The sequence below is a fragment of the Sprattus sprattus genome, assembly GCF_963457725.1.
Source record: "Sprattus sprattus genome assembly, chromosome: 21".
Lineage (NCBI taxonomy): Eukaryota > Metazoa > Chordata > Actinopteri > Clupeiformes > Clupeidae > Sprattus > Sprattus sprattus.
The window spans coordinates 11,343,536-11,402,020 of record NC_137919.1 but is presented as its reverse complement, the minus strand read 5'-3'; the positions used below and the strand labels follow the sequence as shown (position 1 = coordinate 11,402,020).

The 58,485-nt window shown below is 41.9% G+C and overlaps 1 protein-coding gene and 1 long non-coding RNA gene across 2 annotated transcripts; both read left to right on the top strand.

Annotated features, from left to right (window-relative positions):
• Positions 1–2,832: 2,832 nt before the first annotated feature.
• On the top strand, positions 2,833–19,468 carry LOC308382115 (basement membrane-specific heparan sulfate proteoglycan core protein-like; the record flags this gene model as incomplete). The annotated part of the gene is made up of 18 exons (XM_080859808.1): positions 2,833–2,857; positions 3,593–3,880; positions 7,025–7,300; positions 7,385–7,657; positions 7,896–8,228; positions 8,323–8,601; positions 8,986–9,231; positions 9,302–9,421; positions 9,505–9,532; positions 9,792–9,901; positions 9,984–10,028; positions 10,439–10,528; positions 10,635–10,697; positions 10,828–10,911; positions 14,963–15,043; positions 18,417–18,662; positions 18,773–18,886; positions 19,362–19,468. 18 exons carry the CDS (start codon positions 2,833–2,835, stop codon positions 19,466–19,468), a joined length of 2,808 nt encoding a protein of 935 aa, XP_080715934.1.
• A 953-nt stretch (positions 19,469–20,421) lies between these two features.
• On the top strand, positions 20,422–24,017 carry LOC308382465. The gene is made up of 3 exons (XR_013969057.1): positions 20,422–20,522; positions 23,740–23,796; positions 23,921–24,017. It is a non-coding gene; the product is annotated as an uncharacterized lncRNA (long non-coding RNA).
• The last annotated feature ends 34,468 nt before the right edge of the window (positions 24,018–58,485 follow it).

Genomic DNA, 58,485 nt, shown 5'->3' with positions numbered 1-58,485 from the left:
ATTATATACAGGATTTTTAAACAAATAATGCCATTAAAACCAACTAATAACAGCACATTTCTGTAAATGTAAGCATTATTACTCGTATAACAATGTTAATCTACCATCTTCATGGGTAATTTAATTTAACAGCACATTTCTGTAATTATGAGACCAATAAATGGATTTAGTGTGTGAACAAGTGATAGAGAGAGGCATATTCTCAAAGGCTGAAAGATCAGGTAAGTGACTATACACTAAAAATTATAATAAACGGTAATTTTCTGGCAGCTGGGGTGCCAGTAAAAATACCGTAAAATAACATTAAATTACAACATTTTCACATTTTAAAACAATTAAATGACCTAGAAAAATGGAAAATAAATGTTGTATTACGAATAATGTTCGTAATATAACGTTTATTTACCGTTTTTCTAGGTCATTTAATTGTTTTAAAATGTGAAAATGTCGTTATTTAATGTTAAAAAACCTGAAAATAAGGGAAAATCTTGGTAAAATTACAACTAGAAACTGTATTTTAATTACGGGAAATAACCGTATTTTTACGGTACAGTAATTTTCTGTTATTTTACGGTATTTTTCTGGCACCCCAGCTGCCGGAAAAAAACCGTTTTTTTACGATTTTTTTTTTTACAGTGTAGCTGATTGCTTCAAACGAGTGGGAGGTGAAACTGAGCGATACATCCTGTGTTGAAAGTAGCCGTGTTGGAAAGTGCTACCTTCAGAAACTGCAGCAGACTAAAGTCTCACAAAAATAAAACATACACACAACATTAAAAACATCCAGTATGCACAAACACATCAAATCTAAGACAAGATACAGTACATGCATTAATCCATTACAGCTAGATGAGACGAAATGCATTCACACGTACAGGGCCTCCATTAATTGTGCAACCAGGTCTGTGGTTAACAAGCAGACAACTACTCAGAAGGAGAAAGGAAGTTTAGACACACAGAGAGAACAGCATGGGACCAAGTCTACTTTTACTGCTGCTCCGTAAGTCTGACACACATACTGTTTATACTTATGCGAGTGTATGTTGAAATAAATTAGTATTTAGTATAGTAAAGTATATGTATACATGTAGTGTTTTTGTGTAGATTGCTTGTATTTTTGATTATATGCTCTGACTTGTTGAGGGCTTTGTTGTGAAAGAGGCTGATTGTCATGAATTGTAAAGTTCACTGTTGAGATGACTGTAATGCAACAGACTGAGTTTACATGACTTGTGTAGATGATTAGGATCTCTCACTAAACAGCCCGTAATATTAATGTGTGTCTGCATCACATCCGTCTCTCCTGTTTGTTTCTGATAATAATTGAAAACAGGGTAGTTCCCAAATAAGATGGCTTAGATCAAACTCATGTTAAAGAGCAACTTGGCAGAAGGCCATCTTTAAACTGTAATGATTGTATGATTGCAAACGATTGCAACTTCTTGCACTGAACAGCTATGGCTCAGATGAGAAATTCAGAAACTGTACATGTGAGTGAGCTACGGGTCAGATTCATGAGTTTGTTTTTGTTGAAAACCTGCTCAGCAATTGCTCAATGACTTCTATGAGTATGCTGGACCAGTCAGGCTGTTAACTCCAACTCTGTGATGAGTTTTGGACATAATGCAATGTGTCCTAACATGCTCAGTGGAGCAACTGTGAGCATGTTTGTCTAGTCAGGATGAGAGAAGTAAGGATGTGTAACTACAGGGTGTGGTGATTAACGGGTAGTTAATGACATGAGAGGGCTGAACAGTTTGGCTTAGAGTATACTCAATTGGAACAGTTCACTATCAAACCACTGAGTGGACTGTGTAGAGCAGGTGCTAATGTTAAATCAGATGAGGCTGCAGTTTTGGTCAATCTGTTTGTATGCCACAGCAGGTAAGGGGCAGAGATGATAGAGACCTCTGTGTGCCAAATCCTTTATGGCGAAAGAATAATGCAAGTAAGGGTTAATGGCCGACGAGCTGTGCAGTTCTACAAAGTTAATGGACGCTGCGGGGCAAAGAACTCCACGACGCGCAGCGGAGTGGAGTTGCTCCGCGGAGTGGAGTCCATTAGCTTTGTAGAACTGCACAGCTCGGATGCCGTTATCCCGCTTATCTCCCGTTTACAACATCCAAAAATGTTTTTATTATTATTATTATTATTATTATTATTATTATTTAGAATTTCCTTTATCTTTAGGAAACTTAATATGCATAATAACCTGATGAATTCTTGATTTGAAGCCTAGTGCTTCCGTTAGAGAAAGTAGTGCCTGGAACAGGCTGTTTAAAAAAAAAAAAAAAAACGTTACGTTGGTTGTCAATGGTAACCATTCAATAGCATTGATATGGAACTGCGATTTAACTTTTCTACTGGGACTCAGCCAAGGTGTGCATCTATACGAACTTATTGTACACCCCATTAGCCAATCAGAAAACATTATTTCGTTCCACAGGGAGATAAGGAAAGAATAATGCATGGAAAGAATAATATAGGTCTATATGTAAATAATGAACTGTATCATAAAACCTGAAAATGTTGCAACTGAACAGCAGTGACAAGTGTATACGTACAATGGCATGTTTAGGTGCTCTTTAGATGAGAGAGAGGGAGATCGGGAGAGAGAGAGAGAGAGAGAAAGAGAGAGAAAGAGAGAGAGAGAGAGAGAGAGAGAGAGAGAGAAAATATCCATATTGAACATTTCTACTGCCTTCCTATTTAATCACTATTCCTGCCTAATTTCTGACGATTAAAATGATCAGCCTTTCCTCTGTGTGTTCTTCTTATGACTAATATACTTAATTCCTCCTCTCCGCTAAATCCTGTCCTTTCAAATCAGTCATGCGGGCAGAAATCACCTTCGCAGGTGAGTAGAGGTTTAAATTATTATGTTGATCCTGTCTACCTATTATCAATATCAAATGGAATATCTCACTGAAGGAGAAATTAGTCTTCACTTTTTCTTTGTCCTTCATCTTTTTCCTATATACGTAAGCACATTCTCCAATTCAGTTATATCAATTTTTTTTTTTCTTCTGATGTGTTGTACTGTGTTGTGTTATGTTGTGGTGTGCTGTGGTATGGAGTGGTATGGTGTCTTGTATCGTGTTGTGTTGTGGTTTGGTGTGTTGTATTGTGTTGTGGTCTTGTGGTCTTGTGGGTTGTTGTGCTGTGTTGTGTTGTGTTGTGTTGTGTTGTGTTGTGTTGTGTTGTGTTGTGTTGTGTTGTGTTGTGTTGTGTTGTGCTGTGCTGTTGTGGTATGATGTGGTGTGCTGTGGTATGATGTGTTGTGTTGTGGGGCGCTGTGGTATGATGTGTTGTGTTGTGGGGCGCTGTGGTATGATGTGTTGTGTTGTGTTGTGTTGTGTTGTGTTGTGGTGCGCTGTGGTATGATGTGTTGTGATGTGTTGTGTTGTGGTGCGCTGTGGTATGATGTGTTGTGTTGTGTTGCGATGTGTTGTGTTGTGGTATGATGTGTTGTGGTGCGCTGTGGTATGATGTGTTGTGTTGTGTTGTGTTGTGGTGCGCTGTGGTATGATGTGTTGTGGTGCGCTGTGGTATGATGTGTTGTGATGTGTTGTGCTCCATTGTGTTTGTACAGAGCCATACAAGGCTGTTCTGACCCTGGAACCCAACTGGACACAGATCTTTGTGGGAGAGCCAATCTCACTCACATGTAGCACAGGGGGAGAGAATGCTTATGGAACTTATTACAGTTGGCATAAGACTGACAAAGAGGGAGGTGAATCTCGTGAAATAGTTAAATGGACAAAAAATAAAAGTCATACAATCAGTTCTTCAGTGGAGACTGACAGTGGGACCTTCACCTGTGTAATAAGTCATGATGGTTCATACTTCAAGAGTAATGCCATCAGCTTGACTGTGAAAAGTAGGAGCTTTTCCATCAGTCTCCATTTTATCAATAGGTTATATCTTGGGTGACTCAGTACCTTTATTGGTTGTTACATTATGTTGGTGGTTTTTAAATATGCAGGCCTTATCATAATGGACTATGATATTTCTGTTTGTCTAATCTTAGTTCCAGATTCCAGACAGTTTGGCATCAAATTAGCTTAGCCCATGCTTGTTTTATCCAACAATCCCACTTAACTTCACACAGAAGCTGCATGTGAAACACATGAACATGATGTAGTTCTGAAGCTTCATGTTAAACACATGAACACAATGTTTTTTTTAAGCACAGCTAAGCTATCACAGTGCCTTGTCAGCTTGTACTGAAATACTTGACAAAAGCACAAATCCACACACAACTGGATCTAATTTCTCTGCGGGCCATATTTGCTAACTACTAGCTACTGGGTTAATTATCCAGGGCCCGTGATCCAGGTCTGGTTGAATTATTTATCTACCATGGCTTTACTGCAGTGCACATGCTGTCTGCCACAGTCAAACCCTATTTAAATCATCATGCTAACTAAATAACAGTCCAACAGTTGCAGACCTCTGCTGGAGAGACAGTCACCCTGAAGTGTGTGATAGATTTTCAAAGTGGGTGGGAATAAAGGTGTAATAACGAGTGATAGTGAGTTATAACAGCAACTCCAGCTTATCATTACAGTGCAGATACACTTGAACTATCAGTGCAGTACAAATATCTGACTAATGTAGCTATAATGTATGGCAGAGACTAACAGCAGGCCATTAAGGAGTAGCAATGCTATACTCCTCACTTTAAGCAGAGAGTGCAAGTGTGTTTTTTCCTTTCTTCTGTGGATTAGGCTACACTGTAAAAAAACTGCCATCGTTTTTACAGGAAAATTCTGGAAGCTGAGTTGCCAGAGCAATCCTGTAAAGAATACATCCACCTGTAAATCTCTTTACAGTGCAGCATGTACATTTAACATTTTAAACCTGTATATTCAACATTGGATTTTTGCAGTATTTACGTCACTGTTATGTTGTATTGGACAAGTTTGTTCAGTAAATGTAACATTTTAAGCCTGTATATTCAACATTGAACTTTAGCTATATTCACATCACTGCTATGTTACACTGTAAAACAAATCTTGTTGTTTTTACTGGAAAAAACTGGCAGCTGTGGTTTCCAGAATAATTCAGTAAATAATACTGCCAAATCGTAACCATCTTCACAGAGCAATATGTATCTTAAACAGTTTATAATGTATAATATTACATTGTAAACCAGTACATTTAACATTGGATTTATGCTGATTTTGCATGACCATTATGCTATAAAACCAGCTATTTCAGTAAAATGTACATCCAGTTGATGTCTATTGTACATCAAATCCCCTTCAATTTCACTGAGAAATACCAAGCAAACAACATTATTTAACTGCTTAAGTCTCAGTATAACACTATTATTCAACTGTTTATTCATGCAGATCCCCTTAAAAGTTCTTTACTAAATAAGATATTTTAATGTATATATACACATATGTATGTATAACAGTTGGGAACAGCGAGGGTGCAGCAGGTGTGCTTAAACCTGGGCCCGTGGTTCTTGGGGGCCCATAGACAGTATGTCTAAATAGATGCCATCACCCTCTTATACTGCGTCTGACAGAAGTCTATGACTCCAGTTTCAGCAGCATAAATACAGAGAAGTCTTTGTAATGCATTTAGAGGGGGTAATGCTAGCTATAGACTTGAAAAGGTAAACGTATCTACATCATGGTAGGTATTATTTGTGGTAAAAAAAAAGTAACAATCTACAACAAAATGATATGCTTATCTTATATACTCTATAGAAACTATTAAAAGAAGATTAAATGAAATGAACAAGTTCTTATAGTCTTTGGTATTTTTGTCATTTAAAGATTTGCAATGATTTCTGGGTAATATGTATGTTGTTGTCAGGTGACGAGACAATACGATATAGCTAGTTTAGACGCAAAATCTGAAGCAATCATTGCAAATCTAAAAATTACAAAAATACCCGTTACGCATATCATTTCTTTTATAGATTGTTACTATTTTCCCCACAAATAATACCCACCATGATCGAGAAAACTTTACCTTTTCAACGGATTATATATCATTTGCAACCTTTTAAAATAAAAACATCAGGTCTTCACTGGACACAACTGTGTTTGAGTGGTGGAAACTGGAGTTAGAGAATTCTGGGGGGAAGGTTATGTGCCCCCAAGTGCCACTGCTGCACCCACTTCAATTAAGTACCTGGTCCAAACTGTTATTAATCCATTTGTATACATTATGTTATAAAGAACTTTATAGGGGAATCTGCATTGAAAATTAGTTAGGATAACAGTGTTATAATGATGCTTAAGCGTTTCTCAGTGAAATTGGATGGGATTTCATGTACTATATAGACAACAACTGGATGTACATTTTACTGAAATAATTGGTTTTTATAGCATAACGGTTATGCAAAATCAGCATAAATCCAATGTTAAATGTACTGGTTTACAATGTTATGTTCTGTGAAGATGTTTATACGGTTTGGCCGTATTTTTTACAGAATTGTTCTGGCAACTCAGCTGCCAGATTTTTCCTGTAAAAACAACAACAAAGAAATACTTTAAAATTAACAGTTGTATTTCGTTTAGTATTTTAACACCACCATGTTGTAATTAAAACTGCATTGCATTGCCTCTTGTAATACAGTTTTTCATCCTGAAAATTACAGCCATATGTCATTTCTAAAAATAAATATGCATAATCTTACTTTAAAATTAACATTTATATTTCGTTAAGTATTTTCACACCACCAGGTTGTAATTTAAACTGCATTGCATTGCTTCTTGTATTACAGTTTTTCTTTGTGTAAATAACATTTTTATAAAGAAATATGCATATTCTTACTTTAAAATTAACATTTATATTCCGTTTAGTATTGTACCAAAAAATGTTGTGAAATAAGCAATACTCTATTGTATTTCTATTTACAGTTTTTTGATGACATGATTTTACGCCATTCCACTGTGAATTTTAAGGTCATTTTTTACAGTGTAGCAACATGATGGTTACCAATTTCAGTGATTTTATCAATTTAAAATTGTGATGAAATTATGTGTCCAATGCAATTCAGAGGGAAGGCCAACACCTTTATTAAGTTTGGACAGAGACCCAGTGTTCACAGGAAACACAGTTACCCTGAGATGTGACATGGGCCAGTCTACTGGATGGAGATTCTACTGGTACAGAGACACACAGACCTCTGATCCTGTGGCCCAGACTGATGGAAACTCCTACAGCATCATCCCTGTTAAAGTCTCTGATGGAGGACAGTACTGGTGCAGAGCTGGGAGAGGAGACCCAGTCTATCACACACAGTACAGTAATGAGGTGTGGCTGAAGGTCAAAGGTGAGTTTTTAGGATCTGTAGTGCCTTTCTTTTTAAACTGTAAGCATATGCAACTGTATCACACTGCGGTTATTATGTCTGCAGTAAATCCCAAAGCCATTGCAACCCCTCTGTCCAACTGGACAAACATCTTCATTGGTGAGACGCTCACTCTCAGATGCAGCATACACGGGGAAGAACACAATGACTGGCTATACAGCTGGTATAAGAATGGAACTTCTTTCGAAAATCAACAGCAAAATTACAAAATATATTTTGCTAGTGAGTCCAACAGTGGGGACTACACCTGCAGAGGAACACAGAGGAGAGACTCACAGACATCAGAGACCAGTGAGGCTGTCAGAGTTACAGTATCAGGTGGGGACACATTTATGTTCAGAGAATGCTGTCAATATCTATGGTTAATAAATGCAGCACAGCTACATAACTTCATGTGTGAACTTGGGTTTGAACTTTTGTACTATCAGTAGACCTTATTCTTCTTTGATTTATGTATTTATGTATTGATCTATTTTGAAGTACTCAGACTATTACATGAATGTCTAAGACATGGTATCCAGTCTTTTGGTTAAAACCATTTGCTAATCACGAACAGAAAAACCAAATCCAGTTCTTAGAGAACCATCACAGACCTGGCTGACTGAAGGAGACTCAGTGACTCTGAGCTGTGAGGTTAGAGGCTCCACTACAGGCTGGAGATTCCACTGGTACAAGACTGCCCCCTACAGTCCTGGGTTGGTATACGTATTACTTGAGAACAGGGGATATTATCTACAGCTGGTCTCAGACAGCATCAGAGGAGCTGGAGGCTCCTACACTCTCAGCCCAGCTGCTCTTAGACACACAGGGGTTTATGTGTGCAGAGGAGAGAGAGGAGAGCCAGCCTATCACACAGAGTATAGCCAACCTCAGCCACTCTGGGTCACAGGTGAGGTACTCCTTTACAACTGTTGATGTGTTTTTAAATTAACCCTGCTCTGAACAGGGTCTTTCAGAGTGTCTCATGTTTCCTTTTGTTTTAGGTCTTTCTCCTCCATCCTCTGTGGTTGTCAGTCCCAATACAAATCAACACTTTACATCTGATTATCTTGCCCTGAGCTGTGAGAGGAGTGGGAACTCAACTGGATGGAGGTTGATATGGTTCACGAAACGGACATTGCGTGAAATGTGTCCCTTTCAATGGAAATTAGAAACAGGATCCACCTGCATCACCGGATCAGCATCTCAATTAGACAGTGGAGTTTACTGGTGTCAGTCTGAGTCTGGAGAGCAAAGTAACCATATCAACATCACAGTGCATTGTATGTAAACCATTTTTTTAAAGAAGTAAATGAATATTCTATATGTAGTTCATTTTCAGAAAGTATGAAACAGTTACTTAAGTACTGTCTCTCATATTAGTGCCATGTTGAAACTCTGTATTTGATCAGCATAATCATCAATATGTTTTGCTTGCCATAGTAACATTTACACCGATATATGATGTTTGTTTCTGCACACTGTACCATTGTTGGAATTGTAAAAACACTACTACAGTCCGATAAATGAATTAAAACATGAATTAACTGTCATTGATAGATATAATATTAGGGTACAAGTGCAAATACATACATATGTATGTAGTCTTGTGTTACAATTAATATGAATTTGTTGTAAAGAATTGAATCCATCATGTCACTATGTAGATGGTGATGTGAGCCTGGAGAGTCCTGCCCATCCTGTGACTGAGGGAGATCCTCTAACCCTGCGCTGTAGATATCGTAGACAGCCATCAAACATCAGTGCTGACTTCTATAAAGATGGGACACTCCTCCAGACCTCCACCACAGGGGAGATGACCATCCCTGCAGTCTCAAAGTCAGATGAAGGAGTCTATAGGTGCAGGAACCCAGAGAAAGGAGAGTCACCACAGAGTTGGGTCACAGTCAGAGGTAAAACTATAATCAATAAAACTAATCTCATATAACCACAGATGCTAATATAATTCACGTATCTTATCAGTTTCAGTCTCATATTCTGGATCCTCTAAACTGGCAGTTGTGGGTGTAGTTGTTGGAGTGATGATCATCTTTATCATAGGCACAATACTGTCCCTGATGTATTGTTTCAAAAAGAAGAAAGGTAAAGTCTCTCTCATCCTCTCCAAATACTGTAGTCCTCTAAAGTTGAGCTCAAATTTTGATGTTTTGTTTGCTATCTCACAGCAAGACCCGGCCCACAAACACCATTACCGTAAGTCTACACAAACACCATTACCGTAAGTCCACACAAACACCATTACACAAGTCCACACAAACACCATTACCGTAAGTCAACATTTACCCACACAACTTTCCAACACACACTCAACTTTCAGACTGTGGTTACTGAGCCTAGAAGGGTCATAGATTGTTTCCCCAGATGGCTATCAGAATGGAAGGCCAGCCAAGTTAGCTATTCTCCACACCTTTCTCATTCAGATGCATTTAAAAGGTGAATTCTTCACTTGCAGATCTTTGTCACCATGGAGTGGCCAGCAACAACAGAACACCAGTCACAGTCCAGACAAGAGCCTCTCTGCAGGACATGAAGGTCGGCAGGGATATGAACCATTACACAGCGGTCCGTTACGGTCCCTGGTTACGTGTCCCTATATACATACATTCATGACTCTATAATAACTTTTTTTTGTAATTATGAACAGCAAGCGTGTATGACACCATCAATACAGCTGAACGGTATGAGGAAGGTAAAGTGCACTTTTCTTCTAATGAACACGCAAATTCAGTCCTGTCTCCTAATAATGACACTGTAGAGGATCAAGCTAATTCAGTCATGTCTCCTAATAATGACACGGTAAAGGATCAAGCTAATTCAGTCATGTCTCCTAATAATGACACGGTAAAGGATCAAGCTAATTCAGTCCTGTCTCCTAATAATGACACAGTAAAAGATCAAGCTAAGTCAGTCCTGTCTGTTAATAATGACACTGTAAATAATAAAGCTAATTCAGTCCTGTCTCCTAATAATGACACAGCCTTTCATTGCTGATATAAGCATTGCTTTGATAATCTCACTGTCTATGCTGAATAATAGTTTAATGGAATACACACTAACTGTTCATGTAAACAACTGAAGGCTTCTTGTGTTCTGCAGGAGACGACGCCACAACTGGACCGAGTGACGTGATCTATTCCACAATTGATCAAAAGAGCACAAGTGAGAATGTCAAAAAGAAGAAGGAGAAAAGTAATGTTTCAATTTTCAATTTTACAGAATACACAAATATATTGTATTAATAATACCTTAAATAAACAGATGCCTGGCTTCATATTGTATAACTCTATGACTACAGGAGATGGAGGTCAATCAGAGCCTGAAATATTGTACTCAGAGCTCAAAGCAGTGAAGACTGCAGGTAAGATAAGAGACATTCTCATTACTCTCTCCAGCCCAACAGCTATGCGTATGTAAACTGATCTGAATCCAAATATGTTATATGAAACGACACCAACAACAGTCATTTCTCCTTTGGATGCTTCCTATAGGAGAAGAGGAAGCTGAACAAAGTGAGCCCACTTATGCCCAGGTTATTGGAAAGAGAGTCAAGGGTACAGAAAATAAGTCTATCTGTCTCCCACACCCCCTGCTTTGCATCTGACTGTGATGTATCTCTATGGGTCTATACATTTGTAATGTATTTCTATGTGTCTATTTATCTGTGATGTATCTCTACTTGTCTATACATCCGTAATGTACCTCTCTAATGTGAGTCTTATCAGCCAGTCATGTTTCTCCTCTGTCTCTTGAGAATACCATCTATGTCATCATTCAGGACTATTTATTCAGTTTGATCTGTCTGTCTATCTGTCTATCTGTCTATCTATTTATCTATCTGTCTATCTGTCAGTCTGTCTGTCCATCCCAAATATTGCTTCATATGTTACAGGTGTCTAAGGGTGTACAACAGACATCTCTAGTGGGAGGATGTCTAAGGGAGTTCAACAGACATCTCTAAGATGGAGGAACATGGAGCAAAAAAAAAAGATTTTTATAACCATGTTCTATATGTGGAATATTTTGATATAAAAGGCATCAGTCAAAGTCATCTTGAATGAAGACAAATATAGTTACATAAAATGTATGTGCTTATGACTTAAAGATGTTTTATTTTTTTGCATAAATATACGGTATGTAGGCCTACTGTTTAATCTGTTTAAATTAAGGATATCTGTCTATTCAATTTTAAGTGTTACATTTTTAAAAAAAATCCTTTAGAGTTTATTTGGCTACAGCTGTAAGGATTGATTGTTACAAGCTTTTTTGCTCTGAAGAGTGTAACAAGTGTTTGAAACCACAGCTCCAGGAGGAAGTCAATCCCTAACAGAGTTTCATCGTTTCTGCAACGCTACCTGCACAAATTGAGCAGATACATAGAGATAAACACAAGTTAATATGTTTTTGTTAAATTAATGTCTGGCTATTGTAGTGATATGTTAAGTTGCTAAGGGCCTGCTTCTAAGATTCATGATTAAATGTCACTTTCTTTTTTAAATGATACTTTTTACGCTTAAAGGCACCCAGTGCAACTTTCGAGGCTTAAAAATAAACATTCAATTTCTAGTCTTTTTTACACGTAGTAAGTTTCAATAACTCCGTACCATTACATACCGACATTCAAGCAGCAAAGATGAGACGTCGTTGTGTGGTGAGAACTGATAGAAAATCGATAACAACAACAATCGCCGCCATTTTCTTTATTTTTTTTAACCTGCAATAAATAAAGCAGGCTTCCAGTCAATGGAAAAATGGCTTCTCCCCACCAGCGATTGTTGTTGTTTACGATTTTCTATCAGTTCTCACCACACAACGACGTCTCATCTTTGCTCCTTGAATGTCGATATGAAATGGTATGGAGTTATTGAAACTTACTACGTGTAAAAAAGACTAGAAATGGAATGTTTATTTTTCATTGAATGTTTACATAAAGTTGCACTGGGTGCCTTTAACTGTTTAGTGTCTCATCCTGAGATGTGTGTATTGTGAAGCAGATTATGAGCTTTACAGCTGTGTAAATGATTGACAGATGTGTAAATGATTTTGAAAGTATGTGTTGGGATCATCAGAGAAGCCCATTGACAAAAGCTAAGCGAGCTGATTGACATAAGCAAGGTTGACTTTTGCTCTTGTAGTGAATATTCTGATGCTTTATTGCAGTGAGCTGTGTACCTGAAAAGGATTGATGAAATTGATTTGATCAAAAATGGTTTATTATGTGATATCATTCAGTTAAAGAAAACTAACAAGTCCTACCACTGACCAGTATGACACCAACCGTGTGAAAAAGCAATGCTGTTAAATGATATCAATCCTGATAAGTGTAATTGCCTGGTGCTGTTCAACTGTAGCTATATTCAGTGTACAATAAAACTCTGCATATTCAACACTGTTATTACAATAGTTTAAACACTTTATTGGATGGGACCATATAGGCTCAGAAATGGTTTTGAAATCAACTCCTAGAGTTTTAGTGTAAGTCTCCCAGGGGCAGGTGTGACTTTGTCACTAAATGTGGCACTAATAGTTCTTCATGTGACTAGAGTTCCCAGTCTGAATCATGTCATGTCATCATGCAGGGATCACACTGACAATAACGGAGTGGCAATGCGGAATGAAGCCTACAGATCATAATAATTCCATCAGTCCAAACTAATATCATGTTGATTAGCAGTAATTGCTATTAAATGAATATTTCTGGTTTGGTTTGGTCAGGATGCCTGAAATGTTTCTAGGATACGTTCATAGTAACTGACATTGATGAACAAACAATGTTAACTGCTTTTCTGCCCAACCATAGCAATTAACATAGCACTGCCACAGATGTGATCTCCACCTAAGATCCCTACCTCCAATAACACAGATGTTCAATTCTCCTCCATTTTTCTTCTTAAGGAGGGATTTGAGTTGGATGAGAGAGTTGAAATTCAGTAATGCCTTAACCCCTCCCCCCAAGTCCACTTTTACCATGGATGTCTCCAGACAGATGTCACCATCGTCTGTTCATTTAGGGCTAAAGTGGTCCTGACTATCGCTTTTATGAGTCAGAAGAACCCCTTAATGAACATGATTCTGTGCTCTTCCTCCATACCTTCTGTGCCACTACATATACAGAAGCAATTTCAAATAGGTATGTTACAGCTATCTCAATGTTTGCAATACTGGAGCACTTCATAATACAAACATTAACACCCTGTAAGTTTCATGTGAGGGCATCAGCGGGTGGGATTGCAGATGGGATTTTTGAACTGGGGGGGACGCTAACATTTTTTAAACGTTATTTACTGATGATTGTCGCCTTACGTAGGGAGAGTGGTGGGGACGGATCAGGGTCATTAAGAATCGTCCCCAGTGCTATCTGCGCCCCTTCGAGGGCAGGCAGGTACAGTGAGAGAAGAGTGACAACAGAGCTGTGGTTTGGCACTTCCTGTTGGAGCTCAGCACAGTGTGTGCAGGAGGGGGGCTCAGGGTTTCCTGTGTGGACTGAGAGACATGAACAAAGAAGAGTAGCAAAATACCCTCTAGTGACCTCGGCCCTAACTACCTCACCACTCACACACTCACGCACACCAAACACACACACACACACACACACACACACACACACACACACACACACACACACACACACACACACACACACACACACACACACACACACACACACACACACACTCACACACACACACACACACACACACACACACACACACACACACACACACACACACACACACACACACACACACACACACACACACACACACATGCTAACGCTGTGCACCAAGGAACTGTAGGATGACATTACCTAGTATCTTCTCTAATGCTGGAAAAATCAGAAATGCAAACTGAACCACTGCAATGTAACCAAAACTACCCAAATGACAGTTTAAATGTTTGTTTGTGGACTTCAATGACGGAAGTCACGAATGGAAATGTCATGATGCCATCGGCAACACATTTTGCATCAGAGCATACACCATGGCAACCACTATTGTCTTCCAATGAACAGAAATGCATAGCATGAAAGACGTAATGCATTACTATACACAGACAAACGGCAGATTTGTGCATTAGGTAAACAAACATACACATACACTCACACACATGTGCACACAGCCACTCACGCACACACATTGACACACACACAGGCAAACATGCGAACGCTAACACACACACACGCGCGCGCGTGCACACATGCACACAAACACACACACACACACGCGCGCGCACAAACAGACACACACACACGCACACACAAATGCACACACACACACGCACACATGCGCACGCATCACACACACATATTGCTGGGTGAAACATGGACACTCCTCCATGATTGCAACATTTGATGCCCTCCCCTTCCTCTTTCTGGTGCTTCCAGTGGACAAAGCATTAAACCACGAAACTAAACTGAACAAGTATTATCTGTGATTACTTTCACTGTCTCAAATTTCAAATCATATCAGCATATCAACCCCAATTTTCCTGTTTGTAGAGTTTGGGGGTGAAAAAGCAACCTTGGAAAAACTCGCTCAGCTTTTTGTCCATAGGAAGGAAGGAACAGACAAGCACTTTACATTTATTTTTTCACTTTTTCTTGATTTTCATTTTTTCATTTTACAGCTGTTCACTTAGGGTGTGAACCTTTTGGAGTGCAGAAGATGGAAGGCAGCATGGACACAAGATACCTGCTGCTGTTGATACGTGAGTTTCACCTGAGACAAAGGGATCCACTGTATGTGGATGTCTCTGTGTGTGTATGTGTGTGTGTGTATCATTTGTGTGTGTGTGTGTGTGTGTGTGTGTGTTTCATTTGTGAGTGTGTGTGTGTTTCATTTGTGTGTGTGTGTGTGCTTCATTTGTGTGTGTTTGTGTGTCTGTGTTTCAATTGTGTGTGTGTGTGTGTGTTTCAATTGTGTGTGTTTCATTTATCATTTGTGTGTGTGAGAGTGTGTGTGTGTGTGTTTTATCTGTGTGTGTGTGTGTGTGTGTGTGTGTGTGTGTTTCACTTGTGTGTGTCTGTGTTTTATGTGTGTGTGTGAGAGTGTGTGTGTGTGTTTTATCTCTGTGTGGGGGTGTGTTTTATCTGTATGTGTGTGTGTGTTTTGAACATGTTGGTTGGACGTACATGGTGCTTGTACGTGATCTGTGTGTGCATGTGTGCATGTGTGTGTGTGTGTTTTATCTGTGTGTGTGAGTGTGTTTTATCTGTGTGTGCCTGTATGCATGTGTGTGAGGGTTTGTGATCCATGAATAGTTTTTTAAGGCTGTCATTATGTCATTATGTGAGCGAGCACAAACTGTCTGACTGTAGTTACATGATCTTTTTTTTTTAACTTTCTTGAGAGTACATGGTGGTAGTAGCTATGTGTGTACCCTATTTTGTAAAAAGGTTTCGAGTCACTGCAATGTGCTGAAGCGCTCAGAATTCAGAGGAAAAGCATCAGTGATGTTCAGTGTGTGCGTTTGTTTGTGTGTGTGTGTGTCACAAGTGTTGTGATGTCCATCTCTCTTTCAGTTTGGAGTTCACACATCTACTTAGGGAATGCTGAAGGTGATGCCTTTTTAATACCTCTATTCTTTACGTGCCATGTGACTAGAAAGCGACCATTTTTTCTACTCTGACCTCTTCATAGAAATCCGTGCCTTATAATGAATTATTAGCATTTAATTGTGTGTGAGATTCATGTTTTTGCTCGATTTTGTGTGTTCTGTTAGGCGATGCTGTTTCATGCACTGTCTAGTTATGTCTTGCTGCTATATCTGCACAGACACATTAAAAGTTGTTGTGACTTTGGAGCCTAAAAGGGACATTAGTGGTGGTTGCCATACACCTAGTCAAGTCATCTAATTTGTCAGCAACTTTGTAACAAACACAAACAATGTGCATGAATGTATACATAGTAGATGCAGAGAGACCAAAACCTGTTGTGAGTCTGCAGTATAATTGGACAGAAGTCTTCCATGGAGAGACAGTCACCCTACGATGTGACATCAAGACAAAGGGAAACACTGACTGGGACTTCAGCTGGTACATAAAAGGAAGTTCTCTGTCTGGAAATCAGAATGTGCACACATTCACTGCTACGTCTGGATACAAAGAAGAGTTCACATGTAGGGGGACACAGAAAAGCGTCCAAATGGAGTCAGACATCAGTGAACCTTTCATTGTGAGCATATTCGGTGAGTTTCACTTACAACTAAAGTTTAGTCATAGTCATAGGTTCTCAGATATTGCTCAACATGACTGAAGAACCGCTGGCCAACAGGTAATAGCCTTGGAATGTCTTTGTGGCTATCTGCCCGACAAGTTTTCTTATTACGTTTTCTTAACACATCTTACCAATAGCAGTCGCCGAATTTCCATAACCTTATAATATGAATAGCCCTCCGTTGCAAATGGGCAGGTCATTACTGTAAGAGCTGAAACCTCAGACTGAAATGTGCAAGAGTTTAGTTATACTATCCTTACAGAGTGCTAATTTCCTTTTTAGCTTCACCGTATATATTTGAAGTAGTTAAATATTCAAGGTTTCTGTGGGTGTTATTTGTATGTCTCTAGGACTAAAACTTCTGCGCTTCAAAGACAATTCCCCACAATACCACAATATTCCCCACTGGACCATGTCACCCTTAAAGTTACAGGGCATTATCCTTCCCAATGTTTTATTTTAAGCAGAAAGACCAACAGCAGTTCTTAAAGGACCACCACAGACGTGGTTTACTGAAGGAGACTCAGTGACTCTGAGCTGTGAGGTTAGAGGCTCCACTACAGGCTGGAGATTCCAGTGGTACAAGACTGCCCCCTACAGTCCTGAGTTGGTATATGTGTTACATGAGAGCAGAAGATATTATCTACAGCTGGTATCAGACAGCATCAGTGGAGCTGGAGGTTCCTACACTCTCAGCCCAGCTGCTCTTAGACATTCAGGGGTTTATGTGTGCAGAGCAGAGAGAGGAGAGCCAGCCTATCACACAGAGTTCAGCAAGGCTCAACCTCTTTTTAGAACAGGTGAGTTCCAAGCACCATCTTCAAACAAGTCTGTATATTTAATTTATATATAAATATTTTTGTGTTCTTCCTAGCTAATTATGACATTATTATGGTCAACTAACTCCACAAACATTGGGTGTAAATGGGGAACAAAGGCAATGCTTCCATTTGGTCTTGCCCATCTCAGGTCTGTCTACAGCCTCACTGGTCATCAGACCCAACAGAACCCAGCACTTCACGACCGCGTCTCTGTCACTGAGCTGTGAGGTCCAGGGAAACTCTACTGGATGGAGACTGAGGTGGTTCACAGGCAGAGGAGGGGAATCAAAGTGTTCCACTGACTGGAGATCAGAAACAGGATTCACATGCAGCATCAGCTCAGCATCATTATCAGACAGTGGAGTTTACTGGTGTCTGTCTGAGTCTGGAAAGCAAAGCAATCCTGTCAACATCACAGTGCACAGTGAGTGTAAACAGGCATCATTTAATAATGTAGGAACATGTGTAGTATTGCTTGTTTTTAGTGTCAGATTGTGGACCACAGCATGCGGGACCTCCATGTGGTACTGCCCAATTGCTGACAACTGACAGCGTACTGGTGTCAGTCAGACTGCATGTACAGTCACATTGTCAACATTACAATGCACAATAAGAAGTCAACATATCTATTGTATAATGTGTGTCCACGATCCAATTAATTATATTTGAACTCAGTATCAGAAGGATTGTCTTCCATTACTTGCTAGTATAATTTGGTTGAATAATAAAGACATGTAAATAACAACATATAGACATGTAAATAATTACAAACCATGTGAGTAACTGTCATCAGGCCTTCAATCATCCCAGTCACCCAGGTACATGAGTGCCACTTCAGAATTGAGCCACCCGCTTGAGATGTTCCTTTATATGTCCTTTAATACAAACATAAAGCACAAATGTTTATTGACAATGACTTTTGCAGTTAAAATGCTGTCTGATGCATTCTCTTTGAAAAAAACACCCATGCAGTGCTTTGTGTAGTTATCATTCCATGTAGCACGTAGCATGTAGCTTTGAACCCATTCCTTTCTGTTTGCACAGATGGTCCGGTGATCATTGACAGCCCTGCCTACCCAGTGACTGAGGGGCACCCCCTGAGTCTGCGCTGCATATATCGCACCCCCCCATCCGACTTCCACGCTGATTTCTTCAAAGACAGATCACCTCTGAAAAATCATACAAGCGGAGAAATGACCATCGCTGCTGTCTCAAAGAAAGATGAGGGCTCCTACCAGTGTGAGAATGGACTTAAAGGAATGTCACCTGAGGTCTGGGTGACAGTAGAAGGTGAAGCCTCAAAAATCTGATTCTGAAAAAAAAGCTGAAAAGTTAGATGACACCAATGTTTCCTTGTAGACCGTTGTGACAAGTGTAATATTTCTGTGCCTCATTCTCAGAGTATGGATCCTCTAAGATGCTAGCAGTTGGTGTTGGCATTGGCATGGTACTGGTGGCTGTCTTCATTTTGGTCATAATGCTGGTCCTGCTGTTTTACTCCAAAAAGTTTAAGGGTAAGAGCAACAATTGTTATCAGTTTGCAGGGCAAAGATTACAGCTAGAATAATGCGGACAGATGATTTCATAAGATAGATATTAAAAAAGATAATTTCACAAACAGTCTGATATTTATCTCTTTTCAGGTTTACATGAACATACAGCAACTTTGTGAGTTCTTCTTTCATGTCCGTGTGTCCGTGTGTCCGTGTGTCCGTTTGTCTGTCTGTCCGTCTGTCATGTCATAATTTATTCTCTATCATTGTTTCATTAAGTCTGTTCACTTATTTCTCTACAGTTTATATTGAACATTGTTGTCTCTTTCTAGTGGCCAGAGCACCAACCAGAGTTTAAACCAGCGCCTGAACCAGAATCAGCAGGGATTTACTCATATGCAGAGTGGTCAGTTTGTTGAATACAAATACAGCTTCGTAAAATATATGGCTTGAAAAGAGTATCTCTAGGTCCATTATCACTTTCTTATGATTGCAGCCGCCGCAGACGTGTACACCACAGTCAACATGCAAAACCAAGGGGAGGGTATGATGCAATCTTTAATGTGCTACGCTTGCTTGTGTCCATGGCTGAAGCATGGCTGAAGCACAATATGAATGGAATATATTATTATATGTTATACCACGGGTAGATGGAATCCGGCATTCTAATTGTGAGTCACGGGGTGTGCTATATTCAACGATATAGTAACTGTACGACCTGTTTTCATCTACCTGAGCGTTCCATATCAGTGCGCACTCAAAAAAAAAAATCTAACCAAGATGGCGACGTGTTGTGGGGAATGTAGTGGGGAATGTTTCATGTGAATTAAGCTATCTACACGACTGTTTATATGTCTACATTGACTCGGTTAGTTGTTTCTGTGCTACACGAATGTTGCAGAGTATTGTAAGTCTTAACTGAAAGTCTCGAATATTATTTGTAGGTGACTGCTAACGCTTAGACCAAAAATCCATTGAAACACACGTAGCTCTCACGCGCGAGTTAGTGGTGATATCCAAATCAATATAAACAGATATTAACAAAGTTGAAAGTGTCCCATTGTAGTTTTTGTTACTTCAATGGCAACTTTATAAAATGAGCAATGTGAATGAATGAAATGGTGCGAGATCAATGTTGATCTCCTAGCTAATCATCAACAAACGTTTTGTGCTAGGTTAACAGACGTGAAGTTCCCAATGCTATTTGTCTGTTGCATAGCAACAGCCACACAAAGGGGGACTATTTTGTCTTGGCTACTGAAATACAATACACAATGTTTGGTGGCTAGATTTTTTTTATAATTTAATTTTACTTAATATTTATAAAGTCGCTGGCAACCGTGTTATAAAAGCAATAAGGTACTCGAGTCAGTACGGTATCGTCAATAATGTACTTGTTCGAGGGTTTGCCGGCCCTCCGCTGCGCTTTGGGCCTAACAACACCCTCGAACAAGTACATTATTGACGATAACGTACTGCCTCTCGAACCTTATTGCTTAATTACTCACCAGATGAGGCTCATATAGTCACTATCATTTGTGTTACTCACCAGATGAGGCTACTGCCGGATCTACAGCAGGATCTGCAGATGATTTGACATATGCTCAATTCGAATTGAAACACATACAAAACAAGCAGAGGTTCAATAACGACAATGGTAAGTTAGATATACAATAACTATTTCAAATTCACTATTAAAAACACTGTCCCTGTACTTCTATTATATATTGAATGTGAAAAGCAATTTCTACAATTGTAAACTCTCCCTTGAAGACAGGAGATTGGAGCTCAACAATAGAAATAATGTGTTCAAAACAGCGGAAGCAGAAAATATCACAGATGACAGCAAACTCTGACTGCCTCTCTCTCTCTCTCTCTCTCTCTCTCTCACACACACACTTACCCTCTCTTTATCTCTCTCTTTCTCACACACTTCTTCTCTCTCCCCCTCTTTCTCTCTCTCACACACAGACACACACACATACAAACACACACACACACACACACCACCATCATCACCAACACTGCTAACCACAACGACATGCTTCATTCCAGGCCTTCATTTTACAAAAAGTTCTTCTTGTTCATTTGTAATCAATTCCACAATTTTTGTGTTGATAGTTGATGGTGGATTTTACAATACAGTTTTTTCCTATCGTTTTAGTCAATTTACCTAAACCATGTTCACATTCCCAAAACACTTAACACATTGAGCATACCAGTAGAACATGTGAACCAAACTGTGGATACTTGCCCCTATGCTTAGATACAAATGCTGGCAATGACACCTTCTTCCAAAATTCATGGATATCTGTCCCAGTCAATGTTCACTCCCGGCAAAACGCTGTGCAACTACAGCATATTTTACCAATGTTTAGATACTCTGTTCAAAACAGTTAACTTTCAGTTGAAAACCTAACTTATCAGTAATTAAGATCACTGTAGGTGAAAAGATGCTGCATTTGGACTGACAAATGAAGTTATATGTTTGAATAAGAAAAGATATTCTTATTTTAGCAGATAGTTTATTTATTTTATTTTAATTATTATTATTTTTGTTTTCCTGTGCACCATAGTTCTTGGTGAATTGGCATGGAATTCCTTTTTTGAAATACAGCTAGACAGGCAGAATTTACAGTAGCAACTTTAGTGATTGTATGGGATATTGTGGCCTTTCACAACTCCCGCCAAGTCACAGGGTGGTTTGCAGAGCATCCTAGGATGGTGTCCCTATTCCTTCCGCCGTACTCTCCTTTCCTCAGCACCATTGAGATTTTTTCTCGCATGGAGATGGAAGGTCTATGACCAAGGCCCACAGGACCAGATGTCACTTTTAGAGGCAATTGCTGCTGGGTGTATGGACATAGCCCCCGAAGCATCCAGGCCTGGATAAGGCATGCACAAAGATTTTATCCATGATGAATGGCAAGAGAAACCATATGTTACGATGTTGACGAAAATCTGTTGTGTTTGTGATTTGTTTCTTGATCAAATATTACGTAATTTCCCCCCCAAAAAAAATCTTATTTTAGGTTTCTGATAAAACAGTAATTTACTGTATTTGCAATTACAGTAAAGTACATTTACAGCACTTGTCAATTGTGACATCTTTTGTGAGAGGGAAACCGACATATGAACACTGTCAGCAGATTCTTGGCTTGGATTGACATATTTCAGCATTTTAGAATTATTTGTTTACTGTCATGTTACAAATTGTATTACTGTAGTCCAAAGAAGTGTTTGTCTGTGTTTTTTCTCTTCAAGATGTTAGTGTTTTTTAGGTCATTGTTTTCTGAGAGGAAACATGTGTTAAGTTATGGCAGCATTGGTTGTGGTGTGGTTGTTGTAGTGCATTTTGCACCAAAGGTTAACAGATATGCAGAGGTGTGTGTCTCTAGAGCCCACTGTGTTAAGTGATAGGGAAAAGTAACCATGGTATGGGTACATGACCGAAAACGATAGGAAAAAACTGTAATAACCTGGGTACTGTTCGGCGACGCTCGCTAAGCGGTTTAGCGAACTAAATTCCAGGCAAAAAAAAGACAACATCCCTTTAGCGAGTTCGCTGAAGCTACTTTTTATTAATAACCATGGTAACCAATCGCTTAGCACTAACCTGCTCCAGGGCAGGCTAACCCAAGTTTAGCTGGCTAAACTTGCCACACCCACGCCAAAAGGAGGGATCCCATTGAGTCATATTGTAGTTTGATTAGTGTAGGAAAAGTTATTTGCGATCGCCAAGAAGATCCATTTTTCCATCATGATGAGTTCTTGTATGAGCGCTACCGATCCACCCGACAAGGAATAATTAATTTAGAAGACCTTCTCGAGTCATTTATTGCATACACCACCGTAGATCATTGCATGTCTTCACTTTCTGTAATGTCGGCGATGCACCCATAATTATATGACATTGGTACAGTTGATAAACCCGAAATAACTTTAATTCGCAGCCTGAGACGTGATTTTTAGTTTGCACATGAATAGCCTAACGTTTTCTTTGATCCCAGGAAATTTGAGCACAACCCATCTCCATTACGGAGATATTGGCGAAAGTTGTTTAAGATCTTGTCCCACAATCACGATGTTATTAACCATACGTCATCAACAAATGCAACATACATCATTGCAAACGTATAGTTTTGCAAACGTGTCTAGTTTTTGTGCAGTAGCCTAGTTAATAAAGTCTACAAGCACAATGGAAAAGATATCACAAGTTAGACAGCCTAAAGACAGTTTCTTATATCGCTGTCACAGACAAGGCAGTGTTAAATTTTGACATGATTATGGTCTTGAATTCTTCATAACGCGTTCATGGTCATATCCTGCCTTAGCGGAGAAAAAAATGAGTCTTTTTCTTTGAGTTTAGACTTTTGTTCGGGAAAAGAAAATCATGGTTTTGGTGATCGACCTATCCTGCCTTTTGAAGCAGACGTGCACGCGCAATTTAGCTGATGATTTTATCCTGGGACAAATTAACGAGAGGTTAAAATAAATTAGCGCCCGTCGCCAGACGGGCTTGGCCTGTTCTCAATTAGCGAGCTAGTTAATCTCCAGTCGCGAGCTAAATTAATTATCTTAGCTTCAGTTGTACGCCGAACAGGGCCCTGCTCTTACGGTCATATTGTCAACTAGTTGCTGTTTACAGTGGGTTTTTTTTTCATTCTTATGGTCATGCTGTCAGTTAGTTGTTGTTTATGGTGTTTTTTCATTCAGTGCTGTCTACGTTCCTGAAAGCTAGAATGTTGTCAACTAGTCTCTGTTTGCAGTGTTTTTTTCATTCAGTACTGTCTCTGTTCCTTTAAGCTACCATGTTGTCCACTAGTTGTTGTTTACAGTGGTTTTTCATTCAGTATTGTCTCTGTTCCTTAAAGCTGGCGATGTGACCTATGCTGAGGTCAATGTTCAAGCAAAGCAGCTAAACACCAACGGTGGGTCTCTCTTTATTCAGCATTGCTCAGTGATAGCATATGGCATTTCATAGCTTTGTAATATTCTCACTGTATGAGAGATGAATCTCTGCTACTATCATTTACTTAAAATGTTTTTGAACAGATCTCTGAAGCTGGACCATGTTCTCATTCAGTGGCTATATAAAGGCGGAAAGGCAAAAAGTCAAGACAAAGATCAAGACTGTGAAGGCAAAAATGCCAATGTTATTTTAAAAGTTTAAAAAATTGTAATTTACAGAAATTCTGTTAAGAACATACATTTTACACTATGATGAATCAGAAAGTATCCAACACACACACACACACACACACACACACACACACACACACAGGCCTGGAGTTACTGAGTGATTGAGATCTTTGAGTGTGATGCAAGAGACAGACTCAACTGCTGCAGGCCTTGGTGTTGGACACACACACACACACACACACACACACACACACACACACACACACACACACACACACACACACACACACACACACACACACACACACACACACACATACACACCCACACACACAAACACAGACAATAATACGTGCAACATTTGAGGCCATATGTTTGAGACAAGAGAAGTTAACCAAATGAGACGAGAGACGTAAGCGTACGATGGAATCGTCTCTTCATCTCATTTCTATGAAGTTTTATTCTTATAACGTTTATTTCGATGAATATTTCTATGAAGTTGACAATGTGCAATAGACTTGTGGACTAGCCTTTTACAGTTACTTGAGGTGAATGCCTGACATACAATGAAAGCGGGGCATATGATTGAAGGTAAATGGTGGATAAACAGATGCTATATTATGTATGGAACACCATGTCATATCCTGATTTGCTCATCATGAATCAGTGCTTTAATAAACATCTTTATGAAGCTATGATATTGTCCAATCCAACACCTTGATTTGAAAAGGGTAAAAAACCTATAATCTGTTTCAGTAATTTGAAAATACTTTACTTTCAGATCAAAAAAGGAAGACAAGAGTAAGATAAGAAAGTCATTAGTCAAATACCATTGGTGTAAGTTAACTATATATAGATATAGACATAGTAAGATTTTAACACTATACTTCAGGGTTTATGTCCAGAACCTTGACTTATATTTGACATATAAATAAGTTTATGTATTATATATTATTATATAATTTATATATTATTATATATTATATTTCTCACACACACACACACACACACACACACACACACACACACACACACACACACACACACACACACACACACACACACACACACACTCACACACTCACACACACACACACACACACACACACACACACACACACACACACACACACACACACACACACATGCACACACATGCACACACACACACACACACTCTTTCACACACACACACACACATACACACATGCAGAGTCACACTCACAGGGGTAAGGTACATCAAGTCAGATCGCACCATCCGTCGCTGTTTGATCCAAAGTCGACTGAGGAGGATACCACTGTTGAAAGCAAATCATATAAAAGCAAGACTGGAATTTGCCAAGCCACAGAGCTTCTGGGGGAATGTCCTTTGGACAGATGAGACCAACAGGAGCTTGTCAGTGTCAAGTTATTTCAGTAACCATTGTGGGGTTGTCTTTCTTTAACGGAAGGGTACCAGCCTGTATATGATCACAGTGATAACTGTAAATTGAGTTTTCCTGAATCTGAATGTTGAGTGCTATAATGATATGCATGAGAATCTTCCAGTGCTAATATTACAATTCTAATTCCAAGACAGGAAGAATGGTTTCAACATGTTAAATGTCTGCAAACGTTATGATTTACGTATTTCATGTCTGCAAACATTAGAATAGCTGTTTCTGTCTTTTGCTGTACTTATCTGGGTCATGCAAGTAAAAGGCCGCTTTATCAGACATAAAATTCAATGTAACTAAAGTGACTGGCCATACTGGTCAAGAACACTAACGTGTAAGAATGTATAAAACATCATCAAACATTCTGCTGTTGACTACAACTGTTTATGCTGAATTGATAAATAACTTTAGACATTCATAAACCGTGTGACTGCATATAGTTGTGTATATATGTAGAGCACAGAGATGAGTGATGAAAGTCCTGCTACCGTGTCCCTGATGGGCTGTGTGTAGAAAGGGCTGATGGAGATATATGAGTCTCATGTGTGTGTTTATTTAGAACAGCACATCCTAGTGGTGAGAAAGAATTGTTGGTGGACAGTCAGGCTAAGTTGTTGCTGCTCTTGTCTGAAGTTGTTCTGCCACTGGACTCTGGTTTTCAGAACTAGCTTTGTTTTTTCTTTTTCTTATGTAAAATAGTATTTATTGTTACACTAGGTCTCTATTGTTTGAAGCTTGACTGTTCTCTCCCTTGTATGTCGCTTTGGACAAAAGTGGACAAAAGTGTCTGCTAAATGACTAAATGTAAGTGTGAAATGTAAACGTAAGCATGGACATATGGGAAATGAAAATTCATAGTTCTGGCATGTGCAGAAACTGCTGGCCAAAGGATGCTTGGAGGTGGCTCCAGGAGGCTCGAATGACATTGACATCTCCAGCAGTAGATGGAATCAGGAATGACAAAAGGAGGCACAGCTTTATACTCTGTCCAAAGCACTTTCCGATCAACCCATAACACACCAAGGTAGGGCACGGCTTGGCCTCCGGCACCATCAATGGGTATTTTGGAAGATTGTAGCTTCTGCTGTTTTAGGACTGGGTGGCTCTGCCAGTAGCTGTGAGTGATGCTAAGTATCTGGGAGCCAGAGTCAATGAGAGCTCTGCACTCCAAGCCATTGACTTCCACATTTGCTTCATTCGTTGGACCCACAAGGGGTGTTTCCTCTTCAGTGTGGACCTTCTCAGCAGGTGGGTGGGGCCCTCAAGCTTTCACACCGGTAACAGGTAAAGCTTGAGCTCTGGCTCACCCTCCCCTGCGCTGATGGGGCAGTTAATGGGGAGACAAGGGGTGGAGAGGCTATCCTCAGCTCCAGGGAAGACAACTCGGCCATTTGCTCCTTCTGGTCCAATTCAGCTTATAATCAGTTTTAGCAGTGCCCTCAAACAAAAATGCTACTCAACTAAAAAAGGCTTATGAGTTCCAAAATATAGTATCTAACTCGGACTTTCAAATACCGAGTGTTCAAATATTTAAAAAAATCACATTCATATCACATTGATATGGTCATTCACCTAAATCTCAGTATGTCACCAAAAAAATTATCAAACAACAAAATATGACTGCAGCGTCGCCTAGTGGCGTGGCACATATACTGCCTAACATAACCAATCAGTCACCTAAATCAGGGTTTCCTAACCCATGGGCTGCCGCCCACACTGTTCATTGGGCCGCGAAAATGTTTCAGATTTTTTTTTCCCCCATTGGTGGGCCGCCGAGCCAGTAGCTGATTTTAAATTGAGAACAATATTAATTAAGGACGTCAAAGTTAACGCGTACATCTATGATATTATTGTGGCCAAGATTAATGTTATAAAATAGGGGTTGTTGTTGAATCCCCAGAAAGGACTGTATTGCTGGTAAATTGAAATGATGAGTGACAATCGCCACAGGTCTGTCCGGTCAGAACAAGAATGGATGCCAAAGTTCCAATAATGTCTGTTTATTGCACACACACACACGCAGTGATGAAGTGGTTGTTGAATATGAATGATAATCAGTGAATACAATTATCCTTGTAAGGGACTTGTATACACACATGAATCCGTGAACTGAACCGTGAACTGAATGAGACAATGATCCGTGGTTTCTATGGAATGACATGAATAACAAATATATACAAATATTACAATTATGCACAACAATGAATATATATATATACGATGAAACAGACCAAGTAAAGAACACACATATATACACAAACACTCACATTCTTAAACGACGCACGGCAAGTGAGTGAAAGTCTCTGAATCCTTGGTGCTCCTCTCTCCAGCTTCTGCTCCCACAAAATGGCCAGAGAGGGGGTCGGGCTTATATAGGGGCGAGAGGGGCTGAGATGCATGTCCAGGCATGCCTCAGGGGGAGACTTGAAACAGTCCACAGAGGAATGTAGGTTTCATGAAACAGTCTCTGTGGTGGCCAATAGACAGTGGCACTCCACTGTTTACGACCCCCCACAGAACCTAGGGATCAGCTGATAGGCTGACCTCTGCCTGGACCCCAGGTCCTGTGACTGGCCCAAACAGCAGGGTGCCTCAGCTTGATGCAGCTGGGTGAGAAGCCTTTTCTACAGCCGCCCCAACTTTGCGTAGAAAAGTTCCTTCCAGTAACTCCAGCCAGTTGCATCCGGTGGGGATGATGGGAGCTTGGTGATGGGATAAAGAGGATTCAGCACTATGGGGTGAAATGTGTCTTCCTCCTGGGACTCACACCTGGGGAGCCGCCCCCCCACACAGATCAGATGGGCTTTGGTGTCACACTCTGGAGCCAATGCGTGCAGTCTGCTGGCTGCAGAGACAGCCCAGCAAGCAAGCCTCCACCGGCCCCATGCAGGCAGGCTGTGGGCACTGTGGGCTAGGGCCAGCCCACACCAATCCTTCACAGGCCCGGTGTGGGCACTGTGGGCTAGGGCCAGCCCACACCAGTCCTACACAGGCCCGGTGTGGGCTTGCCCAAGCGGGGCCTGCAGCTTTGGGTTCACTGCGGGCTGTCACCGGATAGCCCAACAAAGTCTAAGCTGCCCAGAAAACCCATGCTGGGCCTGTGCGGGCTGCCACATATGGCCCCCCTTAGGGCTGGCACAAGGGCCCTTTGAGGGCTGCCCACACAGGGCCCTTTGAGGGCTACCCACGCAGGGCCCTTTGAGGTCTGCCCACGCAGGCCCTTTGAGGGTTGCCCACGCAGGCCCTTTGAGGATTGCCCACTTTGAGGGCTGCCCACGCAGGCCCTTTGAGGGCTACTAACGCAGGCCCTTTGAGGGCTACCCACGCAGGCCCTTTGAGGGCTGCCCACGCAGGCCCTTTGAGGGTTGCCCACTTTGAGGGCTGCCCACGCAGGCCCTTTGAGGGCTACCCACGCAGGCCCTTTGAGGGTTGCCCACGCAGGCCCTTTGAGGGTTGCCCACTTTGAGGGCTGCCCACGCAGGCCCTTTGAGGGCTACCCACGCAGGCCCTTTGAGGGCTACCCACGCAGGCCCTTTGAGGGTTGCCCACGCAGGCCCTTTGAGGGTTGCCCACTTTGAGGGCTGCCCACGCAGGCCCTTTGAGGGCTACTAACGCAGGCCCTTTGAGGGCTACCCACGCAGGCCCTTTGAGGGCTGCCCACGCAGGGCCCTTTGAGGGCTGCCCACGCAGGCCCTTTGAGGGCTGCCCACTTTGAGGGCTGCCCACGCAGGCCCTTTGAGGGCTACCCACGCAGGCCCTTTGAGGGCTGCCCACACAGGTCTCTTTGAGGGCTGCCTACACAGGGCCCTTTGAGGGCTGCCTACACAGGACCCCTGAGCTTTTGCTCATTGGCAAAATGCTGGCCCCACAGTGATGGCCCTGCGTGGGCAGCCCTAACATAGCCCACAGGAGCCCTCACTAGGCCCACTCAGAGCCTGCACTCATTTTTTGCTCATTTATTTATTGAATTTATTTCTATATGATAGTAAAAAATAGAAAGTGTTTGTTCTGCAAATCTAAATGGATGCAGTTACAGCATAACTAACATCTGTATAGTCAGAAATGTACAATTGCCAAAAGGAATTCAAATTAAAGACTTTATTAATACAAGTGTGTGTGTATGTGTGTTTGTATACAGAAAAGCTCTATAAAAAAATTAATTATTATTATTATTATTATTATTGAGCTTTGTCAAACCAAACTCCGAGGTAGAAAACGTATAACTTTTGAGTTTGGGTGGACAAAGCTCACGTGGACTACTGGTAAGGGTGTTGGGCTGGAAAGCGTAAGGTCATCGGTTCAATCCCCAAGCGGCAGGAAAAATGTGCTGTGCTTCACTTCACTGTGTGCTGTGTGTATCACAACCCTGGATGGGTAAAATACAAAGATCAAATTCAGAGTGTGTGTGTGTCACTACCTTGGATGGGTAAAATGTAGAAATCAAATTCAGAGTGTGTGAGTCTCTACCCTGGATAGGTAAAATGCAGAGATCAAATTCAGAGTGTGTGTGTGTGTCACTACCTTGGATGGGTAAAATGCAGAAATCAAATTCAGAGTGTGTGAGTCTACCCTGGATGGGTAAAATGCAGAGATCAAATTCAGAGTTTGTGTGTGTGTGTGCCAGTTTTTTACTTTCACTTTTATGTTTTACTATTATATATAAATATATTCAATAAATAAATGAGCCAAAAATGAGTGCAGGCTCTGTGTGGGCCTAATGAGGGCTCCTGTGGGCTATGTTAGGGCTGCCCACGCAGGGCCAGCACTGAGGGGCCAGCACTTGGCCAATGAACAAAAGCTCAGGGGCCCTGCGTGGGCCTTGTGAGGGCTCCTGTGGGCTGTGTTAGGGCTGCCCACGCAGGGCCAGCAATGAGGGGCCGGCACTTTGCCAATGAGCAAAAGCTCAGGGGCCCGGCATGGGCAGCCCTCAAAGGGCCCTTGTGCCAGCCCTAAGGGGGCCCGTATAGGGCCTGTGGAGGCTTGCTTGCTGGGCGGTTTCCCTGTGGACAGAAGAGTGTATTCCTCCGGGTAGCAGTCTCTCTGGACTGTCAGGAGGAGAGCAAGCTCTGCTTGCCTGAAGTCCCCTGCTGTGGGGTCTGTGGGTGTGGCCGCCCCATGACATGCTCTGATAGAGGCCTCCAGCAGCTCTTGGCAGCTGTTGAAACCCCCTGCCTCTGGATGAGACTGAGCAGAGGTCACAGAGACGTTGCCACTGAAGGCTGATTTCCGCAGGTCAGCAGGCTCGTGCAGGGATGATGATTCTCTTCCTGCTGGCTGTGATGACTTCCTGTCTTTGCTGCGGGCCTCAGCTTGGACCGGCTCCTGACTCAACCGTTGCCTGGGCTTGGTCACCTGATGTCGATGCTCAGTTGAAGTAGTCTGAGTGCCAGTGAGCAGACACTGAGGGGTGGAGGACTGATGCATGGGTACCTTGAAAGGGCCTTGCAGTGTCCAACCGAGGCGTGTCTTCAGTGCGGCCGGTCCACCTGGGGGGCCGAGGTGCACCCGCTCAACTGGGGTGAGGAGATGGGGGTAGTCAGACCCGATGAGGAGCAGAGGTTGGGCCTGACTGAATGACTGCAGAGGCAGACCTCGGAGGTGAGGATAGGCCTTCTGCAGGGCTTCGACCGGATATGAGTGGGTAGAGAGGCCAAGCTCTGATGAGGTGAAAGCCTGCTCTATCCTGAACCGCTTGTCTGGTTGACTGGCTGATGCCACGGAAAAGGACACTGACCTCCCTGACACTGACTTGATGACGTCGTGACGGATGGTTCTGAGTGCCAGCTCCTCCCTCCGTCCTTGAAGGCCCAGCTCCTGAGCGGCGCTGTGTAGCAGCATTGTGCGCTCGGAACCGTCGTCCAAGATGGCGTATGTGTCCATCTTAGAGTTGCCATTGAACAGGCACACCTTCACCAGTTTCAGCAGCACACTACCACCTCTCCTTGCATGATCGAGGTAGTATGTTACTGGCTGGTGAATGGCGGTGACTGGCTTCTCCGGTGTGATGTTGACCTCATGCAGCACTTCCAGATGCGTCAGGTTGCAAGCCTGGCATCTGGCCTTGAGGTAGCACTGCACGGTTGGATGGTCTCTCCCACACCTCCAGCATCGTTTCCCTGTAGTGATCCAGCTGACCTTCTGATCCTTGGTCAGCTGCTTGAAGGATGTGCACTGATTGAAATAGTGCTGGGTGTTGTTGCAGAAAGGGCAGTACTTCTGCGGGTGCTCTGTCTTCCGAAGTGGGGGCTGTGTCGACTTGATTGATTCCACTGCCTTAACAGGGGAGTCACACCCAAGCAGGACAGTGGTGGAGCGTGCGGCTGGGCTCTGATCCCTCCTGGCGCCCCTCTGGCGGTCAGGTGGCTCTTCCAGCGGTGCTCTGGATTGGATGAATGGCACCTCATCCTGCTGCACTCTGACCTCCCTCTCCAGCCACTCAGCAAAGTCCAGAAGTGTGGGGATTGGTGTCCGCATGGGGTCGATGTAGCGCTTGAACTGGGTGCGCAGGTCATGTGGAAGCTTTGACAGCAAACGTGACACATGTGACCCACACTCCAGTTCTGTTCGCCCTTCTTTCCCCAGTTGGTCCAACATCCCCACAAGGGCCCGCACCTTCAGTGCGAACAGGCGGAACCCTCTGCTGTCACCACTCTTAACTGGAGCTTCAGACAGGACCTCATTGATGCGCTGCAGAGCCAGCCTGTGTGGCTGGCCATACAGTTCTGTGAGTGATGCCATGGTGTTGGTGTATGGGTAGCGGCTGTTGCTGTAGGAGTCTGCTATCAGCAAAGCATCCTCCAGCTTCAGGTGGTCGACCAGGATCTGGTACTTGAACCGCTCAGTTGCATCCACCGGCAGGATGTTCTCCAATGCCAGCTTCAAGCGGGCAAACTGGCGGGGGTCTTCAGCTGTGAAGCACGGGATGTGAGGCTTTGGTCCTCTGTATGTGTTCTCTCGTTGGGGAGGAGTAGGTGGCCCATCGTAAGGACCCTGCCCCAGTGGTCTCAGTCCAGCAGCCGGGTATGCTGGGTTATGATGACCGGCTGATGAGGTGCGAGGAGGCGTGAATGGCACCATGTACTGCGGTGTTGGTACCTGAGATGGTGGTGCCTGAGTAGCCGGGCTGTGCTCTGGACGCATATGCATGCTCCGCATATGGTCAGTCAGCTCAGCCACAAGCTGTGGTGGCGGATGATGTGGGCGTGGCACCTGCCACGGTGATCTCTGCGTCGCCGCGCTGACCATGTCATGATATGACACTGGCGGAGGTGGTGGCGGGAACGTGTCTGGTTGGACCACCAGTGGAGAATGGTGAGCCGCAGGCCACGGCACACCTCGCAGGTCATCCCCTGGCTGATTGAAAGGCTGCCTGGTTGTCAGCGGTGTGGATGAGAAGTCCGGGTAAGGTAGCCTGGAATAGGATACCCCACTGTCTGCGACGTGGGGTCGTCCTCTGGATGGGGAAGCGAAGCTGGTGGGTGGCGCTGGTGGTGCATCTGATGCACGCGGTGAAAGGGCTTGGACGATCTGTTGCATGTCCATCTTGAAATGCTGGTAATCATCCCTCATCTCCCTCATTGCTTGGAGATTACCATCCCTCATGTTCTTCATTGCCTGAAGATTGTCATCCCTCATCTCCCTAAGTGCTGAAAGGAATGCCTCTGGGAGTGGGCTTGACTGTTGATGTCCAGCAGGTGGAGCTAGAGAGTCCACATGACTGTGACTGCTGGATCCACCAACGGCTTGGTCAGAGAGTGTGTGTGGCAAGTGACGTTTGGGAAGGTCCACCAAGTATACATCCAAGTATCGGGGCTGATGTCCCTCACGGCGAGCACGGGTGTTCCCTCTGGGCAATGACATCTTGACTGTAGCAATTGAAAGACTCCGGCTCGAAGGACCATATAAAATAGGGGTTGTTGTTGAATCCCCAGAAAGGACTGTATTGCTGGTAAATTGAAATGATGAGTGACAATCGCCACAGGTCTGTCCGGTCAGAACAAGAATGGATGCCAAAGTTCCAATAATGTCTGTTTATTGCACACACACACACGCAGTGATGAAGTGGTTGTTGAATATGAATGATAATCAGTGAATACAATTATCCTTGTAAGGGACTTGTATACACACATGAATCCGTGAACTGAACCGTGAACTGAATGAGACAATGATCCGTGGTTTCTATGGAATGACATGAATAACAAATATATACAAATATTACAATTATGCACAACAATGAATATATATATATACGATGAAACAGACCAAGTAAAGAACACACATATATACACAAACACTCACATTCTTAAACGACGCACGGCAAGTGAGTGAAAGTCTCTGAATCCTTGGTGCTCCTCTCTCCAGCTTCTGCTCCCACAAAATGGCCAGAGAGGGGGTCGGGCTTATATAGGGGCGAGAGGGGCTGAGATGCATGTCCAGGCATGCCTCAGGGGGAGACTTGAAACAGTCCACAGAGGAATGTAGGTTTCATGAAACAGTCTCTGTGGTGGCCAATAGACAGTGGCACTCCACTGTTTACGACCCCCCACAGAACCTAGGGATCAGCTGATAGGCTGACCTCTGCCTGGACCCCAGGTCCTGTGACTGGCCCAAACAGCAGGGTGCCTCAGCTTGATGCAGCTGGGTGAGAAGCCTTTTCTACAAATGTGATACAAATATTTTAATGCAGTTAACGCAACTTTGTTTACTTCCGGTGTGCGTGCGTTGACCACTGACACGAAACCGGCGCGTGCCTGCAGTATGTTAGGCAGGACTGTCCGATGCGTTTTTCGTATTTATTCCTTGCTTGGCGGCGAGAGAGCACGAAAAAATTACCATTAAACAACAGTGTCTAAAATACACGCTGTCTGAAATGATTACTCGTAAATGTATAGGATTCGACAGACGTCAGTACAGTTGCATTAGTGCTGTTTTTGTGCTGCAATTAAAGTCTCTGTGTGTATTTATGTTGTTTTCTGGTGCACAATACAATTTTGATGCAATATCTAGAGTTAGATTTTCTTTTATTTATTTTTAGGCTGCCTGTGGCAGGTGCTGATGTTGCTTTTTCTCACACAATCGCTTATTAATTAGAATTAATGGATTATAGATTCAATTAGCCTAATGGAATATAGATTCGCTAAAATAAGCGGGGTGTCTGTTGGGCCCCGACCTGTTACAAATACGAAAAGTTGGGCCTCGGAGTCGAAAAGGTTGGGAACCCCTGATCTAAATGACAGTCTTAAACTGTTACCTGCTTTCACCACTAGGGAGCAGTTGACGAAAACAGCCATTCACACATACATCATGATCAAAGCAAAAACAACCTATTTTGACTCTTTCGATGAAGAATAATTAAATGATTTTCAATTCAATTTTCAACTTTTTTTTATTGTGATGACATTGATCTGTTGATAAGTTTGTTTCTATAAATGTTTCAGACAATTTAATTTGAAGCCCATAACAGTCCTTGGGACGTAGTCGAGAGTATATGTATCAGTAGAAGATATCAGATTGTGACCTTCAGAGGGAGAATAAAGACATGATAAGAAAGTGATGATAGTGTATAAATATTCACTCAAAGTGATTGCGCGCTCGTCAGTTCATGAGAAGTGTTCTGCTGACACTTAGGGGGAAGTGTGAGAGCACAACCACAAAGGCACAGTAACCTTGAAAGCTTGGCAGGCAAGGGTGTGTGTGTGCAGATGGGTTTAGTTCCTCAAAAGAGGAGGCAGGCGGGAAGGGAGGAGAGAGAATCAGAAGCAAGCATACAAGTATCAGAATAAAAACATACTCGCATACATGCAGCATACAGTATGTACTTGATACATGCATGATTCCTTTTGCCCTGGACTTAATTTATGTCACAAAATAAATAAAGATATATGAGGCAAAAACCCCTCAGATATTTATACCACAGATAGTAGAGATGAACAGAACAAGAATGGTTGAATCTATTTTGACTGAGGGCGCACCAAGCTATGGCCTTGAAAAGATGGCCTAAAAAGCTATTTCACAGCATCCAAATTAGAGTGTCAAAACATAAACAGAAACATCTGAAACATCTCTACTGTCATGAAAAACGTATAAATATATCATATATAAACACTAAAGGGAACTTGTTACAAACGCTGTGTTCAGGACGACAACAGCACCCATGTCACATCACATCACTTTTTTGGAAAAGAGAAATGAGAGAGACCTGGGTTGGTTCTGACAACTGATTGGAAAGAGACGCAGACACAGACAGGGTCAGTTCCTCTAAACAACCTCAAATATTAAACAATACGCTATACGCATAAAAAAAAGCCTTTTGAGTATACTGTGCTCACATATCAAGACCATTACAGTCGTGGAGCTCATTCTAGCACTCAGTGAGTATTTCCTCTATGCGTGTACATACATATGTGTTTTAAGAGTGTGTGTTTCAGAGAGAGAGAGAGAGGAAAATATATCATCGGTCAGCTAAAGCTTTTGTGAGCTGCCTATAGTGTTACAGCATGTTATAGTATGTTGTGTACAATTTTATGTCTATCTCTTTGTGTGTGTGTGTGTGTGTGTGAGTGTGTTTTAAATGTATTGAAAAACATTTAGACTGGTGCATACCACCTAAAGAAGAGAATTAAAGGAACATACATAAACACACATTCACACGCATGCAAGTGCACACACACACACACAAAAGCAACGAGAGAACGAGTTAGAGAGACAGTGAGAGAGCGAGAGAGTAAGAGAGAGAGAAATATAGGGTCTTGCATGTCAGTGTATGGGAAAAAGATGATTGATAAAAACAGAGAGAAAAGAGTAAGAACTAGGAACTGAACTTCCTATCACCGTGTAAAGATGGCTTACCCCGGCCCTATATTGGTGAAAAATGGTCAAGTGGAAGAAGGTTCTGTGGTCTGCTGAGACCAAAGTGGAGCATTTTTTAACAGAGGCTCTCTTCAATAAAGCTTCGATTGGTGGAGAACCCGGGCAACAGTTGTTGTATGCAGTCTCTCCCATCTCAGCTGCTGAAGCTTGTCACTCCTTCAGAGTAGTCAAAGGTGTCTTGGTGGCCTCTCTCACTAGTCTCCTTTTTGCACGATCACTCAGTTTGTGAGGACGGCCTGCTCTAGGCTGATTTATGCATGTGCCATATTCCTTCCATTTCTTGTTGATGGATTTATCAGAATTCCAGGGGATGTTTAGTGCCTTTGACATTTTTTTTGTATCCTCCCCTAACTTCTACTTTTTAATAACCTTTTCTCTAAGTTGCTCGGAGTGTTATTTTGTCTTCATGGTGTAACAGTAGCCAGGAATACTTTAAAGAAGAGTATAACCAAATGCATTTTTGTTGCAAATCCTAATAAGCGAATAAGAAGAAAATTAGACAAATGGAAGGTTGTGACCATTTTCCAAGTCACTTCAAGTGCCCGTTTATTCATATGAAAGCCTACACATCTTGACCTCTGTGAAGCTTTTACAAAGGCAGAAATGTAAATTGTGTTTCAATAAGAACACTGAAGGGACATTGCACAAGCACCCTTTGAGGTTTACCACATGTGTTGAAGAGAAAAGAGAGCCAAGGGTTAGGTCTGATAGCTGAAGAGAGATAGACGCTGCAGATACAGGATGTGGTTGAGTGTTTGTGTGTGTGTGTGTGTGTCAGCCTGCAATAAGGGCAGAAGTGTGTCTTCCTGAAATGTGGCCAGCAGTCAACACGCAAAAGGATGTTAATTTTAATATCAGCTACACAATGTGTCAAGACAAATTACCTTCATTTGATTTCTGATTCAGCACCCGCTGTGCCATGCAGATGACGTAAATATGAAACACAGCTCTTCTTTCCCTCCGTGTTTGTATTGATCAGCCCTGCCCACAGCTACACTGACTGTAGAGCCACAGAGTCCAGTGTATATGACTGCTGAAAGTAACATCACCTTCAGTGAAGCATGCAGCCACACTGCTTCCTCTCTGTCAGAGCACATACAATAAAAGGATGAATGAGGCAAACAGCCTCGTAGATATTAATATCATAGATAATAGAAGCGCAGATGAACAGTTTAATTTTGACTGAGGGTATACCAAGTGATGGCCTTGTAAAGATGGCCTAAAAAACGTTTTCAGTCCATCCATATTTTGCCAGCATTGTTTGTGAAAAGGGAAACATACACTACTGATTTGAAGGGCCAACTTGAGATATTTATGCTATGTCTGCCCAAACATCTAATACTAAATAAACCGTTTGAATGTGAAGTAAAGGGATCATGTGTCACAACCTGTCTAAATCTTTCAAATATATATTGGAAGAAAGTTGCATCTACTGCATCTACCTCTGTTATCTCATGACAAACAAATTGTAAGTTTGAAAAACACTGAAAAGGACTTGTCTCAAACGGCCTTTTTTTTTTTTTACCACAGCACACGTCACATCGCACCACACCACACCACGTTTGTTGAAGAGAGAAAAGATACGTGGGTTGGGTCTGAGAACTAAGTGGAAAGAGACGCAGATGCAAACAGGTTTAGTTCCTTAAAACAAACTCAAATAGGAAACAAAGCGCGTGAAAAAACCTGTTGATAGTTCTGTTCCCACAGATTGAAAAGCCTGTTGAACATACTGTTCTCACAGATCGAGGCCATCACAGTCATGGAGCTCATTCTAGCACTCAGTGAGTATTTTCCTCTATGCTTGATCATACCGTATGTATGTTGTGTGTGTGATTCAGAGAGAGAGAGACAAATACATCCTCATGCAGGTGATGCAGGTTTTTGTGAGCTGCATGCAGTGTAACAGTATATTATATTGGTTGTAGTATTTTGTGTACAATGTTATATGTAAAGCACTCGCTCTCTCTCTCTTTGTGTGTGTGTGTGTGTGTGTGTGTGTGTGTGTGTTGTGTGTGTGTGTGTGTGTGTGTGTGTGTGTGTGTGTGTGTGTGTGTGTGTGTGTGTGTGTGTGTGAAAACATTCTGGCTGACGGACATACTACCTAGAGAAGAGAATTATAGGAACGTACATAAACACACATTCACACTTATGCGCTTGCACACACACACGTCACAACACACACACACACACACACACACACACACACACACACACACACACACACACACACACACACACACACACACACACAAAAGCAGTGAGAGAGCCAGAGAGAGAGAGAGAGAGAGAGAGAGAGAGAGAGAGTGAGAATTTAAGGGTCTTGCATATGGGAACACGATGACTGATCATAAAGAGAGAGCTGCTGTGTTTAGCTGGACCTGATGTTAGAGGGCTCTTCTCATTTAGTAGAACTGGAGTTAAAGTAAATGTCATTTTACTCGCTCCGTCCATTAACTCTGTAGTTAGATGCTAGATAAGTCTGTGCCTCAAGCAATGAGTGAGACACAGTAGAACTGGACTATGGAACAACCAAAGTTGCCCTGAGTGAGGATGACCCACCCGGCCAAAAAGGTCACAAAGTGAGACAGCGCCCAGTTGACCATTGGAATTGACCACGGTTGATATATCACAGTGTGTTGTGAACTGGAGGTTTCAGAATGTTCAGAACATTCCCACTGCTCTGCCTTTGGCAACATTGAATCAGTTCAACTTGTTCACTGGAGAGACAGTCACTCTGAAGTGTGAGATTCGGTCCTAGAGAATAAGAGAGCATGGCGGCAGAATGGGACCGGTTTAATCTATTTTGACTGAGGCGGCACCAATGTAAAGATGTCCTAAAAAAGGTTATCTATTTCAGTGCATCCACATTTTGCCAGCCTTGTTCATGTACATTTTAGAAGAGGAGGTCCCAACGTATGTATGTCTAAATAGATTAGGCTCGATTGTAAGAACACTGAAGGGACATTGCAGCAAGCACCCCTTGAGGTTTACCACATGTGTTGAAGAGAAAAGAGAGCCAAGGGTTAGGCCTGATAGCTAAAGAGATAGAGACGCCGCTTTGACTCTAGAGAACAGGATGTGGTTGACTGTGTGTGTCAGCCTGAAAATAGGGTCAGAAATTAGCATGCAAAGAGGATGCTTATTTTTATGTCAGCTACACGATGTGTCAAGACGTAATGCCTTCATTTGATTTCTGGCATGACATGCAGATGAAACACATCTCTTCTTTCCCTCCATGTCTGTATTGATCAGCCCTGCCCACAGCTACACTGACTGTAGAGCCACAGAGTCCGGTGTATATGACTGCTGAAAGTAACATCACCATCAGTGAAGCATGCAGCCACACTGCTTTCTCTGTGTCAGAAAACATGTGTAGATGAACAGATAAAGACCAGTTTAATTTTGACTGAGGGCGTACCAAGCTATGGCCTTGAGAGATGGCCTTAAAAAAAATCTATTTGAGTGCATCCACATTTTGCCAGCATTGTTGATGTACATTTTAAAAGAGGAGTTCCCAAAGTGTCCATGTTTGTATGAATGAATTAGGCTGGGTCCTGATGAAAGCGTGGAGGCATAAGTTAGGCAAGAAGAACTAGAAGTATTTAGTTGCTTCAGAAGCATGAAAGGATTAGAATTAGCATTGTTCATTAGCATTGTTCATGTTTCCATCAAGTGACATAATCCCGCTTCAGAAACCATCGAATAGGTGGTGCAAATCTTTGGTTATAAATACTCCCACAGCCTCTGTTATTACCACCGCCAGATGTTTACAGTGCAGTTTGTTGTTAGTTTTGTTTGTCTGTCTGTAAACAGGATTGCACAAAAAATACTGGCTTGATTTCCATGGAAGGTGTAGCATGAGCTAAGGGAGAACACATTACATTTTGGAGCCGATCAGACTCATTGGTGGCTCCACAAATGTAGTTTCACTTTCACTAACGTTGTGGCATTTGACCTTGGTGGAGGTCTGCGCTCTCTGATTGACCTTGTCGTTTTTAGTGTTTCCTTTTTTTAGTTTGTGACAAATTGTTGTAGGAAGGCTACAGAAAGGGATTGATCATCTTAGAACTGTTTCCACTCAAGAAGCCAACAGCGTCTAAGCAATGTGTGCAGGCTCAGCTATGTTTTTTTTTGTTAATGCTTGTCACTGTAAAAACTGAATCTTAAATGTTCCCACACAGCGGATTGTAAAGATACGGTGCCTCGCCAAATTTACTTCTCTCTGTCTCACCATTGTCCATTTAGTTTTTCGGCCCCCCCTCTCTTCTTCAGCTCCTATTTTGCTAAGGTTAGGTATATTCTATCAGGCTCCAGAGATGTTCTGTGGATCTGAATGTACGCAGTGCATTTAGTCAGCAGTGCAGTAAAAAAAGGTTTGAAAATTATAGGAAATTGACAGGCATACTGATATACCGAGGTTCACATAAGCATATTGAACCAAATGGGGGGTGGTCCAGGTACTATAATAACGGTCGGTCCCCCTTCACACATCAGATCTTCACTGGGTTCAGATGACTGGGATGTGTGCAGACCTCAGCGAGTCGAGATGTCAGCCAGCCCACAATAATACCCCTGCTGCCAGGCAGTAGAGCATTAGTGAGTGCCTGCTGCCCTGATGAATACTGCCAGTACCGTCCTACTGTCTGTATGTATGATGCCATGATGGTCCTGTAGCTGGTTATAGAGGTGTTTCAGCACCCGTAGCACTGCCTCCATCTCCAGCACATTGATGTGAGGGCTCTCATTGCCTCTACGATCTTCCCAGCCTGACAGCAACGCCTCTGTGAAGATTTTAATTTAATCTGGGATGGGTCAAAGTGCCCAGTGAGCTAGATTGCTCCATTCCCAGAGTGGAACAGTCACCAGGTTGTGTTTGTGCTGCACAGAGTCTAATATAAAGTGTTTGCACAATATTTGAAGCAGGCGTATGTGAAGCAGGCAGTGTCACCACGACCTGCACTGCTGCCGTCATGGCCAAGTGTCATATATGCTAGCTGTTGATCCAGATGAGCGTCTGACATGTGCAAGCTCATGCTCAACGCTTCCAGTTGTATCAGTGTTTTTAATGCCAGCATCCGAAATGGACGGCACACTTTGTGTCGATTGAGAGCTCTCAGATCCAGGATAGGACGCACTCCCCCTGACTTCCAGCTCTTCAATGACTCCAGCTTGTTGTGTGGCGGCGAGCGAACTGCTCTCCCACCTGGCCGAGTGTCAGATGGGAGAGGGGTGAGACTATTACTGAAGTGGCTCAGCATGGATGTGTTTGCACATGCAAGCTCATGGATATCTGTGCTGTCAAAACTGTGATCGGCGATTCCAGCGGTTGCATACCTTAGCATACCTTAGTTCTGCATACCTTAGCTTCTTCCTTTCCAATGCCTCCTTAATCGCATCTTCAAAGGGAATTGTTAACTCAGTAAAGTAAACAAGGCGTTCACACTCAGGATACAACACCATGTCTGGTCTCATAGCAGTCACAGTAATACATTGTGGAAGGTGAAGTTGTCTACCAACATCAGCCAGCAATCTCCAACCGTGTGATTTGTCCCATTTACTAGTACTGTTTGTATCTGCATGTTGTCCACTTTTCTGCCTCTCTCACACAGAAAATAAATCATACCGTTTCTGTCCTTATTAACAAAGTTAAAGGGTGGAGCTTTTTGAAGTAGAACTACTGGGAAATAAATAGAGAGGATACTCGTCAGAGTGGTGAACAAATCCTGTTTCAATGACTGTTACTTTGACTAGTGAGACAAAACCCCACATAGGCAAACATCAGCAATGAGAAAAGAAGTTGAGACAGATACACAGATAAACATGACAGACTTAGAGAGGATCTGGTGCTGTAGAACCAAGCCATTAGTTTATACTAAACCAGTGAATACAGTATATTAATGTAGGATGACCATATTTGAGTTTGAGAAAAAGAGGACACTTTGTCGCAGGGGACGGGGCGTGGTAAAGTATAGCATACAGATGACCCCGCCCCCTCCCCCGCCACAAGGTTTTGCCATATTTTCCACATACAGATGTCATGTGCTGTTGTAAACAATGCATCTAGTGTTTACAACAGAACATGACATCTGTGTAATGTGCTGTTGTAAATAATAGTTGAATTGTTTGTAACAGCACAGCACATGACATATGCATGTGGAAAAGATACTAGTAACTAGTGGAAGCGGCAAGGTGCTCAGTGTTGCCAGATTGGAAATGGCGAAATATCGTACCAAATGCTCAAAAGGATCGTCTTTGGAGGATAATTATTGTGCATCTTGCAACACTGAGAGGGCGGTCGACCAATGACAGTTCTCTCTACAGTCAGAGCTCGTGCAAGAAGGAGGGACGTAAGGGAGATACCCTTTCCGAAACGTGTATGGGCGCAAAAACTAGTATGTGAAAGACTCCAAAGAAAACGAATATCCAACGAGGCAAAATCCCTGACAATTTTGAAATCCCTGCCGGACGCATTTTTTAGGTCTCGAAAAGAGGACATGTCCGGGTAAAAGAGGACTTCTGGTCACCCTAATTAATGTAACTCTCTAATCCTGTAAAAAATGTGATGATATATTTACACTGATTCTGTCTTGGTTTCAGTCTTGGGCTCCCTGAGTTATTCCTGTTGCACAGCAGGTAAATGCACATTTTAGTTGTTGTCTGTGAATTTGAATCTTACATTACAAATGTTCATGCGGAGAGGTGTGTTTAAATATGACTGATGATTGTGTCCTTTCCTCAGAACACCCCAGGGCTGTAGTTATTCCGAAGCCAAACTGGCCGCTGGTTTCCTGGGGAGAAAATATCATCCTGACATGTGACATACAGGGAGAGCTACCTGATGGTCACTGGTGGTACGGCTGGTACAGAGACAATTATCAACTGGGAAGTGCATCTGAAAAGAATGACATTTCACTGGGTCGGGTTGATGAAAGTTTCAACAACGTCTCTTATAAATGTATTGTATTCATAGAAGGCCAAAGGCCTCATCTTGAAAGTGAACCTTACAAAATGCATGTATTAGGTGAGTCTCCAGTGTAAAAATTTATTTCATTGTCAGCTTTAAAGGTGCTTTATGCAAATCTGGCTAGCTGTTGGCTAGTGAGCTAAATTATGTCCTACTCCACCTTCCAAGCAGATAGGAGGTAGTGTTACACTTAGTTTGTCCCTTAGGTAACCAAAAGGCTACAAACATTTTTGTGATTGAATGATATCTATTAGCTTCTTCGTCAACATCATTCGATAATTTTTTGTGGTGCGTTAACTTCACTTCCAGTTGCCCACAGCGCATCTAAAAGGTTGTTGATAAATGAAACAGCACACCTTCCTTCCATTCTTCTGAAGAAACATATTGATTGGCTTGAATTTTTGGTGGCTCATAGGGTTTTTTTTAGAGCATACTCAGAATTGACAGCTAGAGGACTGAGGAGAAACTAGCTGAATTTCACAAAAAAGGCAGTTGGATTGAATAGCAGACTACACCTTAAATTCCACAGACATGAAATTTATATCAAATACAGCTCTTATTTGAGCTTCTGTGTCTTTTAATCCCCCTTCATATGAGCCCAGTATGCTCTGATTGGTCAGCTAGATGGGCAATAAGTATTCTGTTACAAGGTTGTGTCATCCTCCCTCAAGCATGTACTTTGCAGACCCTTTACATGCAAAACAAATTATATAACACACCAAAGGAAAGTGGAAAATCCTTATACAGTAGAGACAGAGCCACTCTGAGGTGTGACCAGAGATGGGCAAAAATACATCAAAATGTATTTTGATACAAAATACAAAATACAAAATAAATACCCCTCAAATAAATGTATCAAAATAAAATACAAAATACTGTTGCTAGAAAATGTAACAAAATACAATACATGTATTTTGTATTTTTAAAATACAGGAAATACTTTTTCTGAATTTTCAGTTTTCTCACAACTTGGTATAGCAGAACATTCAGGTTTGGGCTATTCAGTGGCGTAACAAAGTAACCACGGGGCCAGGCGCAGGCTATTATGACGGGCCCATGTCAGTGATCCCGTATCCTTTTTTTCATGTTTGTAACCGCCGCCACAGGGCTCTCATCATAGACATATATAGGTCTATATATGTCTATGGCTCTCATTGCAATCTCTATGGCTTCCGGGAGGGCTATCCCCACCGTGCGTTCGTCATACGTAATTGCAAGGTAAGGACTAGGACGCGATCTGGCACTCCTCGTCTGGGCTAGACGCTCCACTTTGTGAATGAGGCGTGCCTCACCTAGGACGCAATCTGGCACTCCGCGCCGATGAGACTCTTTTTAAAGATCTTAGCCTACTATAAACGTTGTTGAGACTCCTACTAAAGATCTTACTCATTCTCACAGAGACAAAACAATACACGTAGCCTACTATAAACGTTGTTTTTATTAAGTTGAAAGTCGGTAACAAAACAGAGTCAAATAGCTACACGTCAAGCAATGCCATTTATTTCCTAAAATACATTTTACGAATCCAACTTACATTACCACTGCAAACTCACAACCTTACAGATAACGTATAGAAGTTGTACTAGCATTTGTATTCAAAGTTTATACTTTAATCTACCAAAGTACTCTCCGTTTAACAATACAACTTCCACAAGTTACAGATTATCTTTGACAACATTGGCGCCCACATGTGAGTGACAACACTGGCACACACATGTGACATCACACAGATAAATGACCGTGTAGCTATTTGTTTTGTCTCTGTGAGAATGAGTAAGATCTTTAGTGCGAGTCTCAACAACGTTTATAGTAGGCTAAGATCTTTAATAAGAGTCTCATGTGCGCCCGGGCACCTGCCTCTATACAATGCGGCGCGGATCGCCAGATCGCGTCCTAGGTGAGGCGCGCCTCATTCACAAAGTGGAGAGTCTCGCCCAGGCGCGGAGTGCCAGATCGCGTCCTAGGTGAGGTGCGCCTCATTCACAAAGTGGAGAGTCTCGCCCAGGCGCGGAGTGCCAGATCGCGTCCCGGACCTTAGCTCTAATTGCGTATAAGGACATCACGCGGCTTTCATCAAGTCACATTGTGACAAGATGGCTAACGTTCAGTGCAACAACTCGATTCGCTCTTTGAAAGAACCTCCTTTAAGTCGGTGTACTGAAGATAAATTGACAAGGATCAAGACAGCTTTCTAAGTTTTCGACCACGACCCTGTTTTGTTAAAAAAATTGATTTAACATGAGAGTCAATGAGAGAGATCTGGGGTGATTTCCTTTTCGCCCCAAAGATAAGAAGCAACACTTTGGCAAATTGACTGATTCGACAATGACATTCAGAGGCAGATCAGATGGTCTCGTGGTAGAATCCGACAGAAAAAAAATGTCCTTCTGCCTAAACACTGGAGAAAGTAATTTGAGTATTTTAAATTACAGTAAGTATTTTGTTACAAATTACATTCGATTTTTTATCGGCCCTATCAAATACAAATTACAAAATACTGAAAAAAAGAAAATTAACTAGTATTTCAAATACAAGTAATTGAAATACTGCCCATCTCTGGGTGTGACATCATACAGGGTCTAGGCTGGGAGTATATCTTGGAGAGGAACAATACAAGGACTCAAAGGTCTATCAGTGGAACCATTGACATTGAATGCCCCAAATTCACTTAAGCTCTGTTGTAATGACTTTGTTTTTAGATTTCATTGTCATGAATTTACACTGCTGTAGACATTTTTATTGTAATTAACTGCCAGATATCTTGTCTCTCTATGTTTGTTTCCACAGCTTTACCCACAGCTATATTAACAGTAGAGCCCCAGAGTCCTGTGTTCATTGGAGAGACAGTCACTCTGAAGTGTGAGTTAGAGCCTCTCAGTGGCTGGACATACAGGGTCTATAAGTGGCCAAGCAGTGCCCCAGTGTCTGAGGGGAACACCTTCACCATCAGAGGAGCTACAGAGTCTCATAAGGGCCAGTACTGGTGTCAGGGGGAGAGGAGAGACAGACCCACATCATCACAAAGGAGTTATCAAGTTAATATTCAGGTGAAGGGTGAGTACATCCATCTTGTGAAGCATATTGTAGTTATTTATTTAATATAATTTCATTCAGCACCCACTGTACCATGCAGATGAAACACATCTCTTCTTTCCCTCCATGTTTGTATTGGTCAGCCCTGCCCACAGCTACACTGACTGTAGAGCCACAGAGTCCAATGGTCATTGGAGAGACAGTCACTCTGAAGTGTGTGATAGAGACCCACAGTGGATGGACATACAAGTGGTTTAAAGGGTCAATCCATAATCCGGTGTTTGAGTCTGAGGGAAACACCTTCACCATCACTGCAGCTGCTAAATCTGATGAGGGTCAGTACTGGTGTCAGGCAGAGAGGAAAGACAGACCCACATCATCAGAAAGGAGCAATGCAGTTCATATTCAGGTGAAGGGTGAGTATGTCCATCATTTCTGATTGTACATCTTTAGTTCCACATACAGTATGTGCAGAGATGGGCAGTATTTCAATTACTTGTATTTGAAATACTAGTTAATTTACTTTTGAGTATTTTGTAATTTGTATTTGATAGGGCCGATAAAAAATCGAAAGTAATTTGTAACAAAATACTTTAGAGTGGAGTAATTTTGTATTTAAAATACTCAAAATACTTTCTCCAGTGTTTAGGCAGATGGAGATTTTTTTCTGTCGGATTCTACCACTAGACCATCTGATCTGCCTCTGAATGTCATTGTCGAATCAGGCATCAGTCAATTTGCCAAAAGTGGTGCTTCTTATGGCCCGCCCCTTTTTGGGGCGAAAAGGAAATCGCCCCAGATCTCTCTTATTGACTCTCAAGTTAAATCCATTTTTTTCACAAAACAGGGCTCAGGTCGAAAACTTTCAATTTATCTTCATTAGTACACCGACTAAAAGGAGGTTCTTTCAAAGAGCGAATCGAGTTGTTGCACTGAACGTTAGCCATCTTGACAGAATGTGACTTAATCAAAGCCGTATGATGTCCTTATACGCAATTACGTATGACGAAAGCATGGTGGGGATAGCCCTCCCGGAAGCCATAGAGATTGCAATGAGAGCCCAATATACAAAATCAATCAAGTTGTTGTCTTTTAATAGCTTTGCTAAGTTACACTGACATTCTGTGACTGTTCTTCCTTTTTTACTGGGTTCACCAGAGCTTTGTGTACATTATAGCCCCGTAGCAAGGGCCCATAGACATATTCATGTCAATCTAAATAGTCTGAATAGCCATGTCACATTGCCAAAAATACTGATGTATACCTATATTCAGCGAAAAAATTACACTGACAGGTGTAATAGGCGGAATATGTGTGCGGGGGCAGGGGCGTGGTGGCGGTGGTTACAAACATGAAAAAAAGGATAAGGGACTCAAATGTTTGGGAACCACTGCCTTACAACACTGACAAGGGCCCGTCATAATAGCCTGCACCTGGGCCCGTCATAACTACGTTACGCCACTGAATAGCCCAAACCTGAATGTTCTGCTATACCAAATTGAGAGAAAACTGAAAATTCTGAAAAAGTATTTCCTGTATTTTAAAAATACAAAATACATGTATTGTATTTTGTTACATTTTCTGGCAACAGTATTTTGTATTTTATTTTGATACATTTATTTGAAGGGTATTTTGTATTTTGTATCAAAATACATTTTGATGTATTTTTGCCCATCTCTGAGTATGTGGTATATAGATACATTGCAGACCTTAATTCCCACCGTTTATTACCACAGCCCTGCCCACATCTAAACTCACAACACTGCCAAAGACTCCTGTGTACCCCAGAGAGAATGTCACTCTGAAGTGTGAGATTAAGACTCAGCATGGATGGACATATAAGTTTTATAAAGACAACTGCTCTAAACCAGTCGCTTCTTCTGCTACCAACGAAGCGACCATCAGCAACACCGCTGACTCTGATGAGGGCCAGTACTGGTGTCAGGGGGAGAGGAGAGACAGACCCACAGCATCACAACCCAGTAGAAAAGTTCGCCTTCACATTAAGAGTAAGTAAATTGATGATGAAGGATTCTAATGTAATGTTATCTGTGATATTTATGATTTCATGTCCTTAATGTCATAGAGGTGACATGCAGGCCCAATACAGAGGCTGGGCTGTGGACAAACACACTCATTTCATTTGAGTGCATATGAAATTTAAAATGGCGGACCACTCTTGTAATTCAATACACATGATCAAATGAAGCTCTTTGCATCCATGTGTGTTTCCACAGCTCTACCAAAACCTACATTAAGAGTGGAGCCACAGAGTCCTGTGTCCACTGGAGAGATGGTCACTCTGAAGTGTGTGATAGAATCTCTCAGTAACTGGACATATAAGTGGTACAAGAACAGGAATAACAATGTTGTGTTTGAGGGGAACAACTTCACCATTACAAGCGTGACTGCCTCTGATGAGGGTCAATACTGGTGTCAGGGGGTGAGAGGAGAGAGACCCACATCCTCACAGCTCAGTGACTCAGTGGATGTTGGAGTGTATGTTGCCATGGAGGGTGAGTACATTTATATTTCATTCAGGTGGATTGATGTTGTCTCTTTTTTCAACACATGGACGAAAGTGTGGGCAGACAGACTAATTGCATTCCTTTTCCGCACTTCCTCAAGGTCCAAAGATCATAGGTTTCTATTCAGTTTTAATCTCCACATTCCCTCCTTAACAAGCTCTGCTACAGTACAGTAGTGTAGAGTTCATAGGAGTTGCTTCTGTCCCAGTAAATGATGTGTAATCTAATTGTATGACTTACCTTCTTTTTTCTGTCTTCACTGATTCATTTCCAGGTTCTAAACCCATTCATCTTATAATGGGTGTGGCTGTAGCTGGGGGTGTGACTGTGGGTGTGGTCCTCAGCATCATCATTTTAAAGGTTGTTCCACGCTGCTGCAGAAGACAGACAGGTAAACTGGTGCATTTCTCATTGTTATTTGTACTGCAAACTTCCCCTAAGTGCATGAGTGAATATGTAAGAACTTGGATGTGCTGCTTTCAGCCATTCAGAGGGATTGTGTGTCTTGTGTGTCTGCAGGTCCTGTGTCCAACTCCTCTGGTGCAGATCAGTAAGTAACCCTGCAAATTATATCTGCATTAAGTCTGACACTCCTTATTTCCTGTGGCTGAAAGCCGCCTTGTTTGCACATTAGGAGCCTATTGTCTGTCTTAGAATACAACCTCTCAGAGACATGTGTTTTACGCTGTGTTCATGACATCAACGACTTTAGATATGACCTAATTTAGTGACTGTTGTTGCTGTTAACCTTGGAGATGAAATACCTACCCAGCCCAGCTATCAACAGGGGTCAGCTTGCGATCGCTGTAGCTAAAAAGCTTATTTTGGCATACAGTATTTGAGACACTTATGCCATGGACACACAACACGACTTTCATAGTAGTCAGATTGCGCTACTGTTTTCATGACACAACTTGCTGTCTTGTCACTCTTGAGGTTCTTTTGGTTGGCACATTATATGACACACACACTACATGACTGATAGTTCACACATACATGTACACACACAGCCGCACACACACTACATGACTCGTAGTTTACCAGGAGGAAACCCCTACGAGCCCATCTGGTCTGCACACTACGTCTTGTCAAGAAAACAAAGTTTTCATTTGAAATGACTCAGAAAATGAAAACACAATGCCATGCTCGATACAGGATTTTTTTCTTCAAAAATGGGTGTCAGTAGGAAACCGAGAAAAACTGAACCAAGTTATTTGTGCACTGATTTGCGGTGAAAAAAGGGAAGAAAAAGTATACGGGTGAGAGAATGTGGTTTCTGCCCTAGCTTCATGCGCTCTCATTGGATGTAGCTCATTGGCTGTATTTGGTACTCATCGCCAGTCACAACTGGGTCACAACACTTTCACACAACTGGCTTTGGACTCTTGATATCTGGGAAGAAAATCAGGGCTAAAATTGTGTAGTGTGAACTCGACATTAGTTGCTTGGCGGTGTGTTGCTCAGACCAATATATTGTTGCCCTTGACCTCAAGTGGTAGAGGAAATCACAAACAAGGATTCAGGTTCCAGCCTAGTTCTGTGACTCACCACATGTTGCTGTAATGTGCATGTTGATGTGCCCTTTAGATCTATGTCTCCCTCTTGTGGCCTGGCTGAAACAAACACCAATGAGCACCAGCACCAGTCTGATGGGGGTGAGGAAGGTCTCTGACAATGCATCTCATCTTATCCCATTCCTCTCCAGTACAGTTAACCTACAGCACTATTGTCCTACATATATGAACAGATATGTTTTTATAATCATTAAACACCTCTATAGTGTTTAACAGAATGAATCTTGAAAACCTTAAAAAACACTGAAAGACTATAATAAGTAATATTAATGTTAATGCAATCCTAACACTTACAATTGTTGTTGTCTCTCTAATAGGAGGACCTCATACCTATGAAACCATTCCACTCACAGAGCGGAACAGACCAGGTAAGGTTTGAACAGATGACCAACTCTTAGACCATGGTTGTGTATTTTCTCACACATCTTACAGTATCACAGTGCCAATACTCACTGATATCTCTTTTTCACAGTGATGGAAACTGTGTATGACAAATTGTCACTAAGCAGAATGGGTGAGTATCAAACACTCCAGCTGGACATATTTATTAACTATTACTTACAGTGCAAATCCTTACATTTTATCTGACTGAATGGTGTAAGAAATTAAGCCATTTTGTACAAACAAGAAATATATTACCTTAATCACATTGTAATATATATGAACCACACTGTTCTGTCTGTACTATAGTGTATTTGCAGTTAGTTTGAGAATCTTCTCATTACTATCATACCTCTCTATCTCTGTTCTTGTGTCTAGGAACATAATGAATATAACGTGTCCATCTCATTACTGTCATACCTCTGCATCTCTGCCCTTGTGTCTAGAAATCACCTCACCACTGTCTAACCCCTATCAGTTAGTGGAGTGAAGCAATATCAGCATTTCTGAGGAGAAATTAGCTGGGAAGGGACCAACACTGTATGGACTTGTGGACTACAGCCTGTGGTCTGATCAGTGTAATGAAAGTAGATATACCGTAGTGTTTTTTGAACAGTATTCATTGATTTAGGTTTTGGTTCATGTGCTCCAGTATGACCTGTCACACTCCACTGTCATCTTGCAGCTTTGTTGTGTAAGATGTTTATTGATGTTGTTGTTTATTTGTTGAATTGTTGTTGAAGGTTTTGCATCATTGTGATTTTTTTAATTGAAATAAACTATAAAACCACATCTGTACAGAATAAAGCAATATAATGAAGTGTGATTTCAGGTCCATATAATGAGAACCAACATGCCAGTGTCTTTGTGAATGTTGATAGTCTTTGGGCTATGTAGTTTGTGTTCACACATTCTCCAGGTAATACCATGTCTTCACCATGAGGGGGCACAAGTGAACTCTTTGTGTAGGCCGTTGTTTCACAGAGACTTCCTGACCCCTTCAACTCTCTTCTGCTGCAGTCAATAACCAGCATCCTGTGCAGTCTAACGCTGACACATCTGTTCATTTATTTTACATTAAATAAAAAGGATTCAGTCAGTTGAGAACAATACTATTCCATTCTTAGAGGGAAGAGAGACATTTGGACGAGGAAAACCTCTCTCTGAGGGAACATTGAATGGTCATGTCCTAGCTGTAGAATGTAGAAAATGGTCAAATATTGATTTTGTTTTGTTTGTTTTACAAAAGTACTTTTGTTTCATTTAATGTAAATATAATAACTTTGTGATATGCTTGGATTTATGTTTGAGAGTGCAGTTTAACGTGCAGTACCATTGCCATTATTAGTATCAGCACTGAACAGGCAGCTCTGTCATTAAGGGCGTGTCATCTGTGAGAGTTGATTCTGACAGACACTTTGGTCAGAGCTGAAAAGGGTGGTGTCAAACCTTGCTTACCCACACATTTGTGTCACACACACATTTAAACACAAGCCCTGTGTCAGAAGGGTATAACCAAATGCATTTTTGTTGTGAATGCTTATTGGAGATTAGAATTGGAATTGGAATTGAGATTGAAATTAGACAAATGGAAGGTTGTGACCAGTCTCCAAGTCACTTTAAGTGCCCCTTTATTCATATGGAAGCCTACACAGCCATGGAAGTATTGGAGAAAGAGCATTATAAGAACAATGTTAGAATGCATACATTCTCTTATATATGGATATTAAAGTATTGCATAACTACAAATTCCAATGCATAGAACAATGTACCTCTGTTTCAATAAGAACACTGAGTGGACATTGCATCAATGCAAGGACCCCTTGAGGTTTACCACATGTGTTGAAGAGAAAAGAAAGCCAAGAGTTAGGTCTGATAGCTAAAGAGAAAGAGACGCTGCAGATACAGGATGTGGTTGTGTGTGTGTGTCAGCCTGCAATAGGGACAGAGGTTTGTCAGCCTGAAATAGGGCCAGCAGTTAACATGCAAAGGGGATGTTTATTCTAATGTCAGCTACACAATGGGTCAAGACATATTACGTTCATTTGATTTCTAATTCAGCACCCACAGTGCCATGAAGATGATATAAATATGAAACACATCTCTTCTTTCCCTCCGTGTTTGTATTGATCAGCCCTGCCCACAGCTACACTGACTGTAGAGCCACAGAGTCTGGTGTATATGACTGTTGAACATCACCATCAGTAAAGCATGCAGCCACACTGCTTTCTCTATGTGTGAAAACATATTACTATCACAAATAATAGAAGTGTAGATTAACAGATTTGAGACCAGTTTAATTTTGACAGAGGGCGCACCAAGCTATTGCCTTGTAAAGATGGCCTAAAAACGTTATCTGTTTCAGTGCGTCCACATTTTGCCAGCATTGTTGCTGTACATTTTAGAAGAGAAAGTTCCAATGTGTCCATGTATGTATGAATGAATAAGGCTGGATCCTGACAAAAGTGTGGAGGCATAAAAAGGGCAACATAATCTAAAAGTCCTGATTTGAAGGGCCACCTAGTGGCTGTGCCCTGAGTTGGCCTCCATGTTGTTGATAGGTTTCAGAAGACTTAGGCCCTAATTTCGTGTGTCAAACTGAAACATAAAACGCAATGTCTGCCCAAACATCTAATACTAAATAAACAACAGTTTGAATTTAAGGTAAAGGGATCATGTAGAACAACCTGCCTGAATCTTACATGAAGTGGCTCTTCAAAATATTTGCTAGCCATGAGAAAAGATGTTTGGAGAAGGTTGTTGCATTACCTCTGTACTGTCATGACAAACATATTGTAAGTTTGAAAAACACTGATGACAACTTGTCTCAAGCGGCTTTTTCAAGGTTGACCACAGCACACGTCACACCACACCACACCTCACCACACCACTTTTGTTGAAGAGAGAAATGAGACATGGGTTGGGTCTGAGAACTAAGTGGAGAGAGACGCAGATGCAGAAAGGTTCAGTTCCTCTGAATAAACTCAAATAGGAAACAAAGCGCAAGAATAAAGCCGGTTGATAACACTGCTCTCACATATCGAGGACACCACATTAATGGAGCTCATTCTAGCACTCAGTGAGTACATTCTCTATGCTTGTACGTATGTATGTGTTTAAGTGCGAGTGTCCTGGTTCAGGTTTTTTGTGAGCTGCATGCAGTGTAATAGTTTATTATAGTTGTAGTATTTTTTGTACAATGTTATATGTAGAGCTCTAGCTCTCTTTCTCTTTGTGTGTTTGTGTGTGTGTGTGTGTGTGTGTGTTAACTGTATCAAAAACATTAAGACTGACGAACATACCACCTAAAGAAGAGAATTATAGGAACATTCATAATAAACACACATTCACACGCATGCACATGCACACACACAAAAACAACGAGATAGAGAGAGAGAGAGAGAGAGAGAGATAGATAGATAGATAGAGAGCGAGAGAGAAAGCGATAGAGACAAATAAGGGGTCTTGCATCTCACTGTATGGGAACACTATGGCATGATGACTGCCGTGTTTAGCTGGACTTGATGTTAGAGGGCTCTGCTCATTTAGTAGAACTGGAGTTAAAGTAATATCATTCTATTTCAACAAGCTCTGCCCCTTAACTCTTTAATTAGATATCAGATGAGTCTGTGCCTCAAACAATGAGTGAGACACAGTAGAACTGACCTATGGAACAACCATAGAGACAGTCTGGAGAGACAGTCTCTCTAAAGAGTGTGATAGAGTCCGAGAGGATAAGAGAGCATGGCAGCACTGACACTCTCTCTTTCACATGCAAACGCACACGCACAAGTACACACACACACACACACAAACAAGTACACACACACACACACACACACACACACGTGAACACACGCACACACACACGCACACGCAGACCCACACCCACACCCACACCCACACCCACACCCACACCCACACCCACACCCACACCCACGCACAAACAGAGTGTGCAGGAGAGAGAGAGACAGAGAGAGAAACACACACCCACATATGAACAGGAATGGACTCGTACACCTTAAGACCCTCATGTTCACATTCTCAATCCTGGACACAGACACATAGATTGATTCCCATACATTATTACAAACACACATGCATGCACACACATGCGCACATGCACACGCACAGACACACACACACACGCACGCACGCACGCACGCACGCACGCACGCACGCACGCACGCACGCACACACACACACACACACACACACACACACACACACACACATTAAAATCACAGATAAAAGAAGTGTCGATGAACCGAATAGGAACGGTTTCATCTATTTTGACTGAGGAGGCACTGAGTTATGGCCTTGAAAAGATGGCCTAAAAAGGTCATCTATTTCAGTGTATCCATAGTTTGCCAGCCTTCTTCATGAACATTTTAGAAGAGATGGTCCCAACGTGTCTATGTATGTATGAATACATAAGGCTGGATTGTAAGAACACTAAAGGGACATTGCAGCAAGCACCCCTTTGAGGTTTACCACATTTGTTGAAGAGAAAAGAGAGCACTGATATGTCTGATAGCTGAAGTCTAGAGACCAGGATGTGGTTGAGCGTGTGTGTCAGCCTGAGAATAGGTTCAGAAATTAAAATGCAAAGAGGATGTTTATTTTAATGTCAACTACGCATTGTGTCAATACTTATTGCCTTCATTTGATTTCTGACATGACATGAATATGAAACACATCTCTTCTTTCCCTCCGTGTTTGTGTTGCCCACAGCTACACTGACTGTAGAGCCACAGCGTCCAGTGTATATGACTGTTGAAAGTAACATCACCATCAGTGAAGCATGCAGCCACAATGCTCCCTATCTGTCAGAAAACAAAGACAATAAGGATTAATGAGGCAAACAGCCTCCTATATATTAATGTCACAACTAATAGAAGTGTAGATGAAAAGATTAAGACCAGTTACATTTTGTAAAGAAAGTGCTATGTCAGTGTATCCAGATGTTGCCAGTGTTGTTTATGTACATTTTAGGAGAGAAGGTCAAAACGTGTCCATGTATGAATGAATGAATGAATGAATGAATGAATGAATGAATGAATGAATGTATGAATGAATGAATAAGGCTGGATCGTGATGAAAGCAGTGAGAGGCCCACGAAAAGGGCAACATAAACTAAAAGTACTGATTTGAAGTGGCTGTGCCTCTTCTGGCCTCCATGATGTTGATTTGTTTCAAAAGACTTATATTCCGAAAAATGTCATGACTCATGACTGACGAGGCCTGGATTCTGTCTCTTCTACAGTGAGGTGGCTTTAACTTGCTCTAGAAGTCCAACTATCAGTGAAGAGAGCTAGATAGGGTGTCTATCAGCGAAGAGAGCAAGATAGGGTGTCTGAGTCAATTTGTTTTCATTTTCTCTCTGTGATTCTAGAGTTTTACTATAGAAATTTGTGCAGGGGGGGACATGGTTTATGTTTCCATCAGGTGACATGATCAGTAACCACTGAATCGGTGGTGCAAATCTTTGGCTAGAAATGTGTTGTGTAATAGAGCTTTACTGCCGAAATCTGTGCAGGGGGGGATATTGTTCAATTTCAAATGGGGTGACATATTCCCACTTCAGTAACCACCAAATATATGGTGCAAATCTTTGGTTATAAATCCTCCCACTGCCTCCGTTATTACCTCCGCCAGATGTTTAGGGTGCAGTTTGTTTGTTAGTTTGTCTGTCTGTCAACAGTAATACACAAAAACGACTGGCTTGATTTCGATGGAAGGGGTAGCATTACATTTTGGAGTGGATCAGACACATGCCTTCACAAATGTAGTTTAACTTTCACTACCGTTACGGTGTTTGACCTTGGTGGGGGTCTGTGCTCTCCGATTGCCCTTCTGGTTTCTTTGTTTTTTCGTATTTTTGGTTGTGACAAATTGCTGTTAGAAGGCAACAGTGAGAGATAGTTAATGTAAGAACTGTTTTCACTCAAGAAGCCAACAGTGGCAAAGCAACGTGTGCAGACTCAGCTATGTTTGTTTGTTTATCCTCGTCATTGTATTGAACGCTGAATCCAAAGGGTTCCCACAACGGATTGTAAAGATATGGTGCCTCTCCAAATTTGCTTCTCTTTGTCTAGCAAGCGTTCAACATTGTCAAGTTGGAGCTGGGATCATAAGGTGTTTTTAGATCCCCCTCTCTTCTCCAGCTCCTATTTGATTACAAAGCACTGATAGGCTCCAGGTAAATCAAACAGGCTCCAGAGATGTTCTGTGGATCAGAATATGCATAGTGCATATTAGTCAGCAGTGCAGTAAGCCAGTTTTGAAAATGGTAGGAAATTGACAAGCACACTGTAAAACCACGGTTTACATATGCGTATCGTTGGAACCGGTCCCCCTCCACACATGAGATCTGCACCTTTGTTCAGATGACTGGGATGTGTGCAGCCCGAGGTGTCAGCCAGCCCACAATAATACCCCTGCTGCCAGGCAGTAGAGCATTAATGAGTGCACGCTGCCCTGATGATTAACGCCACTACTGTCCTGCTGTCTGTATGTATGACGCCATTATGGTCCTGTAGCTGAGTATAGAGGTGTTTCAGCACCGCCTCCAACGACGGGGCGACTCTCTTATCAATTATTTTAGGGTAAGGAAAAACAGTACAAATATGTATATACATTTTCTTTTGTAAAATAGTCTCTGAATAGATGATACACAGCATATAGAGTATGTATGTATACATTTACATGTTTTAAATATCCCAAAACAAACCCAAGAATAGGTCCACAAACTCTCAAAGTGGGGGACCCATAGCCTAGGGATCCTTTTCCTTGATTCCAGTGGGTCCCAACAGAGAAAACAATTATTAGTTTTGACTATAATTCCAACCATAATTAACAAAATGAATGACTGATTTGATAATGGGTTTCATAAAAAAAATGTAATAAACCATCTAAACTCAAAAATCTCATTAGAAGGGGGATCCTACAAAATTATATTAGCAAATAGGGATCCCTTCCTGGTCTAGTTTGTGGCAGTTTAGGGTCTGTGATATACAAGTACAAGAGTTTGAGCATGCCAATTACAGTGTTGTTGATTGTTTTTTTTAAAGCGTATTCACCTTGAACTAGATATAAAACTGACACAAACAAATAATGAAAGCTGGTTCACACAATGAAACAAATGGCACTTACACATGACACTAGACTGTTTTCCTTCAGTATTAACAGATGAATCACTTACATTAGCTGCGCTACTGCTGCTTAGTTGAAATTAATTAACGTTATTGTCACTCCGTAGCACTCCTGTGGTTATCTTTTCGCGTGAAATATAACAACACTTTTGAACGCCTCTGCCTAGACAACATGTTGGCTTCAGTCTAAACAAAACAAGAATGCGTGCGCGTGACGCCACCATGCGTGCGTCAACAACACTGTCATCGATATCGGAATCGTTAAGGACTTTGGCTAACAATTCCAAGGAATCGGTTCTTGACAAGAACCGGCTCTCGATTCCCATCCCTAGTCATGTGTCCTGTGTGTTTGTTTTGTCATGCCATGTGTTTTCTGATTTTGTCCCCACCTGCCCTCTACCACTTCCTGGATTTTCCTGTCACCGTCTACCACTCCTGTTCTGTTCATTAGTCTGTTAGTTATCCTGATTAGTTTCTCCTGCCTCTTGTTTGCTTCCAACCAATGGTCTGTTTCCCCTTTACTATTTAAGTTCAGTGTG